Consider the following 72,089-nt stretch of genomic DNA (forward strand, 5'->3'; position numbering starts at 1 on the left):
ACAATAAAACCAGAAATGCATGCAACAAATTGAAAATTTCAATAAGAGGGAAGTACATCACATCATCATTATACATCATCATGTCTTTGATGGTTTTTCTTAGCTCAAAGAAATATAGTTCACCTAACACCGGCAGCATCATGACTTTTGTAAACAGACTTTCAAGGCACTGTGGCACGGATCACAATCTCACTTCGAACCTCTAAAGCCTCTCCCTCACCCTTACCTAAACCTTCTCCATTTTAACAGACGCATTCTCCACAAAGGGTTAATTCAATCACGTCAGGGCTCCTTGCTCTGCCGCCCGCTCTCTCCCATCATACTTTAGACTCAGTCGAGCGTCTCCTCATTGATGGCACCTTTGGCTCCACAATAGAAGCTAATTTGTTAGAATCTTTCACAGGTCAGGGGCTGCGTGAAGGCGAGAGGAGACCGCATCGGCCACCGGGAAAATAAAGCCATCCACCGAGGCTGGGGGAGCTGGGATGGGAATGGGCTGCTGGATGGGTGGGGGCATGTTGGGGGGTACTGATTGCCCACCTCTTTTTGTGATCGCGGATATCTTATATATATAAATATCAATTTCCCTCTCCTGTCAAGCAAGGCTGTAAGCTCTCTGCATCCCCCTTTCCCAGTTAACGCAGGTTAATAGATTGATTCCAGTGACATGGCTCATAATGAACAGTAAATTGTTTTATCTCTTAAGTCTTATTTGGTCGGCCGGGAAAACATATGAGGTAATATGGCCCCAGCTAAATGGGGCGTATAATAGATCTCTAGCTAAGGCATAGGGATAAGAGCTAAGGCAGAGCTATGATTAATGAAAATAATAATGCACTTGAAATTGAAATTTTTCTTCTTCTTTTTTCCAGCCTCTTTTAACTTTTTTTAAAGCCCTTCTTTCACCTCTGGCTCTGACCGTTCATGTGCACTTTGATTTGTGGGTAATTGCAGGACATCATTTGTTTTGAGTTCGCTGCTCCCCTCCACAATAGAGTGCATGCTGCATACGGAGACAGTACAACCCTGCATTACTTGTGCTCAGCTTATTCCATAATCCAAATTACTGTATGTGACGCAAACAACTTCCCGAATATCTTTGAATGATGTGATGCAAAAAACGGGCGCAATTAAGTTAAAATCAAGGTCATTAACCGGCGTGCTGAGAAGTGACCCTCTTTTCTCAGTTCAATTCAGCCGATGACAGCAAGGCAGGCGAAAGACACCAGGGTCACTTCTGTTTCAGTGCTCTTACATTTGAAGGGCTTGTGCTGCAAATCACTTTGTTCTTGGTGTAGACATTAAAGCTGGTGTATATTGTTATATTCGTAAGCATCTCTTCCACTCATCTTAAACCACCTCTGTCAATCTCTGACATTTGTGAGCGCTCAGTTGTGACACCCTACATCTGGTGTAGATACCGTATTGAATTTTTTTGCTCTTTTCTGCTTAACGTTCAAACACGGACTGTTTGGCAAACCAAGGATTTGTGCTGTAAAATGCATTCAGATTTATAATTTATAATATACCCATCAAGTATTGTTGCTAATGCTAATTAGATTTAAGATTTACTTACGTTTTACTAACTATTTTTATTACAAGGCACTCTAAAATGATTGTAATTGGCCAGTCGCGCCATTCCAAGGTATGTTATTTCGAGATAACAACCGTCTGAAACTAATAAAACATGGTAACCCTGATGCCGCAAATCATTTTAACAGGTACAGTTAAATATTATACCAAAAATGTATATAAATTAGTGCTGGGCATAGAATAATTTCGATTAATCGCATACAAAATAAAAGTGTTTTTTTTTTTTTTGCATAATATATGAGTGTGTGCTGTTTGTAATTATTATGTATATATAAATACACACACATTCATGTATGTATTTATGAAACATTTACATGTGTATGTATATATATATATATATATATTCATTTATATTTTTATATATTGTATATTATATATTAACAATAAAATTGTTCTAAAATGTATTTGTGTGTTTAAATATACATAATAATTACACACAGCAGACACACATATATTAGGCAAAAATTCACTTTTATTATATGCAATTAATCGCGATTAATCTTTGCCCAGCACACATATAAATATGTCTTTTAATAACATATATGACATTATATTTACAAATAATTAAACCAAATAGTGTGTTTGTGACATTTGAACTGATTGTGATTAGCCAGTCGCGGCATTCCAAGGTATGTTATTTCGAGATAACAACCGCCTGAAACTAATAACACATGGTAACCCTGATGCCACAAATCATTTTAACAGGTACAGTTTAATATTTTACCAAATATTTATATAAATTAGTACTGGGCATAGATTAATCGCGAATAATCGCATACAAAGTAAAAGTGATTTTTTGCATAATATATGAGTGTGTGCTGTTTGTAATGATTATGTATATATAAATACACACACATTCATGTACGTATTTATGAAACATTTACATGTGTGTTTGTATATATTCATTTATATTTTTATATATTGTATATTATATAACAATAAAAATTTTCTAAAATGCATTTGTGTGTTTAAATATACATAATAATTACAAACAGTACACACACATATATTAGGCAAAAATTCACTTTTATTATGTATGCAATTAATCGCGAATAATCTGTGCCCAGCACTAATTATAAATATTTTAATAACATATATGACATTATATTTACAAATAATTAAACCAAATAGTGTGTTTTTGAACTGACTGTGATTGGCCAGTCGCGGCATTCAAAGGTATGCCATTTCGAGATAACAACCGCCTGAAACTAATAACACATGGTAACCCGGATGCCGTAAATAATTTTAACAGGTACAGTTTAATATTAAACCAAAAATGTATATAAATTATTACTGGGCATAGATTAATCACGATTAATCGCATACAAAATAAAAGTGATTTTTTTTGCATAATATATGAGTGTGGGCTGTTTGTAATTATTTTATATATATAAATACACACACATTCATGTATGTATTTATGAAACATATACGTGTGTGTGTGTGTGTGTGTGTGTATATATATATATATATATATATATATATATATATATATATATATATATATATATATATATATATATATATATATATATATATATATATTCATTTATATATATTCATTTATATATATATATTCATTTATATATATTCATTTATATATATTCATTTATATTTTTATATATTGTATATTATATATTAACAAAAAAAAAATGTTCTAAAATGTATTTGTGTGTTTAAATATACATAATAATTACAAACAGTACACACACATATATAAGGCAAAAATTCACTTTTATTTTTGTATGCAATTAATCACGATTAATCTTTGCTCAGCTTTCATATAAATATGTCTTTTAATAACATATATGGCATTATATTTACAAATAATTAAACCAAATAGTGTGTTTGTGCCATTTGAACTGATTGTGATTGGCCAGTTGTGGCATTCCAAGATATGTTATTTCGAGATAACAACCGCCTGAAACTAATAACACATGGTAACCCGGATGCCACAAATCATTTCAACAGGTATAGTTTAATATTAAACCAAAAATGTATATAAATTATTACTGGGCATAGATTAATTTCGATTAAAAAAGTGTTTTTTTTTCCATAATATATGAGTGTATGAATATGAGTCTTATCTTAACATTGAAAGTAAACATTTTTTCCTCGTTAAAGGTCTGGATTCATTAAAAAATTGTAAATAAAATATTTTAAATCAATATTTTATGTTTCTTTCCTTACTTCAGAGGTAAATAGTGATAAGCAGGATAATGTACAGTCAGCCGGTTGTTAGCGCAAAATAGGCCTCTTCAGTGTGATACAAGACACTGAGTCCTGATCACATTGTCTGGGCTTTTTTTCTGCAATAACAACCTGGTACCTATACATTATCCCTTACTTAATATAATTAATATCCTAATATACTTCAGTCCACATCATTTCATTTATAATTCATTATATTAATTCATATTAAGGCGTACTGGATTTGTTTACTGATATCGCAAAGCTTCCCATAGCATTTAATTTGGTTTAGATTATGTTTAGTTAGCCCTGAAGGTTTGTTTTCTTATGGTTCTTTGTTTGTAATTTCCTGTGTTATAATTCAGTAAGTGTATTTTAATGTTTTACACTTTACAGTATCCATGACTTATAATTCACCCCTCACGAGCCGCACTACCGAAAGACCCATTTATTTGCAAGCATCAGTCAGTCTGATTTTGAATATTTTGCAGAAGATTCAAATGCTAGTGATATTGAATCACTTTTACTCTATTGTCTGAAGAAGTGTGTCATCATCCTTCAGTTCCACTGAGAGTGCTGGCGTCAGACACTAGAGGGAGAGCTTGGTATCAGTGCTGAGAAAAGAGTCCAATACATTTCGACAGTATCACCAGTGGTGACTTAATTTAAAAGGTAAAAGATAGGATCTTCTTTTACAGTATCTGACATAGCACCACATCTCTCGTAATCCCCTAACTGAGACGTGTTCTTTAACTTTTTCTAAGTTTGCTACAAGGTATGGCAGTTCAGGAAAACACCTATGCAGAGATCAATAGCTTTTAATTTTGTTCTATTGATAAAGCTTGATAATGCAGAGGTTGAACTGGGGCTCTGTCAGCGGTCATGGCACGAGGCAGATGAAGACTAATTGTGCCTTGACCCATATAAGACCACTACCTCCACCTAGCCTGATCTTCCCATTTCAGCCTCACCCGGTCTGCACTAGACCTGCTTCCACGTGGCCCTGTCTGTGGCATGGTGATAAATTACACTTCTTAACTACCATTGATTACTTTGGGCTTCTCCACTTTGTGTGACAACTGTTCAGTTGCACCGAATAGGGCTTAATGGCACATTATAAGAAGGAAAGTACACAGCCTCCCCAGCTTTGATTAAACCTGCTTGTTGCCTAATAAAGACAAACTGAAGTGTGTTGGGTCTATAGTAGCTGGAAACCGCACGGCTGAAGATATGAGATGTGGTACTGGCATTCGCTGGATGCATTTATTGAGGGTAATTGGGTTGTTTCTCTCCAAGTAGTTACAAGACAAACAACTAATAAAGAATCCAGATATGTTGTATTGATCTCAAGCGAATAGCATCACGATTATATAATTAAGCTAGAAATGTCATTCAAGTTGGTGTCTGTATTAACAGATTATAAGCAACATTTTAAAATCTTCATTTGAAATAGTTATTATAGTAGTTATATTTTTATTTTATATATTTGATTCTATTTATTTGTCTTACTGAAATGTGAATTGAAAATGCTATTATTGAACTGCCATATGACAGGGTCACATGCAAACAAAACAGTCTTGTTAGTCTAAAGCAAAACCCTCTGTTTGTTACTTTTTCCATGTCAATCAATTGCAGCATTTTTTTTGTGTGTGTGTGTGGGGGGGGGGGGGTTGCTGTCGTCAGAATTGGAAAAAAAAGTGTAAAGACTATTTGTCCCTCCCTGCAAAAGAAAATATGGGAGAGTAATGTGTACCAGTCTGCCCAACCTGTTCCTTCACCCGTCACTTCAAATCAGTTTTGACACTCCTGTCACTTTCCCTGACCCTGGTGAGACTTCTACTGACCTGGACCATCCTATTAGGGTCAAAAAGCAAAAACTCAGCACCAATCCAAAAACAAAAGCTGTAAACCCCTCATTAGAATAAGGATAATGTCACCTCTAAAGAAGAAGTGCCAGTTGGAGAGACTGGGAGCAGCTGTCTAAGAGATTGCTTTTGTGTTGAAGTTTTAAGGCAGACCCTCGGGCAGAGGTGCGCCCTGGCAGGTCAGTACGGCTCTAGGGTCGGGGCTTTTTGCCCCTGCGGTACTACGAGCAATGGTGATCTTCTCGAAAGGGCCTGGCACTGCTGTCATCTACAGATCATGTGAAACTGTCAAAAGTCAAGTCTAGCATCGAAGGGTTAAACTGATTAGCCATGCTCTTGTGCTCCCTGGGTCAGAGTTAGAAGAACAATAGTTTGATTATGGAATTGAAATCTCTTTCATTGCTTGCTTAATATGGCCTCCCTATTTTCGGCTTTCGCGAAAGAGCAAAAGTCAGATGATAATGGTCTTGCAGGACTTGCCGTTGAATGTTTCCCTTCTTCTTCAGCCCTACCCTACTTCTGGCTGCTCCTCTTTCGCTTCCTGTGGCTATGGCTCCCATTTGGATAGCTTGACTGCCTCGCCCCACAAAACTGTATCTTGCTGCGTCCCTCTCTGAGAAGGCACTCCCTGACTTTCTCTTTCTTCTCCGTCTTTCTCCGCATGAACATCCTCCACCCCCTTCCTCTTGCCCTGCTGGTCCTTCTTACTGTGTGCCGCTCACTCTCGCCTACACTTCTCTCTGGGAAATGTAGATCTTTTCCTGACAAGTTCCTCGCAGACTGGAAAAGAAGCAAGGCCTCTGGAGATCATCAGGAATCTTCTGCCAAGAAATGCGTGGGAATGGTCTGGATGGAAAGAAGAAGGGGTTTTAATTGTTTTTTCCTTTTTTTCTTCTGGAATTAGGCAGTGGAAAAAATGCGGCGATTGTTCATTTATTTATCTTATGTAAAAGCGGGGCTGCGGATTTGTGCTGAAAAGGCCTTGGCCATGTAGTGCATGAATAGAATAGGATGAAGGCAAGTTTGCATGACATATCACCAATGCTGTCACCATATATATACATACATATATAGGATTGGGCGGGACTAAGTATGATAAAAATCGGCCCCTGAATAACCCGTAGCGGTCGACTGCTAAGCAAAATATTCTCTCAAGGTCTGTGATGGTTATGAACTCCCATATCATAATAACTTAAGTTACATATTTATCATAAATGCAACAATTAGAAGATCAATTGCCTTATTATCTAGCTGACTGTGTGATTATGTGCAAATGTGAAGTTTGTGCGTGTATCGGTTGCAATTGAGAGCGGTACAATGGATCAATCAACTTATATTTACAGCGCTGGTGAATATTTACTCTGTGTGTTTATGCACTTTAAAACCTGCTTCAGAACACAGCTGGAAAAACACACGCTGTACTTTTGGGTTCATTAAATGCACAATCAGATGGTTTCCTGACTGGAGAGTGGTGGAGTTCAGCTGTGAGGTAGAGGCCTCTCGAAGTTCATGGATGTCTGGAGACAGATGTTATTTTTGTTGGCCTGTGTGTCCCCTGATCTGTAATGATTATATCGCAGGCATCCTTCTCGACGAAAAACGCAACAAGCCGAGAGCTGAAATCTAACGATTGATTTATTTATAACCTACATGGACAGAGCATGATGGTCATAATCCGTGGGAGAGTTGTAAATGAAAGCACCGTAAGTGTGCGCGTACGCCGACAAAATATATGACATTTATATTGCCTGTGTTCTTTATCCAAGCATTTTTTCCCCCAGTGAAGTTCGAAATTACATAGCAGAACAGTTTATCATCTGCGCCTTTAATAACCCTCCATAAGCGTTTTTACCACCAGTCTCTTCCTCTATACGATAAGAGTAAAAGAAATAGGGAGGGTCTTGAAATGCAAAGCTCTCCCTACACACACGCCTTTCACCATCTCTCTCTCAAGAGCTCCTCACAGCCCCTGTAGAAACTTCACCCTGCAGGGGCTCACTGGAGGTCAATCTCTTGTTGAACAATGTCACTTACCATCTTTGTTCCAAAATGGACTTAAAAGGGCCTTTATTGCGAACGCACAATCGAGCTTCATTCTTATATTAAAAGCGCATGACACATCAAAGGTGGGGGGCCATCAGGAGAGATGGGAGGTTCAGCATCCAGGCAACTGTATTAGCACATTGTCCGGCACTATGAATAAGATGGAGCGGCTGCTGATTTTCAGCTGTCAATTCGTCGCCTTGGCAGGATTGAGACTGTTATCGTGAATGTCTCTATCTCCCAGGCGGGCCGGTTAGACTTATACATGACTTATATTGTTCACTATTAATAACTTTATTTAAGTATGATTGTTTGACGTTTGGAGGCACAGTCTCCTTTTTTGCAGTGCAATGTCACAATGTTCGGATTAGTTGAAGTATAAAGTAGAAGTATAAAAACCTATTACATTTGAAAGCAATATTAGTGATTGCAGTGTGCATGGCAACCTTTCATTCTGCCCTTTCCTGATTTCCTTTTAACGCAAAATGTGCATTGTGAAGGTCAGCAAACGATGTAACTGGATTATTGAGAGTAAACAATAGACGTGTTTTTATATTTAATGACAGTTTTATTGCAATATCTGTTAATATCTACTAATGGTACTGTAGAATGAAAAAGCCTTTACATTGTGGCATTTAATGTAATGCCATACAGCTGAGCAATCGTTCCTATTCCACATTACGCCATATCTCTACACAATAATTAGTCCAGAAAAAATGAATACTATTAAAGCATGTCATACAAACTTTCACTTGCCTGTCATGTTGTTCACATCTAAAATGGTAGGCAGCGAGGAGCTTGGAAAAAATACTAATGTAAACTAGGGTAAACTAAGTGCTAAGCTTGTGCTCTGTTTTGACATGATTTACTAAACAATAAGAGAATCTTAAAAGCCTCAACATGTGGCTTGACAGTATTGTTTTTCATCCAGAAAGTGAGAAAGAGTCAAATAAAAAGAGAGAGAGAGCCGGAGAGAGAGAAAGGGGCCCTGTAAATTCTGCAGGGCCACAGGTCTCAATCTGTGCACGGCAGGAAGCTTCACTGGGTGGTTTGTTTAGCTGGATGTGATTTCGAGTGGCAGGAGGGGGTGTTGCCCAGTCACATGGAGCACAATAGGGCATACTTTCTCAACTCGGTTAATAGGCAATAATGACGTGGATGGCATCCAAGCACCTCCGTGGCCCACGTCCTCAAATTAAGATACCCCTAGGCCTGCCGCACAGTCCTTCATGTATTACATCACTTCATTTATCACACAGGGTCCTGGTTTCTACCAGTTGCGGGAGAATTTATGCGTGCGTGGTGAGTTTTTATGTGCAGTGGCTGGCATTCCCAGAATGCTTTATTTTTATTAATGTGTATTGTTTGACCTTTGTTGTTATTGCTGAGCGAGAAAATTACTCTTTCCAAACCTCCAACCATCCTCCAAGTTGCAAGGTAACTCGTGGCTCTTTGCACTGTCTCTCTCTCTCATTGCGGTACTTAGATCACAAGCGTCGCTTTACAGAGTGCCCATTAAGGGACGCTATGATTAACAGGTAATTGAGGTCATTTGAGTCATTTCACGAAGCGAAACAGTTCCAATTGCTCCAAACGTATAATCTCACCAATGTTTGGCAAAACGCTCTGTTAACATATTGCACAAACACATACGGAAAAAAGAATAGGGAAAAGTTCAAGAAAAAACAGCTTGGGAGTATCGCGTTGCAGGAAATAAGCACTTACCCTCCCTAAGTAACTGATTCCAGGAAAGGTTGGTACCAGAGAATGAAGGACCAGAAAAAAGATAGGGAGCCAGGGCCTGGGATTTTCGAAACACTGAACAAGATAGATTCTCTCCAAATCCTAATTGGAGAACAGTTGATTTAATTGGTATCCATTTGGCTGACAAAAGAAAGCAAGGGGTTGTGGGCAGGCAGGGAAGGCCCCTTGGGGGATGTGAACATGGAGTGGCTCTGCCGAACGCTCGGGGACGGATCACTTCCAAAGACAAACCGTGGGAGCTGGCAGGACAGATTGCAGCGGGAAGGGGGTTGGGGGAGACGGGAGCCGGGGGGGTGCGCGGTGGTGAGGGAATGTAGAGAAAGCCTTTCACAGCAGAGCCATCTTTATTTTAGGAGGCAGAGGCTGTTTGTGAGCTCTAAAGCCACTCTTTTGCACTCGGGGAAAGAGGGTGTAATAGGACTCTGACCCAGGCAGGACGGAGAGGTTACGGTTCAACAGTCTCTGCAACCTGAGGCCTCTTACCGGCCAGACAACTAAATTAAAGTGATCACAACAAACTGCAGAATAGACTCCGGATTAACTCGTCCACTTGGCCTTTCACGTTCCATCTCCACTTTCTGATTAAAACGGTGAAGAAAACATGGAAGTTCCTATTCAGGCAGTTATTTAAAAGGCTTGACTTTTTGCACGCTGTGATAATTGATCTTTATGCTTGGTATTGATTGACCTCAGTGGAGGTTTCAATACAAAGCAAAAATACAAAAGTGATCAGATGTAGTGATGAAATATAATACAATGAAAGCCAAAACTTTTATAAATGACACTCGGCACGAGTATGTGGCATTCTTTTTTAATAACAAAAAGCATGAGCACTATGTGTGTGTAAAGGGGGATAAATAGAGCGCATCTGTGGGCCGCGGAGGCCCGGATGTGCAGACAGGGGGAGACTCAGGTGCTGCACTGTTTTTATCGTCTCTGTGGAGAAAAGGTGGGGGTTGTGGAAGAGAGAGAGAGAGAGAGAGATACAGAGGAAGGGAGGGCAGGGTTGATGACCTGGGGCCAGACAACACAGACCTTCACTTCTGCCACTAGGGGACCCATTCACTTCTTATCTCTTCCTCCACTTTCTCTCTTCTTCTATTTACTGTACCATTTCACACCCAAGTCTGCATCAATCTTAAATCACAGCTGCGAATGCAGTATTTACATTTTAAATATATAATGTTTGGCTATTTAGTGCAGAATTCAAAGTGCAAATTGTGTCGATCCATAAAGGAAGTTTCACTTTGGCGAGGGTTTTCCATCATTGAGTCTCTATAGTCATTAGATCTATGCTAAATTTGTGTAAGGCAGTTATTGGCTCCTCCTTACAGTATATGACAGGGCTGCCCTCACCTTGCCAAGCACTTAAAGAGGCAATCTCTCAAAAACTCGCCTTTCAATTAGAGCTCGCACGAGCGAGAGTAGGAGCCGTACAAAAGTTGGGGGTTGCGGTGAAGGGGCAACAAGCCCATTCCTGATGTAAATGAAGAGATGCATATCAGCGTTAATCCATTGCTTTGTAGTCACAGCCATACCTAAAGTCTGTCTAATTTCCCTTGCCCTCCCCTTTCCAGCCAGAAGTGTATCGATCGGCTGTAATTGAAGTGTACTTGATAATCCGCAAGGAAGCAGGGGAGAGAGGGACCCTCAACTCTAACACTGACGCATGGAGAATGGAAATGGTGCATGTGTGTGTGCTGGCGCTGTGAGGGCTCTTAGGTATGGGCGGGTTGGGTAACACCCCTTTCACAATTTTTTCTCAGCTGATTAAACTCATTGAGAGGCAGGCAAGTGGAACAAATGGATACAAAGGTCTGCCAGGCAGCCAACAGCAGCACAGATTTCTTCATTGAAACTGCCAGCTCCAAATCTCTAAGGTTGTCTGTACACTATTACCCTGCAGGAGAGCCCTGCCCCGAGCTCCCTTAACTGTATGAATAACCACACCAAGAGCCACAATGTAGCTGTGGCGGATATAAAATCTGTAAATCCAATTTCATAAATTTGATAACATGGCCACAGTTGGAATTAAATTATGTTTTATTCATCCCTGCGAAGGGAAATTCAATGTATTTAGTAATGAGTTCAGTATTGGATAAATGCGTTTGCTTACTGCTATAACTGTGTGTGTAATTGAAGGAATATTGTTGAAATGCCACCGTCCAAACAGGTCAATCATATAATGCATCACGTGTGGGAAGAAGTCATTTCAACATGGTTTGAACATAGGGGTTACGCAAATAGAGGATGAAAGTAATCGTGCTTGAGTGACACGTCATCTGCTCATTGTTTATTAGTCGGCAGGGAAGTGATGGTCTGTTTCCCAGCTGACTTTCTGGCTGTCCATGATATCAGGGCTTTATCATTTTTTTTCCATTTTTTATAATACATCTCGTCTGGAATCCTAACATTATTTTTCCAAATGTTTGATGGATAGATTATCTTCAAAAGATCAGCACTTGCATATTTAAACTTTTAATACCTGTAGACCCTCAAGTGCTTAGATTTTAATTTGCTCAGCATATTAATTTTCACTTTTTACATTTTGGTTTGGCTTATTTGATTTTAAATTTAGTTTCTTTGTTTGGTTTGTAACTTTCTTAGGGCGCACTCACACTGTCCAACCCAAACTGTGACCCAGCCCAATTGTCCCCCCTCCCTTCTCCCCCAGAACCACGCACTCACACTGTACTTTTATCGATCCGACCCCGGGCGCGCTTTCATCATTAGGATGCGATTGTTTTGAAGCAGGAAGTAAAGCCCTCTTGTAACACTGGAAACCATTGTAATGTTAAGTCTGTGTTGTGTTTGGTGCCCGATAACACACAACCCTCTCACATGCCGTCATATTGCTTAGTTGGTCTGTCGCATTTTAGCTCAGACATTCACATAACCCTGCTGCGCGCAGCAGAAGGTTTTTACAAAGACAAATGAAGGTGAGTGGTCACGCAATTGACGTCTCTCCTTTGGAATCAAATTTGCGATCACATTGCGCGTTCCGTGCCTTAGCCCAAGTGAACCGCGCTCGAGCCCACTTCTGCAAGACGGCCAGGGCACGATTAACCAAACCGCGCCAGGGTACGGTACAGAGCGTTTACACTAGTAAAACGAACCAGGCTTTGGGGTTCAAACGCACCTGGGCGCAGTTTGGTTTGGATAGTGTAATGGCGCTTTTCCATTGCATAGTAACCCACAGTTTAGTTTGGGTCGGGTCAGCGCACCTCACTTCGACGTGGTTAGCTTTTCCATCGACATCATACAAGTGAGAGCGTCATTGTACATTCCCATACATTCATTTATTCTGTCTACCACAAAATTAAAATTGGCCACCACAAACAGATGTTTACACATCGCGTTTATCATCGCTAAAATGGAGTTTGGGAACTTATGGCAGAGCACAGATGACAACATGTATGCTCGAGACAGCACAAGCTAGCACTATAAGCTAAAGCTAATTACATTATAGCGAGGACGCTGACGATTCTCTCAGACCAATCAGTGATCTACAGTGTTTTCGCGTCACGTTCGGTATCAGCTCGGGTCACTTTGAACCCCAACTGAGGTGGTACGAAAAAAAGTATCGGGTACTACGTTCTGCACCCAATGGAAAAGCTCCCAAAAGTTAGCTGACCTGACCCAAAATAAACTAAACCGTGGGGTACTATGCAATGGAAAAGCGCCATAAGTGCGCCTATAATTTGTTACATTATTCAAGTATCGCAAATAGTAGCCTAATATCTTTTTGATCTCAGTTATTTTGGGTTAGAGGTCACATGTACACACATTTTGATGCATTTTATTTTGTTGGTGGTGAAACAAAGTCTTGGCATTCAAACTTGAGGGAGTGTCATTACCAAATTGGAACAACAAATGGTTTTAACAAAGTGCTGTAGGAAAATTCAAACTGGTGCACTAAAAGTCCCCCCCCCCTTAATAGAAGTAATAGCAGGACAAAACATGAATCAACATCAGAGGGTATGCTGATATGTATCATCTCTCATGTAATCCTATCAGCTTAATCCAAGGGAAGACATCAGTGATGTAAACAATGTGTCACTCAGCATTAAATTATTCAATATCCATAGATAATATAACATGAAGAGTGTATTAAGAGTGTAAATGACATGTAATATAAATGTATATATTCAAAATGTCACCCCCCTAGTGGTGTGTATAAATGTATAGAGCTCTATTGACCACCGCTTTCTGTTAATGACACCGAGATGTACTGAACATGTGTGCTAACTAAAGTGAAAGGCATCCTGTTGCCAGCAAAGTGAATTAGACGACCTAAACTGTAACCTTGCCAGACAGTCGTGTCAGTGTCCTTGATCATCATACACTGACATTTGGCCATGAGGACAACAGGAAATGGCCAGGCCTGAATGGAAGGCACTGTGCATCATGAAAGTGATAACACAGGCTTTGTGCAGGAGGGCTGCTTTAGACCATATAACTGATTTACATTAGAGGAATGAGAAGAGAAAGAGACACTGCTTTGTGTGACATAAGAGCCGTTCAAATGTCTATAAGTATATGAACAATAAAGACAATCGCCCTGTTTGCTATGAAACAAAAAGTGTGTAAGATGAAAATGAGACAAGAGTACAGAATGTAACAATTATTATTAACATTTGATTTTAACATACATGCTTTTTTTAAAAAAGAACAACAACCCTGCATTCGAACTTATGCATACTGTCACCAAATGCAAGACTCGGACTGCAGAAGCACTGTATCAGACCGATACTACACACACTTTGCTTTTCATGTGTGAACAATTTATGCATCAGGACCACAGACTGTAAAAAATATGGATGTCCGTGACGTCACCCATAGTTTTGTGAAGAGCTTTTTTGGAGACAAAAGTAGGCTGTGCCTGCCGTCGCCATGTTGGCCGCGCATCACTCACAGATAACCGAAAATTGGTAAAAAGGCAGACGTGGATGAAGCTGAGGTGGCTGGTTGCTGTAACCACGCCCACCTAGCTCGACTGTAGTGACAGCAATGGCCAAGTCACTCAAGTGGCCACGCCCTTAATAATGCAGAACTTTAAGGCTTAATATAATTGAAACCGATGAGTTACAAAAAAATTCACCCCCATCACAGTTGTCATCAAAGACAAGTTGGCTATACAGACCCAAAACAATTTGTGTACCAGGCTGTAAACACATTATTTTTTGCTCTGAAGTTAGGCATTTTAACATGGAGGTCTATGGGAATTGACTCTCTTTTGGAGCCAGCCTCTAGCAAACAGTCAATGAATTGCAATATAAGTCAATTCCGTACTGGCTTCATCAGAAATATCAGAAGGTTGTTCCTCGATCAGAACACAGCTTATCACTCAATGCTTGTGACCCAATGGACACAATATGATTAAATTAGACAGAAGTTTTAAAATCCATACACTGAAAAAATTATTCATTCAATTTACTACATTTTTTTAAGGTAAGTGGTTGCATTAATTTAAACATAAGTTTTTTGTTTGTTTGTTTAAATGTAGCTTAAATAAATTGATTGCGACCAGTTACCTTTAAAAAAAACTGAGTAAATTGAATGAATCTTTTTTTCAGTGTACATGTTGTTTTGTTGAGTGTGACATTCTGTACTTTTCTCTTATATTCACCTTTGAAAGGGGCCGAATAAGACATTTCTTGACTCCACATCAAGCAGAGCATTTTTACCTTAGTTATCCTAATACTTTGTGTGTGTGATAATTTTAATAAAAAATATATAATTGTGTTTTTATGCACTGATACGTATACACAGGGTTCCCACGGGTCATTGAATTTCTGTCAAGGAATCATGAAATTTTAAGTATAATCCAGACATTGAAAGTTAGGGAACTTTATATTTTTTGACCAAGTCATGAAATATCAGGGGTTTTTTTTAGTTAAAAATGTAATCCGCTTGTTAAAGGACAAGTTCGGTATTTTACACTTAAATCCCTGTTTTCAGATTGTTTATGGTGAAATAGAACGGTTTTGACTGAAATTTCGACATATGCGGCTGCCCTGAGAATTTTCGGATGTTTGTGTTTCACCTCCCACCTCTACAATGGGTTTAATGGTGCACTGGAACAATCCTTTCTAAAATGCATTAAACTTTCGTTTACAAAGATGTAGGCCTGTCGCGATAAACGATAAATCGATGAATTGCAGGTAAATAAAACGAGCTCGATCATTTTTTTCGGCCGCAATAATTCACATTTGCATGCTTGTTTGTTTTCCTTGTCTTTCTCTCTCTCTACCAAAGAGACTGGATGACCGCTCCGTGCAACGAGTGACAAGAAGTGAACCCTCGTCAGTCATTTGTCAGTCGCATGATCTGTGTGGGGAGGGGGGACTCCTGGCGTAGCCTATCACAGTAGGCGTACTGAGGAGGATGAGCGCCGCGTGAGGAGTGTAGCAGGAGAAAACACTTGAGACGAGAGTTGGAGAAAAAGATGGATTTACTAGAGGCTGTTTACACTTGTCATTAACATGCGTTTTCATCGATCGGATCACAATGTTTTACGTCTTTTCTGACTTTTCTGACACAAGGTGAACAGTGCTATTTTTAGCCTTTCATTGATAAACTAAAGCGGGTGATCTCTGCAGTTTCATTTTGCAAGCGTGTGAAAGTTGCGCGATCTTATTTCATCAATTGCGCTAAAAATTCTGAGAAAGCTCTAACATATACATGTAGAAAATACTGTGCAGCGTGTTTACTTGCTAAACAAGCAGTGGACAAAATATTAGTTTGCGTCCATATAAACTCATAATTACTCCCGCTGGCGTTTAAATGACAGTGGAGAGACTCGCCCACCGTCTCGACAGACCACCCCCTCACAGTAGTAAGGACAGAAGCGGTCGAAAGTGGACAAAAGAGACGGATTTAAATACCAGGTGTAAACGTAATGTGTCTCTCTCGTCCACTTGTGATCTGATCAAAAACACATCTTAATACCAAGTGTAAACAGCCAAGTTTCAAAACCAAACGCTACAGCTGAAGTGTGGGAGTACTTTGGATTTAAAACTAATGACCGAGGTGAACCACTAAACCTGAACGAGCCGTTATGTCGCATTTGTGTTAAAAACGTAGCACTTAAAAGTGGCAACACGACAAACATGCATATGCACCTAAAACGCAATCATCCTGTTATTTTGTTCATTTCTTGTGGATATTTAAAATGTCTTCCAGTTCCAGTATTACTTATTGTTTAGAAATAAAAGTTTATAGATCTTTGAAAAGGTGTATCTGCATTATTATAATGGTCCCGGAGCATCAATGTTATCGTCTATCGCGATAAATCCCGAGGCAATTTATCGTCTAGCAAAATTTGTTATCGTGACAGGCCTACAAAGATGTGAAACTCACCGAGGGGTCAGGGGTGTTCACTGAAATGCTCACACAAAAATCGCTGCAAAAGATGCTTTCCAACAGCTGTTTTAGCATTCGTTGTTAACTTGTGAACCTATTTTTCCAAACGCCTCACACCCGTACATTCTTCCGCTGAGAGCTTGAATAATAAACACTCCAGCCAGGTGGTGGCGCTAATCCGCCATTGCAAGAATAGAAACAAAGTTCCCAGCGCGGAGTAATACCGTACCTCACAGCAAATCTAATACAAGTCAATGGAGTTGGGAAAAACTACAATAAAACCCGTTGGAATGCGTATTTTGCAGCGATTTTTGTGTGAGCATACCAGTGAACACCCCTGACCACTCGGTGAGTTTCATGTCTTTGTAAATGAAAGTTTAATGCATTTTAGGAAGGATTGTTCCAGTAAACCATTAAACCCATTGTAAAGGTGGGAGGTGAAACACAAACCCCCCAAAATTCTCAGGGCAGCCGCATATGTCGAAATTTCAGTCAAAACCGTTCTATTTCATCATAAACAATCTGAAAACAGGGCTTTAAGTGTAAAATACCGAACTTGTCCTTTAAGTTGTGAGGTAAGGAATACCATCCAATCATCCATTTTATTTGCACTGTCTATTCATTTCATGCATTTAAGCAATTTTTTATCAACTCAAGGTGTACACTAGATTATCAGGCTCAAGATATCTTAAACATACTTTTGGTCAGTGTTTACCAACCTGGGGGCCGTGGCCTACAGGGGGGCCTCAGCAGATTTCCAAGGGGGCCTCAAGATGACTTAAAATTATTACAAATTGGACAAAACAAGCATTAAAATAAGATAAAACAAACAAAAATTAAAATGTTTCTTGCCATTTTAGTAGCGAATTTGTCTAGTCATTCCAAGCTCTAGTTAATTTTATTTGGAAAGAATTGAGTGAGTGGGGAGCCTTCAAAAATTGTTGTGGGCAACTAGGGGGCCTTAAAGTAAAAAAGGTTGGGAACCACTGCTATAGGTCATAAAAATTAAGCTTTTCAGTCAGTGAAAAGTCAGGGAATTTGACATTTGGCTTAGAGCGGGAACCCTGTTATATACACTGAAAACATTTTCACTATAACATGAAAAATATTTTTATTAAACAGCTATTTTCCAAAGTTGACAGTGTTTCAGACGTTGTTTAAGAGTACAGTAATATATACCACATATGAACAATAGCTGGATAACTCAGATTTAGATTTAATGGGGTCTTTAGCTGAAAAATGCATTCTGTTCTGCAAGCACACACACATACACTGCTCTCCTAGCAGCCAGCACCCTCCAGGTATCGCAGTGCCCTCTCCTCATTAACAACATTACCAGCACCAGAGACCTTAGACTTATGAGGCCTCATGCTTGCTCACAGCATGTTTTTGCGAGCACATACACACACACATCCGTGCGTCCGAATAGACACACACACATAAAAATGCACGCACAAAACAACACAGCAGGTATCCAGAAACAGTATGCCCTTGCTCCAAGGGAGGGACCGAGAAATAACCATAACTCCCAACTGCCCTCCCTCTGCCTGGCTGACCTCTGTTTTAAGTGGGCAGCAGGTAATTGGTGAGGCGGTTGCCCATCAGCCGCCACCTCTGCGTGTGCCGTCTGTGTCATCTCTATTTATTACATTCTGCACGCACCCTGGGTTTGAGTAATCAATTTCACAAGGATACAGGCCTGATATCCGCCAGCGTGCACATCATGAGGCCAGCTCTCCTCTTATCAAGAGCAGAATTGCTGGCTAGAGGTCAGGAGCAGATAAACAGGGGTATAAAGCAACTCCCCCCTCCTTATTCTAACCTTACCTCCACACAAACATAAAGGTTGGGGAGGCGATGTTGGGTGCTGCTGGTAGGGAGGGTGGGGGCACAAAGAACAAAACACACAGCCAGCGAGAGGCCACGACCCCTGTGCGATGCCTCTTGTTACGGCCGACCTTCAGAATTTCATCATCGGTGTTCCTGACTGCTTCATAATTTGGAGGTAGAGGCGGGCCCATGTTTGGGTGCACGCACGCACGCAAGGAATTTGTGTGTGTGTGTGTGTGTCTGTGTGTGCGTTAAGGAGGGTTAGCCCACAAACACCTACTTTCTGATTATCTCTTGGCAGTCTCTGCAGACCTTTATATAGACCAAGCTCGACTCCATCAATCATAGCTATCTTTTTTAAGCTCTTCTCTTGCCCCGTGTCCCCCAGTCTCCACCTGTCCAACCACTGGAGCACTGGAGACACCCCAGCCAAATTCTCTACTTCCACAAAGTACAAAGTGTGTAATATCAAAAGATGGAGAGTGCAGCATAATTATGATATAATAAATAATGTAAATATAATGGAATGGAAATTGCGAAATAATGGAGAATGTTCTTGACATTATGTAGGATGATTTTATGTCGAAAACAGTAAATCACAAAAAATTACTTGAGATTGGTGTTGACAGGCACTCTTGAAACACCAATCAGAATATAGACAGCGGCTAACTGTCCTATAATGTAGATTTGACAGCCCTTTTATGGGCAGAAAACACTCACATTAAGCAATTTTAACCAATTTCAAAAGCAAAGCACTGGTAAAAATCAAAACGGTTAACGTCTTCTAATGCAGCTATGTTCAGGAATTAAATTTAAGAGTAGCGTCATTGTTACTTCATTTACTAGTACCATTATTGGTATAATCCCTAATATCCATTTCGAATTCAATAATCAAATCAAGTTGTTATGAGATGGAAAGGTCATTGTACTATAAGTGGTCATTACCCATAGACACAGCAATATTTAGGGATCACTAGAAGCCTATGGGTGGCTCCAAATCATGAAAATGTCATGCAGTTTGAATCAGCTTGAGTAAACATTCATTAGGTTGTGAGGCTGGCTGTGTAGACACATCCCAGGATTCTTTGCAAGCAGCTGTGTATATTTGCAGAGGGGAATGGGCCCTGGATGAACATGTTTGAGTGTTGTTTGTGTCTTTACATCACTTTCTGTAGAAAGCCGTGCATGAAATCGTCCACATACTGGAGGTACTTTTTTTAGAACATAAATGCATAACGGTTATAAATGTATACATCAAACTATTGTATCAGTTTCATAATGCATGAAGCAATTTAACTTCAGAGGTTACTGACAGTTTGTTAAACCAGCCCGGTATATATTCCTCTGTTGTCCCCTAACTCACACATTCACAAGTTAAAGAGGAGAGTTTTGGTTGCTCTCTCTCTTCTTTTTTGTTCGATGTCTCGGTCTTTATCTGTCTGTTCCCCCCCCCACACAGTCTCTCATCCTGCTTTGAACATTCGCTCAGTCATTAAGCTGTACATGCACAGGCTTAAAGACACAACCATATGGTGCTGTTTCATTGTGGATAGGGAGGCTCAGGATGACCATGATCTGATGAATCTTTCTTAGAAAAAATGTATCTGTTCGGTTGCTAAACCAGGCCAAGCTGTGTGTGTGCGCGTGCGCGCGCGTGTGTGTGTGTGTGTGTGTGTGTGTGTGTGTGTGTGTTTGCACATGTGGTATGATGTGCTTGAGGAGAGAGATTCACTGATGTGGCACCACCTAGGGGACCTAATAAAACACAAAATGTATTAGTCTGTGATTATTTTGCTTAAAGCTACAGATTTTATTGTTGGTTTACATACAGCTTACTGATATAAAATATTACAATCACACAACAAAATTAAAAATTATTTTTTTAAGTCATGTGGACTTATTTATTAATTTTTCGATTATTTTCTTTGTAAATCATTTATAGATCCATGCTTGCCATATTGATTTTATGAGTAATTTACATTTTTTTAATTTTGACACTAAACCGCTAAAATAGCATTATATTTTTGACATTTGTTTTGCATTTGATATAATAATATATTAGGTATTAGGAACTAACAATAAAGAACAATTTATTAATAATTATGAAACTCTTAATTGTTTTTATTAATATACTCTTTTTAATTCGTGTTCTTACATTAGCATACATCAATGCTTTATTTATACAACTTAAAATGCATTTTATTAGTAAATGTCGAATGAAACAAAAAAAATTTGTTAAAGGGAATCCATTCAGCTGATTTCCAGGTCTGGCGCTAGCACTTTTAGCATAGCTTAGCATAATCCATTGAATCTGATTAGACCATTAGCATTGCACAAAAAAACCCAAAGATTTTTGATGTTTTTCCTATTTAAAACTTGACTCTTCTGTAGGGTTGGGAATCGTTAGAAATTTTCCGATTCCGGTTCCAGTTCTGCCTAACGATTCCGGTTCTGATTCCGGTTCCATATAATAAAAAATAATGCACAATACTTAAACAATTCAATTTGTGTTTATTAATTACTGATAAAATATTTTAAATGTAAAATGATTAATATTTTCACTTTTTCAGTCACTAGGCCTATATCATTTATTCCTGTTGTAGTCCTCGTAAGATCCTACCTGTTGAAGTGAACATGATAGCAGCAGTAGTTCTCAAACATATGATTTGAGATTTATATGCTGGAGCAAGTGTTTTGTCATATTTCTGAAAAGGCTGCTGTACAAGTAATAATTTTTGTATGTTCATGTGTATAGGCTTATATATAATGCATACATATATTTTGAAATATAAAAATGTAAATGAGGATCAGATATACGTTTCTTAACAAACATGCGTGTTCATATTATCTGACTTCTTTTCGCCGGAGGCTGCTCGTCACAACATAAAGCAATGCTTAGGTTACTTAGCAACGACACACGACAGACGCGTCCACGCGCTTTGGAGAAAAGTGGCGCGATCACGTTTTCCGCATGGTTTTAGATGCGAAATGTGAAGCAATTGAGCATAATGTGCATGGCCATTTCGGTGGGTGATGCTCGAGCCCCGGAGCGACCACGGGATCGGCGCGGCTATGTGCGTGTTTATTTTATCACTTTCATCCGTGAAACAACACACGGTTCAAGTGAGGAACCTTTTTGGGGTTATAATGTCTGCACAGTGCTGAAAACGCATGTTGCTATACTGGTAGTGCAGATTGATACTTTTTCGCAACCTTGACCAAGAATATCTTACCTCATTGTTCCGCCCCCAAGCCAGCGGGTCATCACTGATATCGGTTTATAGCGCATTAACTCTTGAGTCTTATGTCCGTTTGCTTTCACGCGAACTTGAAGACATCTCGCTGGGTGAGACTGTACTTTATATTTTTCATAGTTAGTGAAGTGCACGGCATCGCGGGTCGCACTGTACCGTCAACAGCCCTAGAATCCACTCTTTTGACTTTTAGACATGTTTAACACGAAGTATACAAAGCTTACCTCAGCAGCCCGAGTGTTTTCTGTGGTAAGCTGCATTAATTTGGTTGCGCGAGTGACTATAAACAGTGGCTCAACGTAATTAATATTCATGAGGTAAGAGACATAAGCGCTTTGCACGTGCCTCGCATCAGAACCGCTTTTAGAACCGAAACTTAAGAATTACGTGCGGTTCCGGTTCCTTTTAAAAAACCTACTACAGAAGAGTAGGGTTGGGAACCGATAACCGGTTCTTATTCAGAACCGGTTATCGGTTCCCAACCCTACTCTTCTGTAGTTACATTGCGTACTAAGACCGGCAGAAAAATTTAAAGTTGCGATTTTCTAGGGAGATATGGATAGGAACTATACTCTCATTCTGGCGTAATAATCAAGGACTTTGCTGCTGTTACATGGTTGCAGGAGGCGCAATGATATTTACGCAGCAGCCAAAAATAGTCCCCTTAGTAACTTTCAATAGCAAGGGACTATTTTCGGGCTGTGTGTAATATCACTACGCCTGCTGCAGCCATGTAACAGCAGCAAAGTCCTTGATTATTACGCTAGAATGAGAGTACATGAGTATATTTTCAAAAAAAGTGGAGTGTCCCTTTAAGTATCATTGTTAGATTCTTACGTAATCTAACCTTAGCAGATGAAACCTTATTGTGAAATGGCATGGACATTTGTTCTGCTCATGTCTATAACACATAATGTACATACTGTAAATGAGTAAATACTGTGTATGCCATTCAAACATTTTATCTTGTTCCGCCCCCCCCCCTCAAAATCCAGATCGTTAGCATGGTAACAGCGAGAGTTTACACCGAACATATCAAAGCGATCTGTCTGTTGGTCACAGAGGGCCCTGACACTCCCAAGTCTCCATAGCGGTAAAGAGCTTATCCACATGTATGGAGGGAAAGCTGGTTTTTAAGCTGTTAGGTTCCCCTCAGAATCTTGACGAGCATGTTCAATGGTGAGGCAAACAATGCTGGCCAGCTCTGCTGTTAAGACGTTTGGTCTGACTGGAGGCAGTTTAGTATTCAGCTAGCAGAGCGTGGAAAGATAAAAGAGGAAATGTCTATCTCTGAGACCAAGGAAGCCCAAAAGAAGCCATCAAGCCCCGAACATACAAGTATGAATAGACTCCTCTGGCAGTGGGAAGATGGTATCAGCATCAACAACCGAATTCCCCAAACAGATAACGAAGCACAGGGCAACCAGTGAAGAATTTATACGCCACAGGCGTGGTACATGTGATCTTAAGACATGTAGAGTTCTCTTGTGTTAGCACACGCATTTGTTTGCGTGTATGTTCTGCATGGTATTTGAGAAGCGTGTACGTTTACATTGTAGGAGGGCAAAACATCTCACATCTAATATCAGTATCATTGCACAAACACACAAACAGACAGTTTACACGTCATTGTTTTCTAAAAACGGAAAGCTAAAAACAGATAACCTTTTTTGCTTTGGCCGTTTGTTTATACAAGAACGCCGTTTGGGGGCCTTAAAAACCCCTAAGCATTTGAAAAAAATATCTGTTTCAACATGCAATTTTTTATGTTTTTTATTGTGCGAAAAAGCGTGTTCTGTGTTCATACATCATATAACATTGCCAACTACTGGCCTGATATGTATAATAAAGCGGTTTACTTGTTTTTCGTAACCCTGTTTGTAGAGGTGAAAAGTAGTGAAGTATTTTAAGTATAATTTGTATCGTTGTTTACTACACTCCAAAGCATAATATCATACGTTTTACTTCACTACATTTAATAAATATACGTTGTTGTTTTACATTTAATATTTAAGTACATAAAAATTTACTTTCTTAATTTTACTTAAAGCTTACATAACACATGCTATGTCTGCTTATTTTCATGTTATATTTCATGTTAACTTGTAGGGATGCTCCGATTGATTGATTGATCGGCCGATGATGCTTGCTCTGCTTCTCAATATAATACTGTGAAAAGCTGCTACATCCAAAAGCCAGAGGGCGCTCTCGTGCAGAAACTCAATATGCGCTGCAGACGAAGAACCATTAAACACGCAGTTCCAGGAAATTACTTAATATTTTTTTTTGCTGTTCTTCAAACCTTTTCAGGTATTTTTATGATCATAAAGAAAATGTATAATGATTAAGTTTGAGGAGTTTTGCATTTTCAAATCCATGTTATAAACTACCCAAACTAACAGTGATTTGAGATTGATAAGCACTTACTGATCAAAAGCCGTAGTACCTGAAATAGCTTTGAATAAGATCGGCTGTGCGATTCAGAATAGTTATCGGCCATGTATTATAAGTGTATATCTGCATTTATCGGAGCACCCCTATTAACTTGAGTACCTATAGAGTAGTATTACATCCTTCATATATCCAAAGACTCTTTAGTTTTATCAGATTTATAAAAGACAGATCAGCTGTACCTATTCTTTCAGTATAAACCCGAGCTTCTGGAGGTACCGCGGGTTTAGCGAGTCAAAAGCAAGCAACACACACAAAACTTTATCCCACTATCTCTGGATAACTTCTTATTCACTACATGTTTGTGTCGTTTACATTATATACACTTACGTGCCGATTACCAACAACACACAGACATTTGGTGCAGTTTTACTTATTGCCTGCGACTCATGACACGGTTGGGACCGCCCCATTTTTAACGAAATCCAGCATTAAACAAACACACTTGCAAAACTCCGCTGCTATCCCAGATAAACGAACTATATCCATTGTTTCCATAATCCTTGGTTCTTTAGGAAGTTGAACAACAACACACTTTTTGGTGACGTTGATTTCGTGTCAACTCTTGGTTGGTGTGTGTGTGCGCGCTATTTTGGTTAAAGTGCCCATATAAGGACTTCCACTGTACTTGCTGCACTGAAATAGCCCATAATAGAAATAAAGCAAGATTGTTTCGTCTGAATCTTTCATGTCATCTTTCAGAACATGACAAATACAAATACTGTATTAAATGTAAATATATTTGTTATGAAATAAAAATTTGACACAGAAAGAGGCAGGCTACTGTCGCTTTAAGACCCAAGACAGACTGCTTTAAGTTTCACTATACTGATAAATATCCAGCTGTTTATGTTCACTTAAACAAGAAAAAAACGTAGTTCACTGAGCTATACACGCTGATAAATAGATGTCAAGAGTGTCGCGTTGCTCTGGGAACGCACAGTCGCACACACATACAGTATATTCACTGCAGTGGTGGATCTGCTGTTTTTCCTCAGCCTTCCTGAATTTGTGAATGTCCTAAAAATATATACTTTTAAAGCTATGTGGACATTTGCATGCACGCGCAAGGCGGACACTGAAAGAAAGTTCAGTATCCTGTACATATTTTGTCTGCTGTGTTCTGGGCTTTGGCGAAACCTGTTTGCGTGTCCAACATTACACCAAAGGAAGATGTTTCCGCGCCTTTGGATTCCGTAATTCCGTCCGCCTTATCCGTTTCCCAGAAATCATATGGCCATACTAATAAATTAATAACTTGAGTTATCTTACTTCACTCCTTGAAGTCTAATAACAGACACTGTGATTGAAAAACAAAGACCGCGTGTGGCATCCGGAAGTGCTTGTGCAGCATTACGCACAGTGCGTAAACGTTATCGATCACTTATCGAACTCTCATTATAGTTTTATTGGGAAAAATTATATCGGGAAAATGATCGTTATTGAATTATCACCCGGAACTACATCCAACTGCCTATTTCTGACACTTCTGAGAAATCCAAACTCTTAAAAAGTGGAAATAAACCAGAATGCATGAAATAGCTTTAGACCCCTCATTTAAGTAAAACTTCTACTTGCTTTGACTTGAGTAAAGTAAAAAAGCACAAATTAGTTAAATTAAAGTTTAAATAAAAGTTAAGATATAGTGAAATAAATATGTTTAGAATGTAATGAAGTAAAAGTGAATCAAAGAAAAAAAACTCTGACTAGGTATAACCCAAAATGCGTACAAATAACATGCAGTGTGATTATCGTGCAATAGATACGCCAAACTCCAAAACGTCAAATTCCAAAACTGCAAATATGAAATGTCAGTCCTTCCTGTTCACTTATATGGCGCATCTTTTCTTGTCGTTTTCTTTATTGGTTTCTCATTTGTTTTCTGTTTTTAAACCATTTTCGCTTGGGTTTTGCTTTAATGATGTCATTTAAAGGGACATTCCACTTTTTTTGAAAATATGCTAATTTTCCAGCTCCCCTACAGTTAAACATTAGATTTTTACTGTTTTGAAATCCATTCAGCTGATCTCCCGGTCTGGCACTAGCACTTTTAGCATAGCTTAGCATAATCCATTGAATCTGATTAGACCATTAGCATCGCGCAAAAAAATAACCAAAGAGTTACTTGACTCAAACTTGACTCTTTTGTGGTTACAAAGACCAACGGAAAAGTAAAAGTTTAGATTTTCTAGGCAGATATGGCTATGAACTATACTCTCAAACTGGCGTAATAATTAAGGACTTTGCTGATGTAACATGGTGGCAGCAGGTGTAGAGATATTACGCACTGACTGAAAATAGTCCCCTGCTATTGAAAGTAACAAAGGGGACTATTTTCGGGCAGTGCATAAGATCATTGCTCCTTGATTATTAGGCCAGATTGAGAGTATAGTTCCTAGCCATATTTGCCTAGAAAATCACAACTTTTAATTTTCCGTCGGTCTTAGTACACAATGTAACGTTTTAAATAGGAAAAATATAGAAACTTGTTGGTTATTTTTTAGCACGATGCTAATGGTCTAATAAGATTCAATGGATTGTGCTAAGCTATGCTAAAAGTGTTAGCGCCAGACCAGGAGATCAGCTGAATGGATTCCAAAACTGTAAGAATCAAATGTGTAACTCTAGGGGAGCTAGAAAATAAGCATATTTTTTTAAAAAAAAGTGGAGTGTCGCTTTAATATATAGGTTTCTCCATGTTTTGTCAATTTTTAAGTCATGGCCACTTGGAGTTGGGGTTTGAATCAGGGTTGGGGTTAGGATGTCATTTTATGTTACAAAAAGTCGCTCTAACCCAAAGCCCAAGTGACAATGGCAAAAAACAGAAAAAATTAGAAACCAATAAATAAACAACATGAAAAGATGCGCCATATGAGTGAATAGGAAGGACTGGCGTATCATATGAAGGCAAAATTGTAATTTGGTCTATCTATTGCACGGTAATCACACTGCATGTTATTTGTACGCATTTTGGTGAGAATGGGCAGATATGTACTTATGTAGAGTAAAAATACTTCACTACTGTCCACCTCTACCCATTTAAACAGAAATCGTTTTGACAACGTTGTTTTTTGTACGTGAAAAATGTAAAGGAAAAACCTTTCCGTTTTAGTACACTGCTGTCGTGTAAACATGCCCACAGACATACACTTTTATTGATGGGGTTAAGGCAGAAATGTGATTAGCAACGTTTGTAATGACTATATTTTTCTTCTATGCGACAGAGAGCGAATGGAACTGGAAGATGATCGGTTTTGACACAAGTCTCTTCTGATAACACGCTGTCTTTGTCTTTAAACAGTCCCGGGATATTTCATTTGATTCAACTGGTCTTTTTTCAGGATATTAATCTATTTGATGTGACCTACTGACCTATAAAACAGCAAAGCCAACTGCGGGGCTGAAGAGCATAAGCTCATTTACTGTGAGAGATATGAAAAACCAGATTAGGTCTGTAATTACATTTAATGGGCCAAAAATAAATAAATAAATAAACATTCAAATACATTTAAGTATAAAACAGCATTTTTATTGTTTTTGTCTGCGTTTCTAGGTGACAGAAGGCTTCCACGATTTTGGATCAGACATAATTTGGCACACTTAACTTTTTATTCAATGAGCTAACGTGTCATGACTGTAAATGCCAACTTTATGTACTGATCATATTATCGCCACAGGCCACCGATTCCTAATCAGATGAGTGCTGTGGATCACAGAGGCTTTGTGCTTTTACTTTGTGCTGCACCTCCTTCTACATAGACTCAGAAATGAAGCAATAAAAGCCCGAACGCTGATAATTAAGACAAGAAATGTCAGTAAGTGTGTATATTTAAATAAATAACTAAATTCAACGGAAGAAAATAATCTCCTTTCATTCACTGAGGTTAAGAATTTTCTTTCTCCTGGTTCACCGAAGCAATCAAAATTCCCACCCACTCGTCCACACCTCCGGGCGTTACACTTTCATGTGTTTTAATAGGCCTCTGGGCCTCTTGACTTCTTCTATTCGCTCTTTTGTGCGTAGAAGCGCTGCATAAGGAGAGCTATTTAGCCCAACTATTACAGATGGGAATTATTAATTTGTATCTGCTTAGCTTCATTTGGACTACTTAGGGAATGAGTGGGGAGGGAGGGCGAGAAAGAGAGCGAGGGAGAGGGAGAGCGAGAGAAAGAAAATCATTCTTTTCTCTTGACTGTGGGGCTTGAAGTCCCCGGGCTTTGGACAGATCCTAGTCGAGGGTCCTGAGTGTTAAATGTCAAGCCTTGTAGTGAGCTGTCAAAGAGCAGAATAGGCCCGACATGATTGATGACTGGAGGGCCCAAAACCCAAACCCCCGATTGCAAATGCTACCTTGCGTCAGCCTTCTAACACAGCCCCTCCTCCACACCGATAGATTCTTGCCTATTCAAGGTCAGCTTGCATACCCTGACACCCTAGTATTCGGGCGTCGCTTTAGGCCTCTTGCCGGATAAAGCGAGCCTTTATTTACACATGGATTGCAAGGCACTCTTGCAAGATCTTGTGCCACCATTTAATCCCAACAAGAGGTGAGAAAAATACCATAAAGGTTGGGCCACGTCTATTTATCCAATGTGGTGCTTTTTTATTTCAACAGATCCTCTCGGAAGACCTCGGCAAATATTGTTGAAATTGGGCCATGATTTGCGAAAGGAGGGAAAGCTAAAAGCCCTCCAATCAGGTGACAGGATTATTAATAGGGCAGGCTGATGTGTCCGCATCTCGTCGCATGCATATTCATAAAGAGGCTGTACAGATGGCACAGTGCTGGCCAATGGAATTCAAGCTTTTCCAAAACAATAGCCTATACATATAGTACTGGGTCTGCGTAACTTACCAATGAGTATGTAGGGTCTTATTATTCCAAACATCCTATATTGTATACAAGCTAGCACAGAAATGTTTTATTTTACACAAGGGTGGTCTGCCTTCATGGTGGCTGCCATGTTAAGATCACATGACTACACCACTACTTCTCACTTCTTCACAAAACCACAATGAAAGTCATTTGTATGTATACCGTTTGTATGCTTTTAGGCTATAAGAAAAAAAATGCAAATAAGCGTAAAAGCAATAAGAATGGATGTGCCCAACAAAGCTATCTTATCCCTTTTGCTGATAATCTTAATGAACACTGGCCAAAACGCCATTATTCACGACTTTATCCTCTAACAATGGCATCATTTGTCTGCACATGCTTGTCTGCAGGTTAACCACATGCTTTGAGTGTCACTCAGGTCAGATCCTTGTAAGGTATGAAGAGGCTTCAAAAGGAGAGTCAGTTCACATTACTTTATCAGGCCGTCACTTCAGACTCACTCACACTATCAGTGTCCTGAAAGCCGAGCTGCAGATCAAAGACGCTCTTCTCAAATCTCACCTCTGATTACTGTTAATTCACTGCTATAAGTGTTATTTAGACTTCATTATCATCACCAGAGGAATAAAACACGTTGTAAACAAAGTAAAGCATTGAGAGAAAGACGCACTAAGAGAGAGAGAAAGAGACTCTTTTTTTAATCGTCCCTTTGATGACAACGTCCATACCTTGTCTCAAAATCAGATATTTGAGACAGTGCAGCACCTGCCGATCTGACCTGTCGTAACAGGTCTAGCTCTCATCACTGCCATTAATATTAACACAGATAAACATAAAGCTAAATACCAGGCTATGCTCTGTTAACTTTATGTGATTAAGAATGATTGGGTTCTTGCTTCACCACACAGCAAGGATCAAAGAGCATGCAGCGCTTATGAGAGCTCAGGTCTCCCAGTTGAGCTCTATTCCTATTTCCCTCTACATCTAATATATGTATCTAATGCATGTAAGCATCACTGTTCACTCCCTCGGCTATCTAACAATGTTTTGCAAGACATGCATTTAAACATGCTGGAGTTTGCTTTCGGCTTTGGATGTTGACATCTACACAGCAAACTTGTAAACCCACTATATGAGCCTAAAATCTAAATAATTTTACCGTAAAACGTGGAGGTGTATGCACATATAATAGTTGTGCATGGAAGATTTAGTGCATAACTGATTTAGTGCATAATTGTTAATTGTGAATCTGTACCACAAAACCAATGGTTCTGTTTTTTGTTTTGATTTTTACATCATCTGAATAAATTAGCTTTCTAATGAATGTATAGTTTGTTAGGATAGTACAATATTTGGCTTAGATAAAACTACTTGAAGATCTTGAATCTGAGGGTGCAAAAAATGTAATATTAGGAAAAGTTGTCCAAATAAAGTCCTTAGCAACTGCATCCACACACAAAAATAAAGGTTACTATATTTTCCGGATTATAAATCGCTCCGGACTATAAGTCTCATCTGTCAAAAATGCGTTTTAAAGAGAAAAAATATATACAGTATATACAGACTATATGTTGCGTTTATTTAGAAAATGATTTCACAGAATCCAAGCCGAAGAACAGACATTTAATCTGGAAAGGCAAGTTATTCAACTAAACAATAGCACAGAACAGCAGGCTGAATAGGTGTCTGTACATGTTAAAGTAACATAAACAGTTATTTACATGATACACAATAGCAAACGGAACAAACCTGAGCGTCTGAATAGGATAAATGAACACAACAAACCAAATCAAGTTCAAAAAGGTCCTAAAGTCATTACGCATCACTGAATTCATTAAATTACATAAATACAGGAGCAGCATAGAGCGGACTTTCACGGCTGTGGACGGTAATGGTTTCTCTTGGTACATATAAAATAATTTTGATGTATAAGTTGCACCTGACTATAAGTTCCAGGACCCGCCAAACTCTGAAAAAATTGTGACTTATAGTCCGGAAAATACGGTATATATATATATATATTTGCGGAAGGCAGACTTCTTCATAAAACATAATATTTACATAATATATTTTTTTTTTGCATAAAATATTTTTTTTTTAATTTTGATCCATACAATGTCTTGTTGGCTATTGCTACAAATTTTCCTATGTGACTTAAAGGTCACTCTTTTCCTGATCCCATTTTTCAAACTTAAGTTAGTGTGTAATGTTGCTGTTAGAGCATAAATAATACCGGCAAAATGATAAAGCTCAAAGTTCATTGCCAGGCATACGTTTTCTTTGACAGAATTCCCCTTTCAAAGCATACAGCGAACGGCCGATTTGCAATACAGCTCTCTACTTTCTGCTTTAGGTGGTAGAGGCGGCGAGGGATTTACATGTTAAGTCAATGCAAAGATGTGATTTGGCATCCTGCGGCAGAGTACGCACAGTAGGGGCGGTGGGAATGGCGCGGCGCAGATGGCGTGTTCCGCATGAATTGAGCATTGCCGCGGAAAACGCGCGAGTTGAAAAATCTGAACTTCGTTGGATTTCTGGGCCGGGTTAACCAATAAGGACCTTTCTGTAGTAGTGTCGTGATTACAGGAAGCGAGTGGAGTCTCAGCGGGGTCGCAGAAGCCCCTCCCATGATGCAAATTTTCGCGTGAATGTCTCGAATGACTAGAATTTCACTTGAATGCGAGTAAACTCAAACGTTCAATCGTCCAATTACGCTCGAATAGCTTTTTTGACACCTCTGCCGCGGTTGGTGTGAATGCACCATAAGACATCAAGGTTCAGGATCACAATTTTCAATGTATGGTATTGGCCATAAACACAACAGACAATTTGTTGCCATGTAAAACGAGCTATCTCTAAAAACCCCTTAAACAAAGACTAAATGACGTGCTTATTATTTTGTTTATTTTAAAACTATTTTACCAAACACAACAGTTACACGACCAGGTACCCAGCATAGGCCACCCGTTTGTGCTTTTTCAACCTTGATGTAGGTTATATAGCCTACATTAAACATGTAGAGACAGTAATAATGGTTGGTTAATGTATTAGAAAATTTCATACACATAAAATTTGATAGGGAACGTGTTGCAGACAGTTTTAAATTTTGAAATTAACTATGCATAAATACTAAACCGGTGTTTACGGTTGAATTACCTTGCGGAGTACAATTGTTGCATTAAAACGAACTTCGACTTTTTATTCAAATATGTCCTGATAGTCCTGAAAGGTTTGATTAACTGTAGTGAATTTGTTGACTTGCTTGTCTCTTTATTCATTCAGTTGCGCTCTGCTACCTCAACAAGTGCCAGCAGGTCAAGATTTGGATGTTTAGCATGTCCCTAGTTGATTGTAGGTGTTACATTACCTGCAGCAAAATTTGTAATCCTCTATTGACTGGCAGCGTCATGAACAGTTGAGTTTGCATAGTCAAAGAGTCCATGTAGAACTCCAGATTAAATAGACCGATATTTTGCAGAGGTTGATATATATCGGCCAACATTTTCAATTATCGGCATTGTCCATAAAATCTTTCCGTTTTCGGTTTGGCCACATTTAGCGCATTAGCATTTTGTTCCTTAGGAAGATGAATACACTGATGCACAACACCAAAACACCGCGAGAGCACCCGAGAGCAAACTGCTTCATATGTTTTCCAATCGCTCCCGCCACACACAGACCGGATCACGCGGCACCGCACGAAGTCGAACACAGTCAGCGGCTGACAGACGGTGGGATATCATTCCCTTTTTTGACGTGACTGAGTCCGGCATGCAGCAAAGTCTCACTCAAACAGTTTCCTGTATCAGCAGCCCAGCGGTAAATACAACTGGCAACACAAATATAATTAAAACAAACTAAAACAAATTTACCTCACAAACAGTGACAAATCCCACGACCGGCTCTTCCTCAGATATATGCGTTGCTGTTGGTAACTTATAAATAAGATGCTGTTTCCCACCGCACTCAACAACCAGTTTCACTTGAAGCCCAGCATGAAAGCTCCGTTGTGTGTGTGTGGAGGATAAGACATATGTTTAAGTTGGTTTTGCATTGACGATAAACTACATGCCATTTACTAAGCAACTATATAACTTAGGCAGTTCATTTTGTCGTGTTATTGTATTGTTTTTACGAAGACAAAACAGAAAAACAGACATAAATCTTTTTTGGTCTAGAAATATATATTTTACTTTAAGAAAGTGAAACAACATCTTACTAAGTAAAGTAACTTGCAATTTATTTATTAATATTAAGGAATTAAATGCTGTTTTTGTCATTAATTAAACATGTTATCCATAATTTTGTTGGATTAAAGAAGCAGCAATTATTTTCCTATTTTTATTTTTAATTAAAAGAATATTGCATAAAAATGTAGCAAAATAAATGTTAATTTATGTGTTTGTGTATGCTTGTATCATGTTTCTCACTTAATTCATATTTTCTCACTATAATTATATATTGTAAATATCGGCCTTATACATTGCTTTCTTAATATCGGCATTAGCCATCAAAAAACCCATATGGGTCGACCACTATTGTGAATGTCTATGGTAAAGAGTATATGCTTAGCTAGTATACGCTAAACTTATCATTAATGTTCTGTTTGAAATAACTAAATAATTATTTTGTAAATAGTTTTGCAATTTACTTGATTTTTCCATCTTATGCCTCGTACTAATATTGATGTTAAGTCACTATTGTGAATATATGTCTATGGTAAAGAGTATATGCTTAGCTGGTAAATGATAAACTTATTGTTAATGTGTGTTTGAAATAACTAAATAACTATTTAGTAAATAGTTTTGCAATTTACTTGATTTTTCCATCTTATGCCTCGTACTAATATTGATGTTAAGTCACTATTGTGAATATATGTCTATGGTAAAGAGTATATGCTTAGCTAGTATACGCTTAACTTATTAATGTTCTGTTTGAAATAACTAAATAACTATTCAGTAAATAGTTTTGCAATTTACTTGATTTTTCCATCTTATGCCTCGTACTAATATTGATGTTAAGTCACTATTGTGAATATATGTCTATGGTAAAGAGTATATGCTAAGCTAGTATACGCTAAACTTATCATTAATGTTCTGTTTGAAATAACTAAATAATTATTTAGTAAATAGTTATGCAATTTACTTGATTTTTCCAGGTTATGCCTCGTACTAATAAGTCACATTAGTTAACTCGCTATGTCAATGCTTTTTGTTATAAAGGCTGACTCTTCATGGTTTTTTTGAAGTCCAACAAGCAGTCATATATTTGTCTTTCTCCTACGCTGTCTACCTGCACCAGTCTCAACATGTAGCCATCGGAGGGAAGTATCAGGCTATCAGATGAGATACAAATGAACCGAGCCTGGACACAAGAGACAACACCAGAGTCCTGAGCTCAGATACACTTTCTCCTCGTGCTATCCAGGAGGCAACAGTATCCTTTCCTCATTCGCTGAGTGTGATTGTGTGGTTTACTTTTGTTTAAAGAAAAACAGATAAAGGACATGGGAGAAAAAACGATACAAATTTGCTATCCAGTAGATCTCCAGTTGTTTTTTCTACACTGTCACTGGAGCGATACCAATTACACATTTGCACCTAAAGAGTGAATATTAGCACCTCAGAATGTAAAGTATCTGTATCTAAATGCTACATATTGGGACCTTTTAAAGAGTACCATTTTTCTTACAGTGCAATGCACAATGACAACCATAGATGTGGAAATTAGGCTTTGATTGTATTCAGTTATACTGTAGTTGGTTAGCATGGCTCATTTTATAAACGGCTGATGGGAACCGAATCCAAACCTCATTAATAATGATTGCCAACTTCAAATCTATGGAGGTTAGTGGTGAAATAGTTAACAGTTCATTGCTGACCTGGAATGTAAGCGTTTCAGACAGCTTGGAGGACGTTCTACTTATTCCAGTCGAGTAAGCTTTAGCTTTGTTGGGGTGATTGAGGCTGTGCTCTTTGGTTCTGTCTTGTACGACTACCTTTCCCTATTCCCAAAGCACACATGCACATGCAGTAGAAACAGAAAGGTAAAGCTAGCGGCCGTAATCTTGTAAGCCCCGTGCTAAGAACCACTGTTGTCTGTTTGTTTGTTTGCCCGCGTATGAAATCTAGTTTTGAATCAAATTGAATTGTCTTACCAGTACTAACATTCTGAGAAAAGATTACATTAAACTCTGATCAAAAACGACCCTGACCAGAGCTTTCATATCACTTTCAAATCCACAATAAGCTGCAGAAAAACACCGGTCAAACCTCATTACAATGCCACCCTGGTGTAATGAAATATGACATTTCTTCCACCAGGCTCTCTCGAATGCTGGAAACAAACAGAATGGTGCCGAATGGTTCTTATCCATTCTTTAAAATGAATGCAGAATGGACAGATCCCACTGGGCTGATATACGACCAGAACTGCAGTGTGATGCTTTACAGTTTTTGACCACTCTGCTACTGTAATCATTGCAATGGCACAAAATTACTGCTTTCTCAGCGGACATCTGATGACAGAAACAGGTAATCACACACCTGTTCGTAAGAAAAAGCACATGAGATCTCTATAATATTTCAATTATTTCTCCTAGACATCAATGAGATTATATGGAGGGCAAATGGAAAGTCTCCTGCTACTCCGATATTTATCTAGAGAAAAAAAATCTCACAAATGTCTCCCTTATTTCCAATAATCAGAGTAAGGGCTGTTAAACTCACATATAGATATGTTACAGTGTCCACTGGTTTAATTTATTTACGTTAAATGACAAACACGTTCCTATGGATTAATTTCATTATTTGGTGCCGTGTTGAACATAATACTTATGTTATGACAATGCCGTAACGGCTTTATATGTTGCTGTTGCATTCTTTGAGCTGTTTCTGGATGAAGGAAGACTGCTGACAGTGAGTTGTGTTGACAAAATTTAGGGAAAACATCCTAACGTCAAGTTTACTATGAATTTACGCTTAAGGTGCATGACAAAAACACATGCGCACTTCAATTAGTGCGGTATAGATGCGATTAAAGTGTTTACATGTCCGTGTATTGAGATTAAAATTGGCATACACCACCTTTTAATACTATTATATTTGCTGCGATTATAAGCTTAATTACATTATTTTGATCGAAGTATGGTGTTTATGAAGTGATAAGATGAAGTGTAATCGCAATATTTCCGAAATCTCATTAGAATCGCATAATGAAGGTGCATGTAAACGTAGCCAGTGATGCAAACTAAGATCAGATTTGTTTAGTCTGAAAGTCAATATTATTAAGGATTTTAATATGAACTCATCAATTTACCCAAATCCAGATAGTTTAATTGTTTGATAAGATTACCTATTTATATTCTTAATGCATTTGAATGAAATTTTAGGATAAACATCTTAGTTACTTAAATAAAACACAACTGTTAACTCTTTTAATCTTCTGAGCTATCAAATTGCAACCACTGAACAATAAAATTTCCTTTGAGTGTGGCCATGTGCCTGTTTCTAAACAATAGTAATGTGTACATATGTGTGTGTGTTAATGTAATGTATATATAATGTATGCAGTAAAACCTTTCTCCTCTTTGTTAATGCCATGCTGCCACATATATCCTTTGAGCTCATGAAGCCGAGGTTCTCAATCAATCAGAGTCAGGCACTGAAGCGCTGACCTGCAAGTTGTAATCGCCCGTCTGAACCAGCTCGCTTTAGTGTGAGCAAGATCCGGCCCTTGGCCTGCCCCGGGTTACGGTCTCTTTCTCTTTTCTCTTCTCTGGTGCCATTACTGTATTTAAATTTAGACCATAGGGCACATGTGAACCAGCTGACTGGGGCGCTAATCTCTGGACCTTGAAGTGCTTCCCTTTACTTTTTTCTTTTTGTGAACATATATATGAGAGATCGATTACACACGGCTGAGTGGTTGTGTGACAAAAGCCCTGCGGTGAACTTCACCTACGGATCGACAGGGCAGCTGCAAAGTTATGGTGACTGAGCTGTATTGCACTGCCTCATGGCTAAGATTTGAATCAATCTAACCTCAAAGGGAGGGTCACCTTATCTTCAGAGGGGTCCTGTGACATGGGCAACAGGTGGAGAATTGTGCTAGGGTGGGGGGATTGGAGAAAGTCTTAAGTTTTAATTTACAGATCAAACTCAAAATCCTGCTAACAGGTGGTCTAAGCTTTATTAGTTGGAGGAATGCAATTGAAATTTTTGTTATTATTCTGTTGATTTTAGTATTACATTGTGATCGATTTGTTTACTTGACATAGACTCTGGCCCAGTCCTGTTTCTTGAGTTTGTCTACATTTATTTATTTATTTATTTAATGCCATTCCAGCATCTATGTCTTAATTCATGGCAAGAACTAGTTATTATACACACAAGTTAATCTACACAAGTTGACATGCACCAATGTATAAACAACCCGCACCCGACCGATGTTTTCAACCCACAACTCGGAACGCAAAAAATTTTTTACCCGACCCGCATCCTGGCCCCCATTTTTTTTTTAAAGTACTAATTGTTTCAAATAGTTAATTGCCATCTTTATTTCAATTGACCCAACCAACCGCAACCCGAATATCATAAAAAATATTTTTGGATGACTCGTAACCGCAGGTGACTGCAGGCACCCGCTCATTTTGATTCAACCCGCGCATCAACACACAAGTTGAATGAAAGGTAATTTAGTATCTCCGATTCATGTTACCTGCATGTCTTTGGAGGAAACCAGAGTGCATCAGTTTTACCCACTCTACCGGCCCCCGAGATTGTCTAAAAGTTAGTGGTGTGAAGAGCTATTTCCACCAAGTCAAAGGTCTTACCACAGGGCTTTTCCTACTGTCATTTTGATGCATCACAACATGGAGATACATAGGACCGTAGACAAAAGATGTTCCAAAACCAAGAAACAACACTTACCATTCTTATTTTCATAATTGTGATATCCTGATAAACATTTTCTTTGATTGGCATACTGTAGTTTAATGCAAATATTGGTGATTTAGTATGATTTCATTAGATTCCATTACAGTTTACTAAATCATTTAAGAAAATGTACCATAGTATACCGTTTTATTCTGGGAATTGACTGTTAATGGCTCATTTTAGTTGTGCTTAAAGGGACACTTCACCCATTTACATTAAGTTTTGTATAGTTAGAACCCCAGACATGTTTTTTGAATGGTCATGCATAATTTTCTTAGTTGCCGCTGAGACAGGAGAAATACAGATTTCAGTGTTGCAATTCCTTCTTTCAATGATGTAAAAATCCTGCAATTTTGCATCATTGAAAGAAGGAAGTCCAATATCTTTGTTGAGGGAGTGAGAATACAAACACCCCTTTTCTCGGTCAAATAGGCACCAAATTCTAAATGTATGTTAAATTTCACCTACAAATATAACACACTTTCAATAAAGATTAATTTTTCTACGGATGAAATGCTCCTTTAAGTCCTACGGCATAGCATGTAGTTTTCATATTCTTCTGCATCATCGTCCGCGTCGACATGCAATTGCACATTCAGATGGCTAGTAGGCAATATCCACGCGTGTAACCCACAGTAGCAGTGCAACATCCAAAGAAGCAGCAGCTTGGCCAGTAAACACACAAACAAAAAAGAAGCAGCTTGTTTTGTGTATGATTTGAGAAGACAGGCAGTAATGGAGGTAAATAGACAACAACTTTTGTTGCAGTTTGAGTTATATCACTCCTCAACTTGGCCCATCTTTGTTCTTTGTTCTCTCTTTGAGCTATACACATAACCTACGGCAAAGAACCTACGCGTGACTATAATTTAAACTTTCTGTTAAAATTCAATACTATTGCAAACTATATTTGGCGGTATATCGTTGACTTTCTCTGACAATACGAGAATCGATAGGCTGGCAGCAAATATCTATATAAAAAGATTAGACTTTCTAGCATCATTACTTCATGGCTCCTCGGGTGGTGCTTAACACATGAATAATGGGAGTGAGGGAAACGTGAGCAAACTTTAAGTAGTCTAAATGAAATTAGGATAGGACGGCGGGTGCGCATAAAAATGCTTTTAGACCATTGATGGGCTGGTAAAATTAGAAATGTACAAGGTTTATACAAAACGCATTTTATTGTTGTTAAATGTGTTAGTTTACAAAGAAAATATATTAATTTAAGCATAAAATGTTTAATGTACTTGAAATTTTACACACTGCTAATTTACCAATCCTTCCAGAAGAAAAAAAAATTGTGATTGTTGCGGATGAAAATCCCTGATCTTGCGGCACGTTTTCTTTAAAAAAATGCGATGGAATAAGCAGGATATTTATTTATGCAATTTTATTGCGGGAACTTGCAAAAACTTTTTGCAGCTTTTGAATGCTGTAGATGTCACATAATCATGTCACTTCATAACGTTCCCATGGCAATAGGGGACATGGCTGCACTTGTGTGAAGTAAGGGGCTGGACACACCAAAACTTTTAAACGCGGCTGAAAACGCCTTGAGGACGCCGAATGCCAGCTGTTTTTCAGCTGAGTGCCAACTTTCTTCAGCTGAGCGCTTTGGTAGCTGTGATCCTTCAGCTGCGAGACGGTTGGTTGCTGTGGTAATGTCCCGCCCCTCCTCCACTGTGATTGGGCGGCCGTGTGAGAACTGACATTGACGAGCGGAGCTTTTCTCCCAAGGTTGAATCCCTTTCAACTCTCGACGCTCAGCGCCGAGCGCGGAAAAACCACTGAGCGCCGGTTTTCAGCGCGGAAAAAACCCGCTAGATGGGGGCTTATTTGAAAAACGCAGAGCTTCCATTGGAAACAATTGAAAACATGCCCCGGCCGCGGGCGTAAAAGTTTTGGTGTACACAACCCCTAAAAAGCTAAATTTTTCAACTTTCTGCTAAGATATATGTAATTCTGGCTACGAAAATAAAAGGTTATGAAATCATACAAGCCCCGCATATTTTGCGTACGGAAATCTGCAATTTATGCTGCGAAAGTGCGGCATATTTGAAAAATGCTGCTCCCGCATAAATATGCGGACTTTGGCTGATAATGCGTTGAATCATGCGATTGCATTTTTCTCTGGTGACTGATATATTTACCTCAGGGCTCCAGATTACATCCAAATGATCTGATTTTATTAGTTGATAATTCATTTTGAAAGACGAGTAGATGACCAGCCCACAAAAACTGAATCTGCAAAGTGTTTTACTGCTCATTTGCATGAGGCGTCCAATCTTTGTCATCGTACACTAATCTACAGATGGCCTACGCAGCCCATGTGAACTTGAAGTCAAAAACAGATTTAACCACGAGAAGGTCATTAGACATTGCATAGATGAGAGATAGAGAGAGCGGGAGAACTTATAAATTAACACCAACATTACATAAAGGTATAGGTATAAAAAAGGTATCAGGTGACCATGTCAGGAAAACTGGATAGAAGACAAGAAACGTGTAAAGCATAACAGTATGTTTAAAGCCATGCTATTCATCTCATTACAATATGCTAAATGAATATCACTGTATATAACTATTGTATATATAGTAATAATAAAATAATGTATGTTACATGCAACAAATAAATAGCTGCATCCCCAAGATCATCATATGAAATCTTAATGGCTAATTTTAAATCTATATTTTGCTTTCTATTCTCAAAATCAATTGTGCATAATGACATGTGCATACAGAGTTAAGTCTATGAATTATCGATGTATTTGTCAGTAATGCAGTTATTATAGGGAATGGGTGAATAATTGCATGTACAGTATGCCAATTGTAAGGTTTGCTCTTAATTTTTTTTGCTTTTTGCTTGCACAAATTTTCAGTCAGGGGCTACTGTGCTTCAAGTTAAAAAAGGTAGTCTGGAGCCCTGTACCTATACTAAAAACTTTTTGTGGCATTAAATAAAGAGACAAAAGTTGCACTTAACCTTTTCCTGGACATTTTGTCTTTTCATAGTTTGTCAGATATCGTGATGTATCATCATAGGATTAGCAAGCCATGCATTGGAAAATCGCCGCGCCGTGACACTATTGTTATCGTGAGCCGTGTATCGTATTGTGAGGATTCCCACCCCTAGACTACATACACACATAACAAGCTATGTATATTTATATTTTAAAATGAACAATTTAAGGTATATGTCACAATAGAGATTTTAGTTTAACACTGGGTGTGCCCTATTGTGTACATGGCTTGGAATTTAACTTAATGTAGTAAAAATGGTTTCTTGATTTCAGCAATCTGTTTTCAAAGCTAAGAAAAAGTGTTAATATGTGAATACTATTTTAATATGAAAATCCTATGTACTCTTACTGATTTCTGGTTATACTCTTTGACTTTGAGTATAATTTTGACACACTTCCAAATACACACACCCTCTTGTGACAATAAACGTGTTGTCTAATTCAAGTCATCCCTTTCTGCTTAAAAGATAAATACTGTAGTGGTAGACAGGACCCTTCTACTGACACAGAAATCCCAGAATAAACGTGTACAATATTACTCCATCCATCAACGGTCCCTGTCTGCAAAGCGCTTTGGCGCTCAGAGTTTAATCCATTAAAGTGCACCCTTTCTCTCACCGGTCTGACATTGAGAGGCTGAATCTAACTTTGTGCTGACATCTCGCACTGAGATCACCCTTTTATTCAACCGGCACTGCCATCGCTGCCTCTTTCAATAATATCCTGACTCTCGGGTCACAGATTTGGGCCTTCTAGCCCCGTTTCAAAGATTTGCTTGGTGAAAAGAGAAGATGAGGGCGTCTGTACCTGTTGACAGGAGAGCTGTCTAAACAACTATTTCTGGTAATGAAAGTTAACGAAAGACCTCCCGTAACTGCGCAGGTTAAGCAGGATTGGTTTTATAACAAACATGGGGGTTTAGTGGACAGGTGCCCATTTCTGAGCGGTGTGATTTTCTTGTTGAATTGCTTGACAGGCTGTGATAAGAAAATGTTGGGTGCGTTGACATTAAACGCAGATGAAATATCAAATGTTTAGAGTGGCCGGGCATTGCATGAATTTGGGGCACATACATACAATATTGCTTAAAAATCTGCAGGCGGATAACTTTATCGGATCATGTATCATGTGATGTAGCCTAGTGGTTAGTGCACATACTGACTAGGTGCTAACATTTGTGAATCTGGGGGGAAAAAATCGAAGGCAGTGGGAAGTTTTTGAAAATATACATACATAGATACATGTCATTGAAAGTGCTTGAATCTATTTTATGCAAGAAGTTTCTGGGGGAAAAATCCATATTTCCTGTGTAGTGTAGGATGATATAAAAATTCTAGACTTTTTAAGCACACATGCTAAAGTGTTCACATTAAATGCTTATAACTTCTATATGCGAATGTTGATTCATACCAAAATGCTTTTTTGCATAGTTGTGTTTGACACATGAAAACGTCTTGGGTTACGTTTGGAACTGTTGTTCCCTGTAAGGGAACGCGACGCTGAGCTCCCTTGCCATACTTCCTGCGTATCAGTGACGCTGTCTTTGGCAATATTTCAGATAGCGATATACTTCCTGGCTCCCACGTCACCCGGTCTTTGTCATTAAGCCATACCATTAGTTGAATTTGATATAAACATTCAGACGCACTTACAACTCGAGGGATCCCCAAAGTGTCACCGCAGTGACGCAGTGTGAGTTCCCTCGAAAGGCAACTGTAACAATGTATCTTAAAAGGTAACACGATGTAACCTTGCTCTCACTTGAAATGTGTCTCCACATTTAGTCCTTGAATTTGAGGTTATTGACCTGGAAAGTCCTTGAAAGGTCCTTGAATTTGAACTTTGTGTGGGAACCCTGTAACATGGATGATGTAAGTCCTATAGTCAATTTTTTTCTATCTTCTAATGCAGTCGCTATTAATTTCATGACAGACAGTCTAAATTATCGTACACTGTCAGAGAAAAGGTACAAGAAGGTGACCTTTTGTTCCTTAAAAGGTGCTTATTGGTACCTCAAAGGTACATACTGTTACCTCAAAGGTACATATCTCTACCAAAATGATACATATTAGGACTTTTTTAAAAGGTACTGTCCCAGTGACAAATTTGTACCTTTTTCCCCAGTGTGTAGGAGCACAGAAGCACACAAAACAAATAGACATCTTGTTTGTATTCTACATGAGAAGCACACACTGCTTCTGACGTTGTCCTCTTTAGTAGTGTTGTTCATTCTCATGTTTTAAAAATACTTTTAAAGTATGCTGTCTTCCAGCGGATAGATAGGGAAGTGAAGACAGCGGGGGGTTCTGACGTCTCCAGTTTATGGAGATGGAAAATAGTCAGTGTCGCTTGTGTCTCCAATGGACAAAGCCCTGTGAGGAAATGTTATCTTTAGGAATGGAGAAAAGCAGGCTCCACGAAGGTCTGCTTGTTGATGTTATTTAACATGTAACCCTTGTCTCGACGTCCTCTGCAAAAAAACAAAAAAAAAACTAAAAAAGGATGATTGTCGGTGATTGGAGCAGCCGGAGAAACCCTATGCAGGAAAGAGAAAAAGAAGGGGCAGTAGCTGGTGCTTTAAAGTGTCAAAGCCTTTGTAGCCATGACTAGTTTATGATGCTGATGTCAAGCATCCCACTCAATGAGGTCTTTGTCCCGGACTGAGACCAGGGCAGTGGGAAAACTGCCCACATTTAGTCGGCAGGCCCATCTATCTTACTGCTAGGCCTCGCTGTCCCCTTTGTACCAAAACTCCTGTGTATTAAAGATCTCCCGGGTTAATGTGCTGGAAAATTGGCTTGCATTTTTATAGGAGGAGGGCAGCTAAATGAAAGAAAAACAACTCGGGGAGGGCAGAAAAGGACGCGAAAAAATATCTGAGGGAGTGATCTGAGGGGGCAGGCCCTCAAGACTTGTATCCTGTGACCTCGATAAAAGAGAAGCCTCGATGTCACACTGGAGACTATCCTGTAGTCTGTTTTCAACCATTTATCATCAGAGTCATAAGCAGCGGTTGTTACTGTAGATGTGTTGACCCGGTCACGATGCGCGTAGAGATGCATTACACATAAATCTAAAGGGAACACCAACGAAGGATGGAAAAAGAAATTGCAAACAAAAAAAGCCTCGGATGCGTCGTTGTGTTGTACAGTAAGAGCTAGAGAAGTGGAACCAGCCTCACTATATTTACTTAGTTTACAATAGCACTCCATCTTTGTCCGAACCATTTACGCAGGAGCTTCCCACAGATATCAGATCAGTGGGATTCGTCAGCGAAGCAGAGCCCCTCACCTGCCCGATGACTTGTTGTGAAGTCACACACACAAAATTAGACCCATCAGTTGAATCAATAGGGTCTGGGTGTCCAGTTCATTGGACATGTTTATGGGTGTGGGAGGCTAATTAGGAGAGTCTTCCCAGGCTTACAGAGAAGAGCCCACTCAACAGCTGGTCAATACTGGACTGCTGTCCTTGGGTCAATTTTTTTGTAACCCCAGAGAACCTTCAGGACAGCTACAGGTCCACAGAGGCCAATTGGGTTAATAGCTGGCCCGGAGGCCTGAGATTTTCAAGAATGTCTCGAGCGAGAGACTGAAATTTCCCATAATGACAAAATACATGATGTGCACAGATATTATTACATTTTATTATATTGTATCAATTATATTTATTGAATACTGGAAACAATATAATGAAACCACGAAAGAATAATACATGAAAAATGAATAAATATATTAAAATTTGTAAATGTACCCTGTCTGTGAAAGTCTCATAATCTGTTTGATATGAAGAGCATTTGTTTCGCTCATTGATTTTGCATTGATTTCAATCTTTGACATTACTCAGTCAATATTAAATATATCAAGGTTATATTTTCACAGAATGTTCTTTAAATTATGTAGGATGATCTTATGTAGCAAACAGTAAATCACATATGTATGATTACATAGGGCCCTATCATACACCCGGAGCGATGCAGGGTGATGTAAGTGTCTTGCTAGTTTGAACCCAGCACAATTAGCATTTTCACGTCTAGCGCCACGTTGTTTAAAAAGCAAATGCATTTGCTCCCAACTTGGCACCCATGGGCGTTCTGGTCTGAAAACTAGGTTTGTTCAGGTGCATTGTTGGCGCGTTGCTATTTTGATAATATTGCATCAATTTTGAAATTGTTTTTTATTGCTACCCCATGGATTTATTGAATATGATAACTTTGTACCTCTGGATATGAGATGAGAATGTTTTTTATGCAATGCTTTTTAAAGCACTCACTGTACTGTCCGAGTGCTGAAAGCTCTCCGCACATTTGTAAAAAATATTATCTCCTGTTTACTAATAAAGTATTTTTAGAGTACAAACCTTTTCTTACATATTTGTAAATTATTGTAAATAGATTACACTGATATTTTATAGGCTAACCATTTAAAAACCTTCTAATTTTAAAGGTGTTAATACAAAAAAAAAAAAATTTATTGGTGCTGGACATAGATTAATCTAGATTAATCTTATACAAAATAAAAGAATTTTTTTGCATAATATATAAGTTTGTGCTATGTGTAAATGTTATGTATATATACACATTTAAGAAATTATATATATATATATATATATATATATATATATATATATATATATATATAAAATAAATAAATATATATACACATGTAAATGTTTCTTAAATACATACATAAATGTGTGTATTTATATATACATAATAATTACACACAGCACAAACTCATATATTATACAAAAATTTTTTATTTTGTATGAGATTAATCTATGCCCAGCACTAATTTTAATTAATTAATATCAATCTTAAACTGTTGATCTTCTTCCTCCACTTAGTTTTTCAGTTTACAAATCTGCCATCTAAATAGGGAATCGGCATGGTGCCCGCTCAACTGTCTTTTAAAGGGAATGAGAGCTGAGACTCTCATTGGTTTATTGCACGTTATGCCCAAAACACACCCATTACTCATTACAAGAATAGGAACAACCATTTTAGCCTGTGCACTTGGCGCAAAAACTTTTTTCCCGTCGTTATATTAGCAAAAGTGAAATCGGACACGCCCGTTTAGACAGTGCACTTAGATCATTAAAATAGGGCCCATATATAGTAGTTGTAATTAATATATGTACTTCTTTTCCTATGTAATATTATTTTTTCTACATAATGTATTTATATAAAACATACTAGCTTAATTTACAGTATATTTGCAGCTGAGATTTATTGAACTTGTTGATACATTAATATCAATTATTAAAATAGCATACACAGTAATGATTTCCATTGAATTCTTCTCTTGTCTGTATTTGTTTTTCAACATCATGCGATTACACAAAGCACGTAGGCATACTGTAATTTACAGTACATTTACAGGTAATTATTTATACATCAATAATATAAATAAGTGAATTAGTGATTTCATTGAATTCTTTCCCTTGTCTATTTTTGTTGTCAGTGTGTTAGCTTTAACGTCAAGAGGGATCAGGATCTAAATATCTTTTCCTAAGTAAGGGGACAAGCTCAAAGCTCACACCCCTTGAGGACTACAAGTCAAACATTGGTCATTGACATCCAACAATCTAAACGCTTGCTTTTTCCCACTCTGTGACCCCAGGGGGTCAGAAAGTTTTGGTCCCAGAAGTCTCTTAACACGCAGATGTTACAGTAACATTGCCAGGAAATCAAGCCCAAACAGCACCTCTGACCCGTCTGTCAGCTGATCCAGCATGGCCTCTTTTGAAATGGACTCCCCACTTCTATAAATTACCACATTTTCCCACCATCTTTCCTCCATTCAGCCTCCTCATCCGCAGCCATTCGTTTGCGAGAGCCCTGCGGTCAACGAATAGCGATGGCCCGGTGGCTTGTGAATCTGACCCTTCGGCTCTAGAGAGGTCAAAGGGCTCACACCAGGGTCAGGGCCTCTCTTTATGTCTATTCTCACCAAAGGCTCTGTAATGAATGGAAAGCCTGAGGGAAACAAAAGCTTTCAGGAGAGACAAGCAACTGTGCACTATACATCAGCGCCTTTCCCTACTGTGACTTTCCCCCTACTATGTGAAGCAACAGAAACAAACAAACAAAACAAAACTAAAATCTCCCTATTGTACATAAGGAAACGGGAGCTGGAGGGACAATTAGATCTGTAAGGATTTCTAAAGAAACCAGGGAGGAAAGAAAGACGGCATGCAACAACTAGCCAATGACATACCGGACTGCCTGATCATACTCGTACTGGGATCTGTTACTGGAGTCAGTCAGTTCATTGTAAACAAGGCAATTTATAGCCTTTAGTATGGCTGATTAACCTACATAGATGAAAGTTGAGGTTTATATGCACTATGCATTTATTGCATGGAGAAGAGTGACATGCACACTTTGCAGAATTGATTCAGAAGTTGTGAACTTCTCCTTTAATAGCACGGAGGCCTTTAACCCATTCTCGTCCTCACCTGAGATATATCCACTTGTTTGGAAACTTTCAAGATTTGCTACATATGTCTGAAAGATTATGCTGGCAGTCTGCAAACAAGGCATAGTTTAATAGAACTGAAATAAAAAGCTTGACTATCATATCAAAAAAACAAAACAGAGTTTTATCACATCATCAGACATCCGGATGAAATCTTGTTAACGCTGTGTTATTCTATCCCGCAACCTATTTTTTTAGCCATTGCATTTGACCCCAGTAAAACTATATCAGCAAACTAATAACCAGGCAAAGCACCAATCTACTGGCTTCTTATCCTTGGTTATTCGCTGTAATGTGTTGCAGATTCCAGAGGTCGTTGGCGGCAAAGTAGTTTTTTAAGCAAATGGCATGTGGTGAGAGGTCAGATTCAAAGGGCTCAGTGGGTGAAAGGTTGAATAACTCGAAGAGAAGTTGTAACTGTTTGAGAGTGGAGATGTTTAACAGGTTAAGACTTCTCCAGTTCTCGTTGTTGAAGCCAAAATGAAAAAAAAAAACATCTGGGCCCGCCTTCACTGAATCTGTAAATATAAAACACTTTTTAATGTAAATTCATTCTTTCTGCTCCGTTCTTTATTGAGCAATGACGTCTTTATGAATCATTCATATGTGATCCTTATAATTTAGCCTTTTTTATCTTTGAATAAATATGTTATTATGTTATGTTTATTCAGAGATTTCTTGGCACACAATTAATGTCCATTACTATGTTCTGCTCTTTTTTTAATGAATTGTGGAAATATGCACACATAATTGCATCTATAATTATACGATGATTTAGATCAGCCTAGAAGATTTCAGTAATCCTGCAGTCATTGCAATTTGTAATTAATTGCTTTTGTAATTGTTGCTTTAAAAAAAATTATATGGTGGATTTTAAGCTTCCTTGAGAAAAGACTGATTGCAGAAGAGAACAGATCACGGTTTCTGTAGAGTTCAAAATGCAGGTGTTTAGAGCGGAACATATACTTTTCCTCTAAATTAGGCGTTGAGGGCTAAAAGAGGGGTAGGGAAAATTTGTGGAATTACTGGTTGATTTTAACCAGATGATTGCTGGAGTTGGACACCAGAGAGTTTTCATTAGGGACCCTAATTTACAGGCCTACCTCTGCATTCCAGCAGATGGTCAAAGCCCACCCCCCTCCCCCCGGTCTTAAAATTCACCCCAACCCTAAACATCTGTGGCTGGGGAATATAAGTTCAGAAAAAATCATCAAGGTAGCAATAAAAGGCATTATTTATTTGTGCGCTAAATTTCAAACGATTCATCAATACTTAAAATTAACCAAGATTAAAATTAATGCACAATGTAAGGATGCTAGGCTGATAGCACTGCGTAGTACACTTAACAACATTATTTTCTTAAACCTTTACTTTTATTGTCTTAGAAGAAGTGATTCTTACTTCAGTGATTAAGTGGTATGACATTTAACAATTAGCTAAGGATGCAAATAGTACTTTAACAAAAATAGCACAGCAATTAAAGTACTAATAAGAAGATAAAAGTAAAATTAAACTCTAAATAGCCTATTAAAATCCTGAAACTTTGTTTCTATATTGTACTGTACATGCAATATGCGTTTTTAATACTTAAAGTTTATTTACTTACATGATTTCAGTGCTTTGAACCGACGTAGTAAAACAAGCAACCCCTTCGCTAGCAACCAGTGATGCACCACATGCACAAACAAACAAATTCATGCATGACTATACATAAAATTAGATAAAACAAACAATAAACTAGTCTTTTGCTGTGTAGATTTCTATCGATCTATTCTTTTATTGATTTGAATGTTTTGAAAACTAAACAAAAGCAAAAAATACAAATATATACAGTAGAATAGCGCAATTACACAGAGAGAAAAGCAGAGAGGAAAAATCAGTAAAACGCATGCATGGTAGCCATTTGTGTCAACAAAAGCCGTCGTCCCGTGAAACATCCCCACATATTATCAGACACAGGAGATTCACCATTACGGAAGGTCATCCCAAAGAATAGCATACTGTGTTCTGGCACCAGAATGTTGCTTGTAACACATATACATGCCCTGAAAGGGTCATGTGATGACCTCTCCTTAGAAACAGTTATGTTTCTGCCAACACATTTGCAAAACACAGGTGCAGTCATTTCCATATTTTTTTCCTGCAGTGCTTGTCAGCACACTTGCTAATAAACAGTATAGGTACAATACAAGTTTCACGCTAATGTATTCTCATATGCATTAAAACTTTGCGGTTTGTTGAATTTACTTTGCGAGGCACTGAACAGAAAACAGAACGTAGGTTCTGTGACATCCATTAGTCTTCCTCTTTAGCCTCTGTGTCAGATCAAGAGAGTCATTGGTCAAAATTGCAACCAGCAGTCCAAACAAGAGTCTACTTCAAGACAGATTAAAGTCTGGTAAACTCTGAAATCCCCCCCATTACTTCTCCAGCACAATAAATCAAATCTCAGGCTGTGTTGTCTTGTCAGTGACCTTTGAACTCATACAAAAAAAGGTCAACACGACCGACGTGAATTGTAAAAAAACGTCCACTATGTAAACACCATTAATTTCTCAACTGTAAGGGTTAGGGAGCCGTACGTTGAATTAAAGAATGTCTCAGATGTCTGGAAATCCGAGCGTCTAAAGGTATTTCATTCATCAAATTGTCTTGCTCGGCTAATAGCTGCTGGCATTTAAGTTTTAACTCCGAACGACTAGTTGATGACATGCCTCCCCCTACACATGTGTTCTGATAATGCCAAATGAAAAATGATGTGGTATTTGATGACTTGGCATCCTAAACTCTGTAGTGTCCACTTTTTCCTTTTTTTGAAATTTGAGTATTACAATTTGATTAAAAGTCGCAAATCTTTTAAGTCACACTTTTCATTATGAATGACTTGTAACCCCCTTCCAACACACACACACACACACACACACACACACACACACACACACAAGAGATTCATTCTACAGTTACAACCGTAAGAACCCAATTTAATGATACCAATGACTAGCAGGGGGGTATTACATCTAAATGAGCTTGTTATTGTTTCCAGTCCATTACTTGCTAATGCTAGGGTAAACAAATCTGCAGGTTGCAAATAAGTTCACCTATCATGTACTTGTGAATGTGTGTAAACAGCAGACAGGGAGTAGGCTGGGCAGAGTGTAAGTACGGGGAGGAGTAAACTATGATACGGCTCGGTCTAAATACAGCCCCATGCTGCTAAACAGACACCTTACCGCCTTTTCACGTGTAATTAAGAGTTTGTGTCACCAGGAGGTTTGCTGGACCACTTTCCCCTGCGGCACGTTGGGTCATGGCACACACTCATCACCTGTCTCTGCTAGGGCATATATGGGTGGAGTTTTATTATATACTGTAGAAGAAAAGTAATTGTACTGTTCTTGTAGCTGGATTGGTAGTGTTAGCAGTAGAAATGATCATTGATAAATAAATACTGATACCAAAAGTCTTAAGCCACCATGCTACCATTAGATTTGTTGTTTTTGCATTTGTATGGTGATCATATATAATTTTTTCTCATGTTCTTTATTAGAATACATCCAGAAAATACATGTGTATGTAGTATTAAAAACTGTATAAAAGTATAAGCTGAAGTGTCAAGTATTTAGGGAAACTAATCGAAAGCTCAAGATGTGTTTCGTGCAAAGAGAGGTCACACTTAATACTGACTGATGCCGCAAGAAGACATTTAGTTCTGAAAATTGCTTTTTTTAATTTTGTGTACATATTTCCTGTATTTTCTGGTTGGATCTTAATTAAAAAGAGTGAAAAATAAATATGGATAGACATTAAAACTTTGCTAAAACAACAAAGCTGGTGATGGTGGCCTAACGTCGCATTCAGACAGCCAGCGATGTTATCGCTGTGTTTCGCCCGTCTCATTTAATGAGGCGTTTCTAAATCTGCTTGTCATAAACAAATGAGTACCATCTACGCCAGTATCTGACGAGAGAAGGATGACGTGAATTCCACTGCTTCGTTCTCATTGGTAGTCCCTCCCAAAATTCGCTCGACATTTGAATAAAGTTAAAATTTTCTTAACTTTCTTGCATCGCTTGACATGCCCATACGGTCGCCAACGGTCACTTGATGCCGCCTGATGTCGCCCGGTTTCCATTGAAATGAATGAGACCGCGTCGCTCTGCTACTGCTGGTCGTTGGCTGTCTGAATGGGGGGTAAAACTTTTGCACAGTACTGTACTTATATTTAGCTTGAACACAACGCAACTCGCTTTGGATAAAAGCGTCTGTCAAATCCATAAAATTAAGCCACACAAAGCCATTGCATACAGATATTGTATCGCTTGATGCAAACTATGATAAAATCTCCATAATGCATGACCTTGGCTTATTGTTTTAAAATGTAAAGCATCAATATTAAATAACAGGAAGTGTTCCTATAGCTTATTTGGTAGAATTGCGTACGCAGCGCAAAGGTTCATGATTTCGGAAAACACACATACTGATAAAAATGTTAAAAATGTAAGTCACTTATCTAAAGTGTCTGCCAAATGCATAATTGTTAATATTAGTATTAATAAATGGCAATCTGTACTTTTGCCTGTTTTTAAGAGTCCAGGTGAGGATATAAAATGTATTTAATCCAAAATAAACGAAAAAATGTAGCTGCGTGAAATAAAAATCCCATCCACCCGTGAACCAAAACAAACAAGAAACTAAGTGCTGCGTCTCTCCTACTGTAAACCAATTGGGAAGCATTTAAAGCTCTATCCATTAGGTTTCAAATGAACATCCAGAGAGTCAGTCTATCCCTTGTCTTATTGACTGAAGATAATAAATAGTCTTTAAATTGTCCCTGAAATTGTGTCCAACAGTGATTACAACCGGAGCCATGCTGTGCCTGTGTACAATAAAGAGAGAGTGAGAGAGAGAAAGAGAGAGAGAGAGTAAGGAGGGATAAAAGTGAAAAGATACAGAGAGAAGAAAGGGGGAGGACGTGGAGAAATGTGTGTGTGCACTTTCCTTTAATCATCAGTCTGCATGTTAAGAGCTGGATGGGGGGGTGTCTGTGTATCTCGGTGTCTGTGGAAGCCCATGCTTATGGAGTGCTCTTTCACACATCTCAGTAAGGATTTCACGAGCTGTCAGCCCTCTTTTGAAATCCAGTGGGGTCTCTCCCTTTGACTCCTCTCTGTCCAATAGAGCTGGAGACAAGCGTCTTTTCACAATGTCTCTATTTTGTTCTTGCGGGATTCTTCAGAGAAATATTTTGGAAGGTATAAGGAAAATGGTTTAGAACCAATGATCGAATCTAACGGTTATCGCTCAATTGAAGTACGGATAAGCAGTTTCGAAGATTAGCTTTAATTGAAAGGAACTTAAATAAAAGTTTATACTTAAAATAATACCGTTGACTGAGAAACATTTACATGGTTAACGGCGTTGCTGCTTCACAATTTAAATATGCTACAAATGAACGTATATGTGGAAAAGATGCAAAGTATAAAGAGAAAGAAGGGAAAAGGAGTCTGAAAGGGCCTCTATGGGGGTAGAGACTTGGCTCCTCGCTATAGGAGCTTTCTATGCATTGTTAATCTTTGTGTAATGAGGACTTTGAGAGCAGAAGTGCAAACACACGTAGGATCCAGTCAGCGGTGTGTAAGTTGAGGGAATAATGCAGAGGGTAAGCCAAGGTGAAGCTGAAACTATATTGAAGTAATATTCCATGGGGTTTAGTAACAGTTTTTCTAGCAAGACTTTTATTCAGTTTTATTCACAAAGCTCATCCATCAATGAAGGGCAGTTTGCTTTGTTGTAAAAGAAACAAATCGTTCCAAATAAACAACGTTTAAATAATACTATAAATTCTTACTGAAGGTGTAACATGCATGAAAAGGTTGCTTACAGACACGAAGCATCAAGCTTTTTTTCATCAGTTGCATTGTTGGCCCATTGTTGGTGCCCCGTGTGAGATAAGATTGAACTTTGAATACTTAAGTCTTGTCTTTTCAAGTATGTGCGTGATTTAGGTCGACTGTTTGATTGACTGATGACTGAATTTACATTTTAAATCTGTGAGGTGCTACGGCATTGTATAATGTCTCCCATGCAGTTTAGACGAACCCATTTGACCTTGTGCTACTCAAAAATAAATGTGTAATTCATATTCAAGTTACATATAAAGTGTCTGCAATTGATCTAAATAGGGCGGTTCTTGGGAATATGAGGTGTGTCTGTTCAGTTAAACATTATAACATTAATAAAGATCACAGATTTACAAAGCAGTCAGGATATGACGAGGTGTTATTAAGAAAGTTCATATTCAATATGTTTTTGTAATCCCTTTCTTAGTCAAATATGAAAATTGATTTTTTTTTTTTCATGTTGGGTTATATAAATGCCATAGTTAATGCCTGAAATAAAAAAACTACATGGAGGAACTAATAACGTACGATAGCAATCCCAAAGTTCCAGAGTGAGTTTAATAAAGCTGCTTTTCTCCTGAGCTCAGTGTGTGCCATCATATTGTGTCAGGGTGTGAAGCTCTGCTTTCATTTTATGTTCACCCTCTTGGCCCGGTTTGCTCGTGACAGTGCCAAAGAGGTTGCCCATCCGCTGCTGTTCTTGTGCTACGTAGCTAAAGAGCCAGCTGATATTTAAAGCCTTCTAGGGCTGTGATTGGCTGAGCTAGAGAGGAAAAAGAGCGGGTCCAGGACAGGGCCTTGAGTCTCACCAGCTGCAGCCAGTCTTTAAGGAGCGAATGGAGAGGCAGCTCAGTGAGGCCCTGGCAAACGCTAGATCGTAAACTTTCCCCTGCCTCTCCCTTTGATTGTCCTTGGACATCTGCCTGGCCCTCCCATCAGGAATGTGTGGCAGCTGTTTGCTGCAAGTGCCTTCACCGTGTGAACTCGGGCCTGTACACGGGCCCCGGCTTAATGAATTGAGCCAACTCTAACCAGGTCGCCTGGGACACCCGTCTGCGGTGCATAACTCTGCTGTGGGGATGACAGGCAAGTGCAGGGGGCTAGGGGCTGGGAAATGTATATTATGGAGGTTAACCATTTGCCCTCTCGCTGTAATTGGCTTAAATTGTCTCGGAACTGGATTTACTTGGGTGTGTGTTTGTGTGCACAGAGGTGTGTATTTATGCAGAAGGAGGGGCTCTGAAGCGGTGCAAAAGTTCATTCGCGTGCATGTGTGCGTGTGCCCGCACGCACCCACATTTGGTCAAGCCCCAGCAGAATGTATGCGGTGCAACATCTGACCAGAAGTACTCACTAACATAAAAAACAGTATGTATCATGAATAAGTTTAAAAGTAAGGAGATAACAGAGGGTAAGAGAAAGAGAGACTGATTGACTGGCAGCCAGCCAGGCGGAGGAACGGCACTCCGGCTCTTTGAGAGCAGGCGGGTATTCTGTTAACTCTCCACACCTTATCTGCTCTCACTAAGACAAGCATGCTCTGAAGAGGCAACAGGGATACAAAGATTAATCATGGAGCAGGCAGACATTGCAACTAATGCTTCACTGCAGGAGAGGAGTAGCTTCTGGTCGGCACAGCATACTGTATCAAGAACGGATTAATCACAATGCGTTTACAAGCGCACAGCTTTTTGCTTAATTGTATGGCAGGTGTTCCAATCAAAATAAAATGCATCTGTGTACAGAAAATCAAGCATTACAAATGTATTTGTTTCATATTTAAATAGTCATTAGATCAGTGTTACGATTATTAAAGGAATCGTTCGGCCAAAATAAAAAATACCCTTTTAATTCCACCTCATTCTAAACTTTCTTTCTTATTTGGATCACAAAATGAAAAATGTTAATAATGCACTCAGTGCTATTGTGCATGCAATTACACTTCCAAAAAATGTATGCTTTTGAAGTTTGAGAAAAGTATCATAATGGTGGTCCATATGACTCGTGGGGCGTACACACCAAATGTGAATTTAACGATTTGCATACATACAAAGCCCACAAACTGGGCGGCGCAATTGCAGCGTAAACACTCGATATTTGTCTCAATTGCGTCTTCGCGCAAGTTGAAAATATTTAACTCAAGCCAAAAATCGCATGATACAAAGTTTAATCCTGCGAGTAATCTAGAGCGAAGAACACGATGGCGTGTACGCAGCATTGTGTTTTATATTTTAAGTCTTCTGAAGTGATAATATTGCTTTCTGTGAAATATAGGCTTAAATATAGGATACACTATACTACAAATTTCTGGGTAATTATAAACCATTGGGTGTTGGGTCAAAAAGGGACATTGGGTTGTATTTTAATTTATGCTGGGATGTTTCAACCCAAAATGTTGCGTTGCTTTAACCCACTGGTTCCCAAACTTTTTCGGCGTGTGGCCCCCCTTGTGTACGGTGCATTCCTTCGCAGCCCTCCAAAGAAAATTTGTGGCAAAAAACTGTTCTAAAACTCAACATTTTAATAAAAAAACATTAAATTATACAAAAAAGTAGTGCTTTTGGTTAGTAGCCTTATTTTTCTTTAGGTTTAATTACACAGAATTCATGATAAATTAATGTATTTCATAAAATGTCATAAACTGGGGCCCCCCTGGCACCATCTCGTGGCCCAATAATAACCCAATAATTTCTTTGAGTATATTCATTGTAATTACATGGACAAGAATGACCGGTATTTTTTAAAAGAGCTACAGTAACTTGGAGTTAACTTTTTCATAAACAACACTGTAAAAAAATCTGTAGAAATGACAGTATTACTGGGTATTACTGGCAACTAGCTGCCAGTAACTTACTGTAGATTTTACATTTATGTTATTTACTGGCAACAGTTTGTCCAAAGTTAAATGAACATAAAACATTTTCAGTCTTTATCTTCTACAGTAAGTTATTGGCAACCAGCTGCAAAATTACAGCAATTTTTTTACCGTAAATAGTTATTTTCCCCTTCCTGTAAAAATCATTCTACATAATGCAATGAACATTCTGTAAAAATATAACTTTGATATCTTTAAAATTGACTGAGCTTTATGAGTTAAGTTCATGTTAAAGATTAAAATCATAGTACAATTAGTGAGCGAAATCAAACTTTTATGCTCCTAATCTCTAAATTAGATTATAAAACTTTAGCCTGGATTTCACAGGCAGGGTGCACATATTATTTAAATGTATCTGATTGCATCCATGACTGGTCATCTATTGTTTTTAAGGCTACACACAGCCAGATACACACCCAGCATTCAGGAAAACACTTGGCGGTCAGCATATGTTTACAACAACACATCACAGGATAAAATTACAAAGGTGTGGATGCTGAGAGGATGGGAAGTCCCTGATGTAATGTGGAATGCTTTGATATTTCTCTTGTTTTCTAACTTGAAAGCCTGAATAAGGTTAAGATCTCAGTTCCAGTTCATCTGAGTGTTAGTCTAAAGTAGACTCTGGATTATAGAAAATGTGGGGAGTCTTCGTTCTAAACAAGCAGTCCAACAAGTCAGATATGCCGACAGGGGAGGAGAGGAGTCTGGCTGTTTGTTTGAGAACAAGGATTAAATGTGCTATTTTAAGCACGGTGGCTTAACGATTAGCACACGTTTTGACACGTTGCACTATGGCACCTATGTGAACGATGTGGTTCGAGTCTGACTTGCATCATTTTCCAGACTTGTTTCCTTACTGTTTACTATTGTGCAAGTGTCTTAGACCACCACCAGCTTTGTTGTTTTAACAAGGTTTAATGACATCCATATTTGTTTTCCAATTTCCAAACCAAAAATACAGGAAATATGTACATAAACATTTTTTGAACAAAATGGCTTCTTCTGGAAAAGGCAGTATTTAGTGTGACCTCTCTTGGCCGTAAACACATCTTGAACTCTTTTAAAGATGCTGAAGTCATTAGATTAGTGTTGAAAATTAGGGTTTAATTTAATTTAGGTTTAAGAGAGCCTGCAGGTTCCTGCTATTGCTCAAGTGTAAGGGCACACATGAAGTTGAAACAACTTGGTTGAAATCGTTTAGCTTAATTTGTTAAGTTAAAGTAAAAATGTTTTTATTTGATAGCATTTTTACAGTGCAGGTCACACCAAATACTTTTTCTTATAATTTTAATCTGTTTTTTAAACCGCATACAAATTTTGTACTGTAGTTGTATTCTAAAAAGAGATTGAGAAATAATAGATGGTGACTATACCATTGCAAAAACAAAAAATCTAAGACATTTGCACAGTAGTGTACAATTCAAATAATGGGTAAAAAGTAAAAAGCGTCATTTTCCGAGGTGGTAAAATGTGAGAAGAAAAATATATTGGTGTTGTATGTGTACTGTTTTGCTGAAATGGGCTCAGACAACAGCAGTAATGAATTTTATGGCTGCCATATTTTTGTTTTTATATGACTTGTTTAGTAGCAGCTATGCAGATTAAAGCTTCAAGCTACAGTTCATTCTAACTTGTTAAAGACTTATAAACAGCTTTAACAAAGTGCAATAGGCTTGTTTGTAAGTTCGTTCTAGTTGTTTTATTTTCATTCGACGTGTCTGTTTGGGTCTCCAGTGAGGCTAGGGCTGCAACGCCGCGCTCTCCTCAGAGCATGATGTGTTGTTTAAAACCTAATCAGAGACTAACTAGTCCCCAGTTATTTGTTTCAGGGTCCTGGCGCTTGAGAGTTCCCAGATGTTTTGGAAGGTAGGGAGTCGATTGTTTATACAGCAGTGAATCTTTTTCAAACACACACGTTCTATCAGACCGCACGGCTATCTATCAGGGGAGGCAGAAGTTACAGTTTTTCTGAAGTCAGGCAGACACAAAAGCCCTTCGGCAGCAAATTACTACTCCCATCCCACCTGCTGTAGCCAGCGTGCTGGCGGCGCAACGCTCAGACGCGAAACCTGCCTCCGATCGATCGGTTATTGTTGCAGCTGGGCTCCGCTTGATGGTTTATTTAAGCGGCTCCACATGCTTGTGGAGGGGGGGAAAGCAGCTGAATACATAAAACAGGCTCTCAGAACCACTTTGTGGTCCGGGGGAAGAGTAAATGGAATAATAAAATCCAAATGGTTTCATCCTATTTTCTGGGCTCGTAAATCCGAGGAGTCACCATTTACCTTTATGATCCGATGCATGCGGGGAGAGAATATGTGTGTATGTGTTGTGGCGTGTGGGTGGGTGGGAAATCGAGTCAGGGTGTATGCGTGATGTGTATGTTGTTTTATTTTTTTTTTGTGGAAGGATTCACCAACAAACCGAAAAGCACATATGGTCACAGGATGGGGTTTTGTGTCTGATTTTGTACACTAGTTTTCCTGACTCATGGTTTTGGGATACTGGTCTTAGTTTATGATTTATCTTTCTTTGTGGCGTGTTTGAGGTGTCATTTTTCAACTTTTTAGATGCATATGTAAATATTCATCTAAACCATTCCGATTTTGGCATGTGCAGTATAAGAGATCAAAAAAATGGTTTCTAGGAGGTGAGCTTTGGTGTTTAAAAAGGCAGTGTTTTTGTTGTAACAAACATTGACCAGCACACAACTGATGAATTGGGGTATAACCAAAGTTGCATGACTGAGAGCACATGCCATCCAGCTCACTGGGTACTGTAATGATGCTTTTGCCAATGTAAAGGCATTCTGCCTATTGAGAAGCACTCTTGCGTGGCTCTACAGTAAGGGAGAATGCTTTTAAGCAACTAGAGTGCAGACAAGTGTGTTAAAGCAATGTCAAATATTTGTGAAGTTTCACCTGGCCGCTTAGCGCTTTTGTGACTGTGATGAGTCCCTTAAGTCGAGTGCCAATGAGTCACATATCTTGTGTTTAATACACATTACATACTCTGACCTCTCTTTAGGGTCACTTGACTAAAATGTGCTTTATGATCTTAAAGGGATATGGCATATATTAAAACTTGTAGAGGGAAATAAAATGATGTGAACATATTAAGTTCGTTCATTACAGAACAATGCAACATTTTTATAACGTTTTTGAAATGCATAAACCAAATAATGAAGAAAAAAAAATTAAGCACAGAATTAATGGGAACTCCTTTAGTACTTTTTTAAAAAGCATATCAGGACTAGATTTCAAAAAGTTGGATAAAAAATGCCAAGGGTTTTTGCAAATTTTAAAGGTGCCATAGAATGTAAGACTGTCTTAACTTAGGCATAGATGAATAATACGAACTCTATACGTGGTACTGACAAATCATGAGCCTTAAAGGAATATTCCATTTTCTTAAAACAAAAATCCAGATAATTTACTCACCACCATGTCATCCAAAATGTTGATGTCCTTCTTTGTTCAGTCGAGGAGAAATTATGTTTTTTGAGGAAAACATTGCAGGATTTTTCTCATTTTAATGGACTTTAATAGAGCCCAACAATTAACACTTAACTCAGCACTTAACAGTTTTTTTCAACGGAGTTTCAAAAGACTATAAACGATCCCAAACGAGGCATAAGGGTCTTATCTAGCAAAACGATTTTCATTTTTGACAATAAAAATAACAAATATACACTTTTAAAGCACAACTTCTCGTTTAAATCCGGTCGTGATGCGCCAACGTGACCCCACGCAATACGTCATGACGTCAAGAGGTCACAGAGGACGAACGCGAAACTCCGCCCCAGTGTTTACAAGTGTTGAGAACGAGGACCGTTCCTACGTTGTTGTATGTCAACTGATACTAATTAATGTCTTTGTGTCAGTTTATTGTTTACAATGGTCCGCAAATGTGCGTTTTATATATGTGACCTCCCTACGTCACTACGCATTTACGTTAGGTTACGCAGGACCGGATTTAGACGAGAAGTTGTGCTTTAAAAGTGTACATTTGTTATTTTTATTGTCAAAAATGACAATCGTTTTGCCTTATGCCTCGTTTGGGATCGTTTATAGTCTTTTGAAACTTTAAAAAAACTGTTACGTGTTAAGTAGGGATGCACCGATACCACTTTTTTGAAATACGAGTACGAGTACGAGTACTTGCATTTCAGTACTTACCGATACCGAGTATTTAATAAAAAAACATGATTTAAATTTACAGGTAACAGCTTTAGTCAGTAAATTAAACAAAAAAATAAAGGACTAGTTTTCCAGTTTGTTGTAAACTCTGCTTCTTTGGACAACACGAGGCATTAACCCCTTGCACGCCGCTCAAATATAGACATTTCTCAGACCGTGTTATCGATTCCAGGTATCGGGGGACTTTTAATGGGTACGAGTACTTTAGAAAATGTGGTATCGAGGCCGATACCAGTATCGGTATCGATGCATCCCAAGTGTTAAGTGTTAATTGTTGGGCTCTATTAAAGTCCATTAAAATGAGAAAAATCCTGCAATGTTTTCTTCAAAAAACATAATTTCTTCTCGACTGAACAAAGAAGGACATCAACATTTTGGATGACATGGTGGTGAGTAAATTATCTGGAATTTTCTTTTAAGAAAATGAAATATTCCTTTAAGTGTGTTTGTTTCCTTCTTATCTAAATCTTGTGCATGCAAAACACACCTGGAAAGGACAGCAATTTCAACGTAACACTGACTGTGACGTTACAGTCGAAATTAATTCCACCCAACATTAAATTAAGTACAATGCTGTTACAATTCTAAAAACAAAGTTGTGACTGCTAAGCTAATGTTATATGCTAGTCAATGCTATATGCTAACGTTAAGTTCTATGGCCGTTTTTCAATGTCAAGGATACTTCCTTACAAGTCACTTCCTTCATAGGCTAGGCGAGGCTCCTCTGTAGCATTTGGAGAACACGTAAATGGAACAGGCTAGCAAGTGCACATCATTGCGTCATTACATCAATAAAAAGCTGTGCTTTTGGTGCTGCGCGCATAGAATTGTGGGTGATTTGAGAGTGCGAAGAGCGCGAAGGATACACATATGCATCCTTTCCTGTATATGCGATATTTGTCGAACGAAAGAATCAGTCCTTGCTATTTCCGAGGGTCCTCGACATTGGAACAGTCCTTCGACGGATGTCGATGACGTAGCATCCTTGAAATTCTGGCTTTCGAGGATCCTTACTTGACATTGAGAAACAGCCTATTATTGACTTTACAGTTATGTTTTGCAGGTCCATTTACAATCTCCAAACAATTGATTAGTCCTCAAATTCCGTATCTTTGTCTGATACAGGCTCAAACATGAGGTCCGTTTACACATGCACACCCATTCAAATTAGCTGCGCTGACAACCACAAATCAAAGAAGAGCTCAATATTATTATTTATGACCCTTTCAGATAAGGGAATAATTGACAATTTCATTCAAAGGGCAAATCCTAGGATTGTAAATGGACATGTAAAACCATCTCTGGATAATTTTTGCACTTAATAAAGCCACATACCTTCTATGTAGATATTAAAGAAAAATTTAACCAGTGTTGGGTAGTAGTTAAGAAGAAGTAGCGTCGCTACTTACTTCAATTATTTTTAAATACATTCTGTCTCTGCAATTTCTTTTTGGCAAAGAGCACAGCAGCGTTTTCTTTTCTTCTTAGATCACAAACTCAAATTGTTCATTACTGCCATCTATTGTTTGCCACGCATCTTTGTGGATCAGATCGTCAGATATTTACATACAGGACAAGCAAGAGTAACGTCGACAAACTCGTATTATACAGTAATGTATGTCATGAAGCGAGGCATGATGACAGAATCTGATGCTATAGAGATTAAGGGGGCGTGCACACAAAAGCTTTAAGCACACGGCTGGCGCATGTTTTCAACTGTTTCCAATCGAAGTTTTTTAAATAAGCCAGCAGCTAGCGTTTTTTTTCCACCCTGAAAGCTGGCACTCACTGTTTTTTCCACGCTCTGCTCTGAATGCCGAGAGTTGAAAGAGATTCAACTTTGGGTGAAAAGCTCTGTTCGTCAATGTCAGTTCTCACACCCCCGTCCAATCACAGTGGAGGAGAGGCGGGACAAGTATCAAAACAATCAACCAAGCGCTCGTCCCAAGAAAGCTGTCTCTCAGCTGAAAAACAGCTAACATTCAGCGTCCTCCAGGCATTTTCAGCTGCGTAAAAAGCTTTGGTTTGTCCCGCCCCTAATTGCCCATGGCCAAATTTGTCCAAGTTCATGTCTCTTAAAGTAACAAACAATTAAGCTTATGTGTTCTTATGTACCAAAGATTTGCCTTTCTGCGTAGAAAACTCCAAGCACGCAAGTGAGTAATAGCCATTTTAAAAATTTTACTGTATATCAAATGTCTATTTCTATTTTAAGTCCAATGATGAATCCGTGTTTCCCATTATTCTAAAATCCAATCTGTCCTGACACAGTTTTGTTACAAACCAAGAAGAACACTAACGTTGTGTTTGCGCCACTGCTTTAGTATTTTGTATATATAGATATAACTTATATTATACGTTTATCAAACCACATTAATTAATTATAACCTTAGTTTATATTAATTGTTAACAATTCATTATTATTATTATTATAAAGAGCTGAAATAAAAGTACGCTCTATTTTTTCTTTTTCATGTTTATTCATTGTCAATTTTGCAGACTGTCAGTTTCAGATAAATATGTATTGTGTAGTTCACAATCTAAAACAATACTGAAATCATGAACATTAGTTGGGTTTCCATCCAAACATGAAGTGAATCTTTTCAAAATTCTCAAAAAAGAAAAGCAAAGAAATGCGAATTAGGTGCGTTTCCATCAAGTTGTTTGAGCAAAACAACAGTAAACAACAAAATCATGGTGATGGAAACATGGCTATTATTTTAAACCCCAAATCCTTTTCTTAAAAACATTCTTCATTAGCAATCATGTTCAGTTATTTGTAATATAATGTCATTGTAAAAAAATCTAAGTAGTTTTAATGTAGCTAGCAACCTTTTATAGTAACTTGTAGTGCAGCTAACAACTTTTTCAGATGGGTAGCTTGGCTGTAGTTCAACTACTTTTACTGATAAGTAGCTTTTAGCTTATCTAACTACAGTTTGAAAGTAGCTTCCTCTCACTAAATGTAACATCTTATTTTAATGCATTCTTTGGCACTTTTAAGCAAAGGGTGACTACTTTGCAGATGCTAAAATTTTATAAATTAATAATATATGTAAAATACAAAAAACAAAAAGTAACTGACCCTAAATGTTTAAAACTATCAGGAAAAAAGTACAAAACTATACTTTTCTGTCACTGCCTCAAAGGCTCTTTTATGGGAACCTTCTTGGGTACAATATTATGCCCTGAGGATCTATTGTGTACCTTTAAGGACCTATTTGGTACCAATTAAATACAAAACATTTTAATGTACCTTTAAAGGTACTTAAGATACATTAATGTACCCCAAAAGGTACAACATTGTATTATGTTTTGTATACATGTAAAGCAAAAGGAACCTTACCATGCACCCTAGTGACAGAAAATGTACAGGTTTGTACTTTATTTTGACAGTGTAGTGTATAAATATATATTTTTTTTATATTTGTAAGCCTCTTATAAAGTATGTCACATTAGAGTGTCAAAGTTAGCTTACATCATTTAAATGACATCATACCATTTAGTCCTAAAACTGACTTTACAAAGAGATGAAAGTTTATGGGTGAAGTTCTCAGTAAGAACATTTCCCCTCTATCTGGTAGGGAAAGATCCCTGTCCTCCACATGTTGGATAATCTAGTGAAGACCACATGCTTTACACCCGGTCCACACACATATTTGTGTTTGGGAGTGTCTGTGTGTAGTCATCCTGTCTGTGTTGACTGCTCTTGAGCTGCGCTGGCCCCAGAGCTGTCAGCAGAGCGTCAAGGTCGAGTCGTGACTTTCCTCATGGAAGGTCACAGAGCCACAGCACAGGACTCTGCCCATTTCCTTCCCATGGGGCCACGGCAAGGATACGTCCTGACTTCCTACTATCACAGACACATAGAGGAAACCACCCCAAGCAAACATGAAGCTTTGACTTTAACACTGCAAAGAATCAGCTTGGATTTGTTTAAGACGTTCCACATTTTAACCAAGTGATGGATGGATGTTTCTTCATGCAAGATGTGCTTGCCAAAAACATCACGGTTTTCTCCGTTCTCATTTGTTTTTCTTTTTTATGTCTCCCATTTGTAATCTGGCAGCATAAAATATGAATTTTAGGATCTTGTAACTCATTTGGAGGTGTGGCATGAAGCAGTGCCTTAACACAGTTTAACCAATGGTATTATCAACAGTGGTGATGTCACTACAGCACATGCCCACAACCTTTCTGAGCCTGAGGTGAAAGTGGAAGTCTGTTTAATGATTTACAAGGTAAAAGTTTATGTCTGCATTTTAATATGATTTGTGTTAATGTTAATAGATGTTAAATGACAGACCTGGTTGTATAAAAACTTGCATAAGCAATTAAATTGGTTGTGGCAACACTTTAATGATGCAAAATATATTCCTAACATCTAATTTGAAGCATCTAAGTATATGGATATTATATACAAATTTAAAACACACAACAAAAAAGTGAGTTTTGTTTTATTTCTATTTCATGATATAAAGTCTTTGATTAATAAAAAAAGTACAGCATTCTGTACAAGATCACATTTTGCTTTTATGGCATTTCATCTGATTAAACTCACCTAGGAAAAACATATTTACGGTGTCTTAAAACTGTCTCAGTAGAAACATAATGCACATAGTTTACCTGTCATAACAAGGTTAAACGTCATGAATTGGCCACATTTTAGGATAAGCCAAAGCATATAAAAATATTTCTGCTGTGGAAAATGTAGCTTGGTAAAATTGAGTTTTATTACCTTTGCTATTATTACAAATGAGTGTAGGCTTTCTTTCTTTCTTCACGAATGTAATAGTGTTACTTTAATATCATGGCCATACGGCACAGCAGACTCTAATTTAAGTTTACAGTTCAGTTACGAAAGAACAAGGCACAGCTACTTGATGTTAAATATTATGTTCATTTCAAAGAAAACCATAATGAACATAAACTATAACCTTTTCGTAAACTAAAAGCTGCCTCGCTATCAATTGTCAAACACTTTCAGTTGACTTTGTAGCACTTTAAACCAGCAAAGGTAAATCTTGCAAAAGAGTCAGATGCACTTTTATTTGGGATATTTTTGTAAAACCCCAAGAGAGAGAATGTGCCCCAGAAAACGCTGAGGGCTGAGAAATATTATAAGAGAAGCACTGTTTATGCAGACCTCAGGTTCACAGCAGAGAAACAAAAAATAGCAAATCCCCATAAGAGCTAAACCTTCACCTATTTACAGAAATACTAGGCACCAGGATAAAAATATGAAAATCAATGGCAACTAATGTTTAATCCCTTTGTCTTGTATTTGGACAAAGTCTTTCATTCATTAGCTATTCTGTTCCATTTTTGTACATGTTTTCTTTCTTTTTTTTCACATGTATCCATTTGGCAAACGTTTTTATCCAAAGTGCCTTACAGTGCATTTAAGGTATAGTATGTGTGTTAGTATGTGTGTTCCCTGGGAATCAAATCTATGACCTTTCCACTTCTAATGCATTGCTTTGCCATTAACAGGGATAATTATAGACATATTATATTTTAAACACATTTATAAACCTGTAGTTTGTGTTGAGTGAGTTGTGTGAGTGCATACGTACAATTGGCAATAATGCAGCTTGCCCCATTTCTGAAGTTCATGTCAATAGAGGAGCAGGTACCTTAGAAGGCATAAATCCAAAGCTGCCTGAACTAAATATTCCCATAACTTTTTAGTAATAAGGTTATAGGCTCGAATGTCACATATGGGATACAGCTCAGTGGAAAAGTTAAAGGTATTTAACTTTGCAAATAACTGCAAAAATGGCCCCTAAGTCTTAGTAGGTGTGGTGAACCATGCACACCATTTTGGGATCATGTATAAACTTAGATCGCAATAAAATGCAATATAAGTCTCTATACTGGCACCATGCTTGGCACAATATACTGTATATAAAATTCATATGTGCGTAGCTCAGTTTTGGAGTGATGGTTCAGTGCAGTTTTAATACAGCAGGGACAGTGAATTAAAATAAATTGTTTTGACAATGAGCAAGTTTGATGGTTTATTTTGTTGTACAAGTTTTTTAAATCACAATTTGTGTTTATTTATTTTATGTTAGTAAGCAAGGTAGGCCTATTTATAACACAAGACAAAAGGTGCAAAAGCTGTCACCAGGGCACCCTTTCAAAAAGTTCACCTTTAAGTACCTCAAAGGTACATAGAGTGGCAAGACAAAGTATTGTGAACCCCTAGGCATGAACTGGTTTTCTACAGTGATTTACCATACAATGTGATTTGATCTAGGTCACAACAATAGACAAACACATAAGCTAACAACACACAAATAATTTCTAGTGTCTTTTTTTTAAAACACCCATTAAACCCATGTTTAGACATCCATCAGTCTACAGTTAGACAAATTGTCCGTAAATGGAGACAGTTTTATAGTGTAGCTACCCTTCCTAGAAGTGGGCGCAGAGCCAAGATGACTCCTAAGGCACAACGCAGAATACTCGATGAAGTAAAGAAGAACCCATGAGTAACAGCTAAAGGCTTGAAGACATCATTGAGACTGGCAAACATCTCTGTTCATGAGTCTGCCATATATACGCACGTCTTTGAACAGGCACAGTGTCTATAGCAGAACACCACGGAGGAAGCCGTTGCTCTCCTGAAAAACATTGCTGTGAGCCTGAAGTTTGCAAAAGAGCACCTTTGCAAACCCCAGTGCTACTAGTAAGATATATTAAAAGACTGATGAAACAAAATTTGAATTGTTCGGGAAAAATACTATGGCGCAAAAAGGGCACAGCTTACCAACAGTAAGCATCATCCCAACAGTGAAGTACGGTGGAGGAAACATCATGATTTGGGCATGCTTTGCTGCCTCAGGGCCTCATCAAGGGGAAAATTAAAATTCTGTCATCATTTATGTTTTTACAAACCTGTATAAATATTTTTGTTCTGATAATCACAAAGGATGTTATTTTGATAAATGTTTGTAACCAAACCGTTTGTGGACCCCATTTACTTCCATAGTATTATTTTTTCCTACTATGGAAGTGAATGGGGTCCACAAACGATTTGGTTACAAAAATGTCTCAAAATGTCTTCCTTTGTGCTCATCAGAACAAAGAAATTGATGCGGGTTTGTAACAACATGAGAGTGAGTAAATGATGACAGAATTTTCATTTTTGGGTGAACCATCCCTTTAAGCATCCCTTTTAAATCTGCCACAGACTGGCTTAAGAAAAACAAAATGCGCCATTGGGATTGGCATGGTCAAAGCCCAGACCTTAACCTGTGGAATGACCTCAAGAGAGCAGTTAACACCAGACATCCTACAAATGTGTCTGAGTTGAACCGGTATTGTGAAGGGGAATGGGTAAAAATTCCTTCTGAACGATGTGCAGGTCTGATTCAGAAATAATGAAAGAGCTTGCTTAAAATAAAAAGACACAAGAAAATAGATTATTTTTGTGTTGTCAGCTTATGCACGTTGTGTTTGTCTATTGTGGTGATCTAGATGAGAATCAGATCACATTTAATGGCAAATCACAGTAGAAAATCAGTTTATTCCTAGGGGTTCACATACTTTTTCTTGCCACTGTATCTTTATCTTAATGGACCTTTTAAAAGGGTAACATTCCAGTGACAGTTTTGGTACCTCGTATTTTCACTTCAGATATAACATTTTAAATGTGTGTCCTTTAAAATGCAAATGAGCTGATCTCTGCACTCAATGGCAATGTCCTGGTTGGATAGTTCAGATTAAGTATTATCCCCTTCTGACATCACAGGGGGAGCCAAATTTCAATGACCTATTTTTTCACATGCTTGCAGAGAATGGTTTATCAAAACTAAGTTACTGGATTGATCTTTTTCATATTTTCTAGGTTGATAGAATCACTGGGAACACAATTATAGCACAAAAAAAAAAAAAACAGATTTTCATGATATGTCCCCTTTAACATTACAGTATAAGTGGACCCTTTGACCAAAAAATAAAGGGATTTGCCTCCTTTAAGCAATCGGGAAAACTCTAGAAAATGAAAGTGCTCGCACATGTCAGCAGATGCCAACAGTCCTGTAATACATCGAGACGACGGGTTCCATAAACGTTTATTGTGTGTCATCACTTTTGGTACCTGTTACCTTTTTTTCTCTCTTATACCACCAAGAACATCAAACCTTCCTGGATTTGTGACAGCCTCTCTAATTACCTCTGCTATTTACGGTGCTCGGCCCGTCTGCTACTGATTTCTCCATTATCTTGACAGTCAACAAACTGGTCCCATTAGAACAGCAGTGCACGAGGCTCGCCTGGGGCAGGCCTGGGCTTTGGCGACCGCAAATCGCTTCTGTATTAAAAGTCACCGTGTAATAACTGCCTTCAGCTTTATCGCTGAAGTGCCTGTTTTCTGAGTGAAGGGGTGGGAAGCTGAGGTTTCTCTTTGTACCGGTTTTATTGACTGACCCACACGTTCTGTTTGAGGAAACCTTTGAAGGTTCTGGAAGATGGTTTCAACCTTTATAGCAGGCCTCTGATCACATCCTGGTCCCTCTTAATCCTACGTCTGATTTTGATGAATGATAAAAAGGCTCTGTGTAGAAGAGGTGCTTTAGACTTATTGAGGTGCAGGTGGAGAACAGGCCTCTGGTTTTTCCATTCATAGTTATAGGATAATAATTCATATGCATGTAAAGAAAGGTAACTCTGCTTTATGCTACTTAAGCATGTCGGGAGGCTACACACTGACCTTTAAGAAACGTGTCTTTCTTCAGGTCATACGTGGGGCAAGCACATTTAAAAGATCCTACACATGTGGATGCTCGGAGTCAAGGCTGTCATCAAATATGACATCATCACTGTAACATTAACTCGCTCAAATAATCCCATATGTTTTAAAGATTCGTCATCATACGTATACCAAAGGTATGTAATGCATATCAAGTAAAAAGGGCTGGCAACTTGCCTTTATTTTATGAAAAACAGATCAAGGATTTTTCTTATATTAACAATGTAAAAGTGACGTTCACAGTTAAAGTCATATATCATCTATCAAAATGTCATAACATATAACTGATTTTACACCGAAACCAGAGATACACAACTCCACAGAGTTCCAGAACACAACATTTGCCTTCACATTCAGACTTTTTAACAATGCTGTCAAAGCTTTAGACCTTAAATGAAACATCAAATGGGAGAAATTTCAATTAACTGCTCTCTTTCTATAAACATGTCTCCATGCAGACGGACGGCTTCTTGACAGCTTGACATTGTTGGAGAAATGTGACTTTAGAGTAAAGGTCATTGCTCCTCCTTCGTGACGCCTTTACATGTCACTCACAAGAATGGTATGATGACCAATCAGGGCCTGGCATGCCTAAAGCCACAGTTATGGCTCTAGGGGTGGTCAGCAGTCCTCAGGATTGGCCAGTTGTGTGGAGGGTAAGGGAGGTCAAACCTTTGACATTTGCTGTGACATTAGCCCTCTATTTTTATGCTAAGGCCTTCTCGTGCCAATTACTTTTTTGCCGTGTATAGGATATCAAGTTGCAAATGTCACCAATAGAATGGACTTTGTTATTAGAGACTGTTTGTGTGGGTCCGTGTGTGTGTTTGTGTGCTTTTACGTGTTCGCATGCCTGCTCCCATTTATTTTTGATCAGTATGACAATTAACTTTTTTTTGCACTCTATAAAAATAAACCAAAATAATTGCTGAGCTAGATATAAATACAGATAGATCTGGTTTAGCTAGTTGATGAATATCATACAAGAATTGAACGTGGATACAGAAGTGATTCTGACTAAGAATGTATACGTAAAAAGTTTGTATTGTACACTGAAAAAAAGATTTATTCAATTTACTAATTTTTTTAAGATGAGTGGTAGCAATCAATTTATTTAGGCTGCTTTGAAAAAAAGTTTTTTTGTTTTTCACATTTTTTTGTTTAAATGTAGCTTAAATAAATTGATTGCGACCACTTACCGTAAAACAATTAAATTTAATGAATCATTTTTTTCCAGTGTATTGGCATTTCGTCCAGACAGATTCTGCATTTTGGGACCCTTAAAACCACTATCTTTTTTAAATCCGCGTCCCAGAATGGATAAAACCGACACCCTTGCGTGTCCGTGTGTACAGCCAATCTGTATATCCCTTTTGACACACAGATTAGGGAAAATGCACTGAAAAATGTGTAAGTTTGCATATAATCCGCTATTTCTCTCTGGAGAAACCACGCACGTGCATTTTATTATCTGATTATTATCTGCATTACGGACGCAGTTATTTTATGCTGGCAATGATCTCAGTTTCAGTGCGGTAGTGAGGAGCTTCCTGACCTCTGCCTTATTCCAGTTTGCACACATTTCTTGTCGTAAATGTTTATTTGTATTTAAAACCCTGTGTTTTAAATGATAACTTGTTGCGATGACACACGTATCCTCACTATGACACGCTTCTTACGGCATTGCTTTTTGTTCACACAGTACACATTTCTTGAGACGACGCCATGTTTATGGTGAAAAAATGATTGGACTGAAAAAACATGGATAGGTAATGCTCTTGTTTCGTGTGTATGTGGCCTTAGTAATGTTAATATTTTTTAAACAACTTGTTATTAATTTTATGTATAAGGTAGTTTAATATGTAATACCTACGTGTATGGACCACTTTCGTGTTTGCAAACAGAGATTACGGTTTTTGTGGGCGGAGCCAAACTGGTTACAGAAAGTGACAGCTCCGCAGTAGCGGTGTAAAGTGTTTTAGCAGTAAACCGTGATTGTTATAGATCCGGTGTTCTGTTGAAGTATGTTTCCCTTTGGTGCAATGTTTCTTATAGGGTTTTAAACACTTAACGTTTATTTTTAGATAAATAAAAAGTTTAAATGGCTTGGCTACTGATATGCATGTATGTAATGTATATGTATTGTTCTTTATTGCTAAATCAATTATTTTTACAGTCTGAATCGCTAAAGTACATATAAAAGCAATACTATCATGTATTCTATATAATAACGTTTATTAAATATTTCATCATATGTTATCTGTTATTTCTTCCTTATATTTATAGCTTACGTGTTTGTTCTAAAACTATTATAAAATTATGTTTACACACAAATTGAACAAAGGCCTGTTTATATATTAATAACACTTTACATCATCTGTGTGTGTGTGTGTGTGGGGACTATATTTATATAAAGTATGTAAACATTATAATTTTAGAACAAACAGGAAGAAGACATAAGCTAAGATATAAGTAAAAAAAAAAATAATAGAAAAACAAAATTGTGATATTATTGCTTTTTCAGTATAAAAAAACATTTATTCTAAATAAATTAGAAATTTAACGTGACAAAAACGCTACAAAAAACACATCAGACTTCGACAGAACACCGGACATCTTCTCTACTTAATTTTTATTCTAATTATTAATAGATTTCCAGATGATTTCATCGCTCCAGTCTGTCCATTTAAGGGCTTATTGCAACCATAAACACCTATGTTTAT

This window comes from Paramisgurnus dabryanus, chromosome 9, assembly GCF_030506205.2.
Source record: "Paramisgurnus dabryanus chromosome 9, PD_genome_1.1, whole genome shotgun sequence".
NCBI classification, from domain to species: Eukaryota; Metazoa; Chordata; class Actinopteri; order Cypriniformes; family Cobitidae; genus Paramisgurnus; species Paramisgurnus dabryanus.